The sequence below is a fragment of the Lottia gigantea genome (genome assembly GCF_000327385.1).
Source record: "Lottia gigantea unplaced genomic scaffold LOTGIsca_76, whole genome shotgun sequence".
Taxonomy (NCBI): Eukaryota; Metazoa; Mollusca; class Gastropoda; family Lottiidae; genus Lottia; species Lottia gigantea.
Genome location: NW_008710536.1, coordinates 948,935 through 1,019,247, shown reverse-complemented (window position 1 = coordinate 1,019,247; position 70,313 = coordinate 948,935). Strand labels below are relative to the sequence as shown.

Here is a 70,313-nt window from a genome sequence, read left to right as displayed (position 1 = left end):
AAGAGACCAAATAAGGGATACAACTTCCAATTAACGTAATTACCCCATCTGTTGTTCTCGACAACGTTGTTGTATTGAAGCGCTCGTTTTTCAAATCCGTGATTTACTCCGCGAGTCACTCTTTCCAGTGTGTTTCTAGCAACTACCCTTATCCTAGCAAGGTCTGCGTCATTTGCTACAGTTCTGACCGGTTCTTTTAAAACTTCTCCGTCACCGACATCGGGAATCCATCCCGAAACTGAATCGTAGTTTTTGGGATATAGAACCGTTTTCAACATTGTGTCAAACTCGCCGGGGTGTTTTATGGTCTCTATCGGATTTGAACCAGCTTCCAAAACCATTTCGCTGAATAAAGACGGAAAGAAGTTGTTTTCTAAAGTCGTGTTGGTTTGTGGAATTCGATTCTGAGTGGCGTCTTTGATTTTGAAATCGCATCGGAAATGGGCATCGGAAAGCAGCAACCAATTGGACAACGAATTAATTTCAAAGGTAACTCTTCCTCCGTCGTTTATTTGGGTCTTTGTCCCTACCGATGGTGAGATGATTACGTAATCCTCTTTCTTCTTGTTGAACGAATATTGAATCGGATCATACAATTGAAAGATTGGATCCAATCTGTAATTTTTGCTTGCCATTTTTATCCAATGATTTTAAACCCTTTTCCTTGTTTTTCTAGGGCTTGTCGGTTTAGTCTCTTGTTTCTTAGTTCTCTTATTAGCTGCAGTTCTTTAAGTTCGTCAGATTTTTTCACTGCATCGCTAATATTTACTCCTGCTTTTGCCACAGATCCAAGAGCTTGCGCTTCTGAGGAAATGAGCGATTTGTTGTTTGAGACAAAATTGGCCACTTTGGGGATGAGAGATGTTAGCGCAGAGAAGAAACCGTCTCCTTCGAATTTTTTTTGTTCGTGTTTTAAAATTAAAGACATTTTTAATGCGGTTATTTTATACTGTATTATTTTTAGTGATTCTTGTCTGTGGTTTGGGTAATTTATAATACAGTTTGGGGTGGGAGTGTGTTATAATACATTTTTAACAGTTTGGGGAGTCTGTTATAATACATTTTTAACAGTTTCGAGAGTCTGTTATAATACATTTTAACAGTTGTGTCTTTTTGGATATGACGCATTGAAAAAGCTGCGCATGCGCAGAAGTGAAATGCGTCATATCCGAAAAGACATATACTACTACTTTCATACCATTCTTCTTCAATCATTTCTTTATCGTATTGATATAAATAATACCAACCCTTTAAAGATAAAGAAGGAGCCGTTAGTTTATTGGAAATATTCTGAAATACAACTTCTTTCATTGCTTGATTGTATTTTATCAAACAAGCTCCGAGACATAACGTATCTCTTTTAGTGTAAGGTTCCCATTCGTGTCTTAAAGGTTCCCAATTATCTTTGGTGTATTTTGCAATGTCTACATCCTCGATCTTTCTCAAATTCATTGGTAGATTAGATGAATTTCCCCATGCTGCCAAACTAGATGATTCATGTTGATAGGAACATATGAAATTAATTTTTTGCAAATAATTAGAGTTACCCTTTATTTCTTTCTGTCTTTTCCATTTTTTCTGTAAATCTTCATCGGTGAATGAATTAGTTAAAGGTAGAGACAGAATTCCTCTAGCTGTTTTTAAAGGGCATTGTGTTAGTTTTTTTACGTTTTTGATCATGATCAAGTTATCAAAACCGCTAGCGTTATGAGCAATTAATGTTATTCTTGTTTGATCTATTTTCCTATACGTTGTAACAATTGATCTATGCAATCTGTACCTACATATATTTCTATTATATTAGTCATAAGTTTTTTCTAAAATTCTTCTGGAATGGGATCTGTCGGCTTTAAATCTGGAAAGAGATTATTTATTCTGTTTAACATTTTTCTTAGTTTTTCTAAATTAATTAACGTGCAAGAATAAGGTATGGCTTTATTTTCGTTATAGGTTTTGCAATCCCACGCGTATAAACAATCATCGGGAATGGTTGGAAAAACATTTAGTTTTAGAGGTGAAACTTGCGTTACCGCATTATCATCTTTACAAGTTCTTCATACGTTTTCATCGTAATTATCTTCTATTTCTTTAATACCTAAGGTTTTGTTATTTCTTCTAATGAGACAGAAATGTTCTTTGTGTAAATAAAAAACCCAATCTAATTCTTCGGATACTTTCTTTGGTTGAAAATGTCTATGTTTGGGCATATAAATTTGAAAATAAATATTAAATTTCTTATTGAATTCACTGATTCTAGCAGTTGTAATAACTCCTTTTCTGTTTGATTTTGAAAACTGTTGATGAAATCTTGAAAATCTCTCGTGTAGTCTTCGTTTAAAACACGATTAACGCACTTTACAAAGCAGTATCCATCGCTCGGTATATAACAATTTATACCGATATATTCATTTATCTTTTTGAGTAGGGTAACACCACTACCCTTTTTTGATCTTTTTATTTCTTTGAATTTGTTTTTACGGAAAATTATATTTCCTGTGAAATACCAATCAGAAGCATCCGATTTTATATCCACTGTTGCGAAGAAATTGCGAAACGTTTTGGCATTAAAACCTACAAATTGCATGCCTTGTTTATATCCTCCATCTTGAGTTATCTCTCCATTTATTTCAATTTGACCTTTAAATGTTATAAATTCATCAGAGATAAGGTTAATAACATCGGAAAAAAGTTTATTTGATATGAATTTTTCATCGTCTAAAATTTCAATTTTATTCATATTTTTAAAGCAACTATTTTTAACTAGGAATTTTTAACTTTTATTGATGATATTTCTACATCAAATTTATCTAAAATTTCATTGAATTTTTCTAATTCTTCAACTGTTATGTTCTTGTCTTCACTCGATCTTTCGAAAAAAATGAATAATTTAATAAGATATGTATTTAGAATTTCTGTTTTCCTTTTATAATGAGCTTTCTGTTTTGATGTAAAACCTAAAGTAATCAAACCACAAGATGGCTAATACAGTTGGGACAATTATTGGAAGCATTAATCCACCGGTTACGGCTGTTGCCACCGTTATCCCTACTGTTAAAACTGTACTTATTGTTTTGAAAACAGAATCGATTCTACTCCATGTTTTTCTGCATTTGTTGAATTGTTTTAGTTTTTCTTTTAGTTCGTTTTGTTTTTCTATCATATATTGTTGTCTACTTTCGAGTTCCATTTTTTAGGTAATTAAATTAAGTGAATTTCAGATAAACCAAAAGATGGAAAGTGTTTAAGATCTACAATAGGTTTCCCAATAAGTTGTGCATTCTTTATTTTTTCATTATCTGTTATAATTATTTCAGGTTTAATAATAAAAACTTTTACAGTTACTAAGGATATTTGTTCTTTCGAATCATTAATCTTATTTAGATGAACTGAAAATTTTGGTTTTTTGATATTGATTCTTATCCAACATCTACAGGTATATACCTCCAACTTCTGTTCCATCATTACGTTCAATTATTGATGAAAATATTATAAATTTTTTATCTTGTTGACTTTTAAATAAATCAGTTGAAGAGGTATATTCGTGTGAAAAACTTTTATTAACAAAATATAGTTTTACGTATTCAAAGTCTGTTGCTCGTAAAAACTGATAACTGCTTTTATCTTCTTTTTGTGGTTCTGGATTTCTAATAATATTCATTGATGGTGGAGTTTCCGTCTCCAATACCATATCGAATTCACTCAATGAAAAATAATCATCATCTTTATCTGGTATGATTAACATTCTAAACCTATCTATATATTTTCCACTCGTTTTAATTTCATATAAGTGATTAACCTTGTTGTTTTCGTCGTTAATTTCATATTCTTTAATTTCTACATTGTCTCTACCATTGATAAACTGAAGAACTTTTTGAGCGTTAAATTGATTAGAAGAATGTGATCCTTGTTTGAAGAATATTGAATCAACTTTTACCTGGATAGGAAAATTAATTTCAATTACAATTTTTCCTCGGAAAGGATAATATGATCCAAAGATTTGTAGGGGGGGACATAACCTTCAACAGAAAATACTCTTATATTTACTGAAAATCCATATTTTTTATATTTATGTATTACTGATCTATCAATATTATTAGTAATAGATTCATTTGTATCAGTAAAATTTGCAAATGGAAGATTGAAATAATATGATTCTTTCTTGAGAAACTTTTTTTCTAATGCGACTATTTTTTGTCCTGTTTCAAAACTAGGTTATTAATAGTGGTTATCTGTTGTTGAATAACACTATCATCAATGTTCTGTATTTGTTGATGAATATAGGTTTTTATTTCGCTATCATCTATGTTTTGTATTTGTTGTTGAATATAGGTTTTGATTTCGCTATCATCTATGTTTTGTATTTGTTGTTTAATATTTGTTAGTTCTTTTTGTAATTCACTGTTAAGTTTAGTTTCCAGAGCATTTAATTCCTGTTGAAACGTATATGGAATGTTATCTATTAATTGTTGAATGTCTAATTTTTGTTTTGCAATCTTATTCTCTAATTTAGATATTAATGAAATTAAATTTTGTAACTCAGTTTTATTCGCTACGTTGACCAATTCTTTTTGAATAAAACTTTTTAATCTTTTTACCTCTTGTTGTAGTTTAGTATCATTAACAAAATTTTTATTATTTAGTTGACGTTTGAAGAATCTTTTCACATGACTTATTTTATCTTCTAAATGGTTTTTATTTACTTCAATTGAATTTATTTGATCCCGTAAATATTTCTTGTGAACAGCGTCATTATCGTTTTCCGGAGACTTTAAATTAGTTATGCTAAAATTGTTCATATCTAAATCACCTTGAAGAGTGTCTCCGATTTGATCCACAAAGTAAGGTTTCGCTTTATTTATCCACGCTGTAGTGTTAAGTTTTTTAGTTTCTAAAGATAAAGAACCTAATCCAAACTTGTTTGCCATTTTTATTGAGTTAAATTTATTACAATTTCTTCGAATTGTTTTCCTAAACTCAACTGATATAAAACCCAAAGTGAAAGCTGACCCAAAACTTTTGTCCCGGTAATTGAATTTGAAATGTTGAACATTTGATTGGTTTATTAGTCAATTGGATTATCTCTTCAGTGGGTTCTAATCCATAAGAATCGAAGAAATAAAAGTCAGAGTCTTTGTACAAAGCAGAATGATGAACTCCTTTTTGATCGGAAGTGTGTATATTTGTTATAGCTTAAAATTTACCTTTCTTATATTTCAGATCATTTATTTCATCTCTCATACAATAATAAAACGGTGATATATTTAACTCATTCGCCCATCTCATAAGTTGAAAGTTTGTGGTTGTATCGGTTCCATATTTATCGAGAAATTCATTTATTTTTAAAAATCGGTTTTTTGAAGTTCATTTTGATAAAACCTTCCTATGATTTGTTCTTTGTCTTGATCGATCAATTCATACGTGGGAGGTGATGTGCTGTTTACTTTATCAACGATGAATATTTCGTTCGTCCAGTATCCAACATAACCTTTTTCGAATTTGCTTTTATATTTGAAAATACGAACTCAATCTCCGACTTTAAATTTGGGTTTGATATTTAAATTCTTTATTTCATTTTCGTAGTTATGTTGCGCGTTAATTGACTTTATAATATTTGGATTACTCGAGGCTTGTGTTGGTGTGACACCTATAGATGAATGAATTTTGTTATTGTATTCATCTGCAATCTCTGGTAATATTTTAAGCCATTTTTGAGATTTCAATTCCGTGAACTTTTTGAATAATTTATTTTTTAGAGTCCTGTTAAATCTTTCTATTACTACAGCTTTACCTTCGTTATGCGTGCTGTAAATTTCAAATCCTAGAGATTTCATATTTTTGTTATAAAATTCACTTCCTTTATCTACCCACAGTTTTTCTGGATGACGGTTAGATTGTTTCATAATCGTTTCAAATGCGTGTTTGACTGATAATCCCGTTTTGTTTTTCAAAGGAATAACCCAAGCATATCTCGTATACAAATCTATAACTGTTAAGCAATATCTAAACCCTCTTTCGACTGGCATATGAAGTAAATATTTCATCTTTTTCAAACACTTTTACTTTTAAAAAGTTTTTAGTTTTTCTAAATTCTTTGTGAATTTCATCCGCTAATCCCATGCCTAATTTCATCTTTGCTTTCAAGAGTTTTATGATTAATGCCCTTAGCATTCTCTCTTTGAAAGTTGGATTTGGAATATTTTCAAGTTCGATTATCATTTGTCTGTCTGCTTCGTGTCTGAAGTTTATGTCTTTATTTCTGTATAAAATATCGTGTTTAAGAGCAGCGGCGTCAACTCTATTGACTGGTTCTTCCCCTGGTTTGGGTTTATCGTTTTCGTCTAATCGCAGATCTAACCTAGTACCTAAACAATAAACAGCTGACATGTGTGTAAGTATCAGTGTGTTGGCGAATTTGAAATTTGACGAGGTGAGTAGGGGCCACAAAATTTTAGGGGAGGGGGGAATTACATCAATTGCCTGCAGGCCCGTAGACAGACTCGGTTGTTTGAAGGGGCAGAAATGGGATTGGTCGGTTGTTAGATTTTTTTTTAGGAAGGGGGGGGGAGATCCATTTTTTTTGTTAGGAATTGCTAATCTGTAACCCACATCCACCTGTAGTTTCGGGCCAGATTGCATATACTTGTCATTTTGTGAAGAGAATATATACGGTAGTGGTAGATTTAATATGTTTGACTAACTATATTATATTATATTTTAATCTACAGGTCAGGGATGTTCACCAAAATTAATAGAATGTACGGCCAACTGGAATACATCTATTCAGGCAGCCAAAACTTTAGATACACAATGCACGTAAGTAGTCTTCAAAGTTCAAACGTTTCAGAAACCTTTTTAATTTCTTAATGTCACCATCGGTTTTTCGGTTTTTTCGAGCCTCCACCCAAATTACAATAAACATCAAAAATATCAGAATTAAAATTTTTTTAAAAAGATTTTAATAAGATTTGGGCTCCTCCTTTTTTACCCAATTTTCTCAGTGGAAAAGCCACCATGGGACTTTGCCATGACGTTCAGTGGTCGATAATATTTACTGGTATTATTACAGAGCTGATAAAGGTTATGAAGATTGTTTACATGACTCTGAAGTATTTTGTACATCTCAAGAAAAGACAAATGTAGAGACTTTGTTGAAACTAATTGCACCAAAAATAACCGAACACTGTGGAGGAGGTAAGATTTTCATATCAGACATTGGTCAATAGTTAGTCAATAAAAATTTCTTAAGTTATGACCATTGATGTCCGATTAATTTCTGGGTGAGAATATAATTCCTTACATTAAATTGTAAGAGAACCGGATGTCGCATTTTGATTCTGAAAAGTAATAGGGATAGCTTAAATGAAGACTGCATCCTTTGTAATTATAATCTGAGGGTCAAAATTAGGCCAGGTTCTCCGCCGTAGTACAAGTACAGTGATTTCGGCTAATACTTACGCTTTATTTTTCAGTTGGTGATGTAAAACCATGGTCATTCATGACTTTACTGGTTGCCGGTTCACTTTTAGTCAAGAGATTTATTTAAAGATATTAACTACTATATATACTTACTGGACAATTTCCACACATTTCAGTATTTATCGACATATAAGCCATCAGCCTCCGTAATTAAAAAAATAATACTACGAATTTCTAATAATAATAAGTCTATTTTAGAGCGCCTTTCCATTCTGTAGAAGAATGCTCGAAGCGCTTGTGTGCTCTTTGAAAGATTGTCTATTTGTAGCGATTAAACAACCATGTCTTTACTCGAGATTTGAAAGTGGCAAGAGATGGAGATAGTTTAATTGTCTCTGGTAATCTGTTCCATAAAGAAGCTGCTGTAAAGCTGAAGGACCTTGCTCCAACAGTTCGAAGATTAAACACTGGTATATTTAGAAGATGTTTAGTTGAAGAGCGTAGGGAACGAGTTGGTGCATAATTTGACAGTAGATCCTGTAGGTATGCTGGAGATGATTTATGAATGGTTTGATAGGTTATAGACAAAATTTTGAAATCAATTCTTTCTTTTATTCGCAACCAATGTAGAGAGTTAAGAACTGGAGATATGTGGCAATGTTGAGGTACTTGAAGAACAGTCCGCGCAGCACGATTCTGTATTTTTTGAAGTTTATGTAATTGTTCAGATGGAATTCCTGTCAGTAAGCTATTGTAGTAATCCATTCTTGACAACACAAGGGATCTCATGAGGACAGCTGTAGCATCTTTTGTCAAGTACGGTCTGATATAGCCTATATTTCGAAGATGGAGATGATTAGATTTGATTAGATGGTTGATATGCTTTGACATGTTGAGGTTTGAGTCAATAAACACACCCAGATTCTTTACAACAGATGTAAAACATATATCTGATTGACCTACTGCGTAGATGCATTTCTGTCGTAGATGCATTTCTAGATCTATACCTTGGCACCCATGAATTTTGATCATGACATTTTGTCGGAAATGGAACCCGGAATTTAAGGCTCTTAAAAGAAAGGATTATATAATGTCATTTTGTCATGAATTTTTTTTTTTTTTTTTTTATTATTCATATTTTACTTCATACATACAATATATTTACATTTATACACTATTATGTTTCCTGAAGTATACGTATTGTCATGAATTTCGTTGGACTGAACCGTTCGGGAGAAAATATATTTGGACCAAATTTCAAATTAGATTCGATTAAATGGTTTAAATTCAACGATTTTTAAAATTAGATTAACAACTTTGTCAGTTTTCTTTTATTTTGAATGAAATTTGAAAGACGGAGAAGAAATGAAAGATTTCAGAGTTACAGTTTCATCAATCAAACAATCAAGTTTCTCGTCCACTTTCGACCTTTCGACTTCAGTAGACATATTGACGTTTAATAACAATTGAATGAAATATGTGGAAATTGTATATATATTGTATAAACTTTGTAACATAACAATACCCTATACATAATAAAGAAGCTTTTGGTTGATGAATAAACACATTTTTTTGAAAATATTAAGTCGACGTTTAAAAATGACCTTCATTATTATCATGGACCCCAATGTGTCACCATGTCGACTCACGTTTAATTCATAGGATTCCTTCAATGTTGATGTCGAATAACTTTTGATTTCATCAACGTTGGTTTTGAGTAACATGTGAGTCCATCAAAAAGAATATGTCGAATAACATATGATTCCTTCAATGTTTATGTCGAATAACATTTGATTCCTTCAACGTCGATGTCGAATAACATTTGATTCCTTCGACGTTAATGTCGGATAACATTTGATTCCTTCAACGATAATGACGAATAGTATTTGAAATCTTAAAACTTGTTGTAGAATAAGGTCTAATTCCTTCAACGCTGAGATGTCGAATTACATTTGAATCATTCAACGTTGATGTCGACTAAAGATCCATTATTATGATTCTGTGGTGTCGAATGCAATAAATTTTTAACGATATTTTTGTATTTATATTTATTTAAATTATGAAAGACAATAAATTATTAATAAGGCAATAATTGTTAAAAAGAGACGATTGAAGTTTGGAAAACATTTTGTCACATGACATGCCATCGATGTTACTGAGCTGATCTCGAATGACGTTCAACAGAGCCGATCGGGATTTTATTTGAGATTTAAAACATGTGTGTTTGCTTTCCATTTGAATCACTTCATTGTACCATGTTAACTGTGGTGAAAGAGTAACCGGAAGTGGAATTTATATTACCTGTTTTCATCTAAAGCGGTTTCAGTTTCAGTGGTGATATGATGTTATCTGAGAATTTCCTGAGAATTAGAGATCGATAACCAAAGCTGTACTAGTATAATAAGTCAACAATGCATAGTAGTCAGATTTTGCTGTTGTGAAATTGGGTTTGTTCTATCAACACCCTTTCCTGATGGTTCATACCTAGTAATACGTACTCGTTTTTACGACCATCTTAGAGCATTTGAGTCTTTGTACAACAACAGAATTCGTGATAAAATAAGATATTACAAGTAAAACACAGTTTAAATAACAAAAAGGCCAGGCCAGGTCAGGCACAATACAATGTTAAGGCTAAACTAGGATCACCGTGCTAACTATTACTAACACTAAGCTTAATAATGTAACAGTGTTGGTTCTTGAACCATTATCTTCAAGGTGCTCTGAAATCAAACTATATTGTCACTAACTTGGGCTAAAAAAGGGGAAAAATAAGTCAGCCCAATCACAAAATCAATGGCATGGGCATGGCATGAATAGAGGACATTCTCATATCGGGGGACACCTGCTACCATTCTGCGACTTGTGATGTCCACCGAGCATCTATTTCAAAGTCTTTTAACAAATTCATAAGGAATTTGAAAAAACTTTGACACCAAAAGGTATCTGTAGGTAGCCGTTTAAGATATATTCATTGTTGTTTTGTTCAGTGACGCTTTTAGAAAACGGGGCCGGGCAGTTGTTTTGATGTGACATCACTACAAACTTACAATGTACGAGAATTCTCACTGTTTAAATAGTTCTCAATTTAGAAAGATATTTATTTGTATGATACATGATACTTACTTGTTGACGAAAATTGTGTTGTTCGGACTGAAAATTAATAATTAATACAGAGTAAATCGGTCTATAAGTCAAGATTTTAGGTACGCACGACATTCAATAAAAATTTCCCTATAGTGAGATATTAAACATTAGGAATTAAACATTTTTGTCAAATTATCTCAGTCAGTAAAGTGAAGTTGATAACCTACCATTGATAGTTGGTAAAAGTGACGTTTCTGATTTGGCTGAAAAGAATGAAAACTTGTTGAAACCTGGCTTAATTTTTCTATATCAGCCAGAATTTCAACACATGCAAATGTAAATGTAAAACCTCCGTTATCTCATTCAAACGTCGAGACAAAAGGTAACAGAAAAGGGAGTATCTGCAACTCATGACACGTGATATGGTTAACAAGTCAGATCCTTACAATATATGGTTATATAATGGTCATATGCCATGGCACCAAATGTTGAGGTTTACTGCCAAGCCGCCCTGTACCACCTTCACAGCGGTCAATGTATTACGAACTTCGTCTTATACCTTGACTACAATAGCCACTGTTCTTCTATCACGGAGTGCAGTGATTTGATCGGATTGTACGCTATGTACGCTAGCCAATAAACGTCTTGAACGTCTGTAAGTAATAAGCTATTCTGTTTAACGATCATTTCTCAACTGCTTTTTTAAACATGAATGGTCAGCTCAAAGCATTTCGTACGCCAACAAGAAACTGCATAATCACAGATTCTGATCGCTCAAGTGGTCGAAAAGATCCAAGCATGAGCCTATGGTGGCAACTGAGATTTAGTTGTAGTTTGTTCGCTCAACTCAACTTAATACGGCAATAGATCAGACGCTACACTATTACTTACAATGACAGTATTTGTTCTGTTGTTCTGTTTGTTGTTGTAATATTTGGAGAATGAAGTTTCTATCTGTACATCCTGTCATTGGTATACTTGATATACAATTTACTAAATTTGTATAAACGCTGTAATGAAATGAAACAAATGTAAAAATCATTATGAAATAAGAATTAAAAGTCGACATTATCTTCAGCGTCAATCATCATTACAGAAATGTCAACAGCAAAATAAACATTATCACAATCATCATCATATTTTTAAAATCAACGTGTAATTCTTGAGATTCATTATCATCATCATAATCATGATACATGATGTATGAATTCAATGAAGTCGAATCTCTTACGTGCATAAATCAAGTCCTTTCTTCCTTTTTTTATCAGCTTCTGTTGCACAAATTTCTGCTCTGGTATGACAGTCAATGGCTGAAATTATAAATGATATACCAAATTAATTGTGTTCAATATTAGAAACCCGAATTACCTTTCAAAACGTAAACAAAACATGAATTGCATTTTTCTGGATTTTCTAATCTAATTGGAAAAATAGTAGGCCTCAATCAATCTGAAAATTTGAGAATGATTTTAAGAGAAAACTCGTTTCAACTTACCTTTTGTAGTGGTCGGCAGGGAATCTGAAATTGAATGTAATAGATTGGATAACAGGTGTTTGCGATATTGATTTCGTAATTATATAAAAATGTCTACCTTTTTTTTATCTTCAGAGAACCCTCTAAGACGCTCTATGAGAGGCTTGCGACTATGATATCACCACAGATTAGCCAAAATTTGAATTCAGCCTCAGTAGTTGTCCCTTCCCTACATTGAGTCAGTCTGCCCCCTTCCAGTCTCGGAAGGCTCACGCCGCCACTGAATTAGAGAAATAAATGTGTCCATACGCTAACAGAGAAGAAGAATTCTATCAACGTCTATTAATCATTAGCGTACAATTCATTTCCCTTATCATCTTTATCAATACGGTTTTTGGAAGAGGTTGTAAAGTTTCGAGCATAGTCTTCAAAAATAAATTCCCATACTTATAAAATACTTACAATGACAGTATTTGTTCTGTTGTTCTGTTTGTTGTTGTAATATTTGGAGAATGAAGTTTCTATCTGTACATCCTGTCATTGGTATACTTGTTAGACAATTTACAAAATTTGTATAAACACTGTAAAAAATCCCTAAATATATTCTTATTTAGTCATCATCATCATCAATAAAAACAGATTTTTATGAAGTCGACATCATCATGATAACACAAATAATGAACATATTTTCTAAATAAGTAAGAATAGTCACAAACATTATCACAATCATTATTAAAATAAACATGTAATTTTTGAGATTCATTATCATCATCATAATCATAATGAAATCATCATAAATGATGCATAAATTCAAAGAAGTCGACTCTCTTACGTGCATAAATCAAGACCTTTCTTGCTGTCTTTATCGGCTTCTGTTGCACAAATTTCTGCTCTGGTATGACAGTCAAGGGCTGAAATAATAAATGATAAACCTTTCAGAACGTAAACAAAACATGAATTGTATTTATCTGGATTTTCTGAAGTCATTGGTGAAACAAGAAGACGTACAATCAATCTGTAAATTTGGGATCAATCCTGCCTATCGCTTAAGTATGATTTTGTAGAGAAAATTCGTTCCAACTTACCTTTTGTAGTGGTCGGCAAGGAATCTGAAATTGAATAAAAAAAAGATTGTATAATGGTATTTGCAATATTGACGTCGAAATTATTTGGTATTGAGGGGACCTTAGCCGTAGAGTGAGATATCTTGAATAGTACAGAATTAAAGAAATAAATGTGTCAGAGAAGAAAAATTCTATCAAAGCCCATTAATCATTAGCGTACAATTCGCTTCCCTCATCATCTTTATCATTATGGGAGACGCTCCTAGGTTGTTAAAACGTCTTGAACGTCTGTAAATAATAAGCTATTCTGTTTAACGATCATTTCTCAACTGCTATTTTAAACATGAATGGTCAGCTCAAAGCATTTCGTACGCCAACAAGAAACTGCATAATCACAGATTCTGATCGCGAGCCTAAGGTGGCAACTGAGATTTTTCGTAGTTTGTTCGCTCAACTCAACTTAATACGGCAATAGATCAGATTCTATCAGACGCTACACTATTACTTACAATGACAATATTTGTTCTGTTGTTCTGTTTGTTGTTGTAATATTTGAAGAATGAAGTTTCTATCTGTACATCCTGTCATTGGTATACTTGATATACAATTTACTAGTTTTGTATAAACACTGAAAAATTAATACTCGAATTAAGTCATCATTATAGCCATCATCATTCGATTTCGTGACTTCGACATAAACCTCCGTCTCATCACCATCATCATATTCATTGTCATCATCATATTCATTGTCATCATCATATTCATTGTCATCATCATCTTCATAAGACCAATTTGTCATCATGTCAATCAAATGAGCATGAGTTTCGTGAAGTACCCAGAATCATCATTATCAAAATTTTATACCATCACTACCATCATCATCATTATAGTCATCGCCATCATCCATATGATCACAATTACTATAATATCAAATAATAAAGAACTTCCTTTGGCGATAAATCAGCTGTTTACATGGACATAATTTGTAAAAGGCGATGCAAAATCTTACGTGCATAAATCAAGTCCTTTCTTCCTGTTTTTATCAGCTTCTGTTGAACAAATTTCTGCTCTAGTATGACAGCCAATAGCTGAAATTATTTTTATAAAAAAACAAAACGTTTGTGTATCCGAAGTAACACTTCAAAAATTGAATTTTATCCAAGTGCAAATATTTATTAATGACTATATTTAAATACTTTTTGAAGGTTTCGATTTCAAGTTCATATATGTGTGATCTTAGATGCAGCATGATGAAGATCTAAGGCGCGGACACCTGATATACTTTGCAAAGGTATAACTACACATTAAATTGTCACAAAGAGAATACCTTAGTAATAAAGTGCAATTACTAACCATCTGTAGTTGTCGATAAGGAATCTGAAATTAAGAATTATAAAAACATTGATTCTTTCGTATAATTATTCACAATATAATTCACTTTTATGTCTCTCTGAACTTGAACTTTGAAATGAGAATAACTCTTTTGAGTGACGATAGTCTAACTACAGAATCTCTAATGAAGACCATAGCAGAAACTTGAGTTCTTCTAGCATTTATCTATGTTATTATTATGTAGCTAATATAGGATTAACATATTAATCATAATAAGATCCTTACAAAATTTCTAAAACCTTTATGCAAACACATTTTATGTGCGAATGTAATCCGACCTAATTTTAGCAATCCTCTTTCTCCCTCACTTTTTGAGTGTTTTGAATGTCTATTTTTGTCTAATTTTTAGTCTAGATTTGGAATTGATGTCTGAAATGGCAATTTCTGTCAGACACTATGAGATGATGAGAGATTTTCATACGGAAGGATAATTCTAAAAATAGTCGTTTTGTGTGCAGTGACAGTCAAGTGGATGGTGATAAAATGTAGTGGTCTACTTCAGTTGGGCTATGCTCGAGATTTTCATGGTCATGATATATTGAATTTTTTTGCAGAAACTAAGTATTGGTCAGGCTTTCATGTGACATATTGGAAAGCTTTCAATGAAATCTCTCGAAATAAACATTAAATTTTGGGGTACAAGATTCTGTCAGCAATTAGGCATTACATCGTATAGAGTTGGTTCTTTAATTTTGATAATGTGGTATTAGGAGTGTCATATTTAGTAATCTACTAGTAGTCTCAATGATTGGGAGCATAGAATTTATCATTTGACCTAGTATTTGCGAACTTATGATAATATTTATTCTCCTTTTATTAATTTATGAGAATATTAAATATAACATAATATTTATGCTGTTTTAACTATACCATACTAACAATATCTATTTAGGCTTTTGTAACAATATTTATTTTGGTTTTGTGAAAACAAAAATAAAATACTTCAATTTCATTTCAACATAATGTAGTAAAGTTATTGCTTAGTTTACTTACCGGTAGTAGTTGTATAATCTGAAAAAAGAAAAGCCACAATAAATAAACACCTGTTTGCATGTGCTCATATACTAATGAACTAACAACAGTACACCAACTGCACAGCGAAACTAATTATGATCAATTACTGAATCATACCAACAAGGGTACCTAAAGATTGATTGTTCAATGCCCAAAGTGCAATACAAGTTCTTTGCAAACTAAAACCCACATAAAGTATAGAAACGCCAAGGAAGAGGTTTCCGCTATTTAACCCAAAGGATATCAGTGCACAGAGCACGCAAGTGTCATTATGCGATTACCAACAATACGGTTATCGAGTACTCGAAGTACACGAGTACAGTTATGTACCCACAGTACCCAAACCGTACATCCCTTATATCAAGATTGTACGTGAGCAATTTCATTAGAGAAACCCAATGTCATAACTATCACAATACCAGAAAAATAGATGTAGCCTACAAATCTAAACTTATATCTTACTGTTACAGTATATTTCTCTATCCCTATTTTCCTGGTCGAAGAGTGAACCGAGTAAACTTAAATCATTGGGAGTACATTTTGATGCTGGTATTAACGATATACAGTCTATGAAATCATCAATTACTCTGAAATAAATACGAACACTATAAGACAGCTCACAGCTCCTCATCAATGGTGGGAATTCAGTGGCTCAACAACCATAGGTACTGGTTGAACGAAGTTCACGATCCCCATCCCTAAAGGAACCCACGCCCGCGTTGGAGGGGCACCAACACACTCATCTGGTTGAGTCATTGTAGAAAATCCTCATTTCCAAACATTTCAATCATCATATGGTGCCACTTACGTGCAATTGCTCAATCCTTTATCATTTTCTTCTCTTGCTTTGGTTCCGCATGCTTCGATTTGTGGTTGACATGTTTCAGCTGAAAATAATGCCTCATGTACATGACAAATAACGTGAACGAATGGTCGTCTAATAGTCCTAGCTATGATTCAAAAGATATGTGCTTTTCAGGTAGATGATTCAAACGCTGTAGTTTAATTGTAAAACTTGAATGATTTGAATGTTTGTGAACTGTACAACTTGCATCTGTTGTCTATGGCAATATCTAAAACGTTTATTGAAACATTGTCTGATAAACATAATTACACATAATGACACAGATAACTCTATTAAGATTCAGCTTTACTGTGGGAGTTGCCCACTATCCCGATATACAAAATATCAGTATCAGATGATGATTACTTATTGCTCTTCTTGCAAGTTGATGTTTCTACAAGAAATAAGGTCTCATAAATCGATAATAAAGTGTAAAATTATTAAGGTCCTTACTAACCTGTGGCGGCAATTAAACAGGTGGCTGAAAAACAATGAACTGTGTTTAACTTTAAGGTTGCCAATTGTTAGCTAGTAATTTCTTTAAAATACTTTTAAATGTCACCACAAAAACGACAAACCCAACAAAACTGCTATGTATATGTGCTACCGCTATATATGACATCTGTTGTATCATTTTGCCGATGGAATTGGACTTTAATTTGTGACTACTGCTTAGGACTCGTGGTTTTGGTTATTTTTTTCACGAGACAATGGGACATGCATTTACAATTGCTATGGTGTATTAGCTCACCGAAATAGAGTAAATAAAAAAAACGCTGACCTAAAACGATGATTAACCTATCGACATCCATCATGAGACAATAGACAATGATGATAATGCATGACAACATTGTTATCTACATCACATGATATCACATCAAATTTAGTAAAACCATTTATCAGGACTTAATTACTTAGAAATTTGTGCTATTGGGTATATCGATAAGATGATAACTTGATTGTTAAACATTATTACCAGAAACTGTGGGTAAAAATAGGGGGAAGTAGATTATTACAGGTATATAACTTCTGCACAATCACGATAAAAAATTAAAGTGGGTTTCTCGGCAGTGGCTTTTCTATGAATCATTAGGCATGGGGCCGAGCAGGGATCACATAATTATCACAGTAATGCCCAGTCTGACTACAAGAAATCTGATCCTTGTTTACTGAAGACATTCACTTAAGTCAACTGAAGTAAGCAGATTGATCGAACTAGGATACAACAATATTTCAATGATATCTAAGTACATGTATTTATTGAATTCATACACATACCTTCAAAAACTTAATTTGCTTTTTTATGCAAATATTCTTGTGAAAATATATTATAGTGCAATTTGGTACATTGCTGTGTTTAAAAGTGGAGACCACGTTCATTTCAGAGTCGAATAAAGATTCAAAACATCTCATCCGATTGGGCACAGTCGAAATGAGAAATGAGCATACTACTAGCAATTGCGATCAACTGGATGGTCGTAAGTTCTGATTGAGAAAAAGTTAACGCCCGCTTCCAGTAAGTAATGGTACAAATAGAAGGCATACAGACTCAACGTTTTTTTTTTTTAGAATGCGGCATCTTTGTGGAGGTTTCATAGTCGCAAGCCTCTCATTGAGCGTCTGAGAAAGTTCTTCCAAGAAAATTTCCAAAAAAATGAATTGAATTGGTGCATTCTCACACATATTTAGAGGAGAAAACGTATAAAAATCATATTATAAAATTTGCTAGAAATAAGGTGGGGATACAATTGGGGGTACAAATGCCACTATACACCGCCACTGACGCCAGCCTTTTCTTCTTTAGTCTGACCATTTCATCCATACCGTAAATCAAAGCAATGTATTTCAGTTTTTTTACTAGCAGCTTGACGAATGATGGGGATTTGAGATAACTTTACTGGTGGTGATTTCTCAATCATTTTCCTTTTAACACAGAATTGTTAGCTTTAAAGATTCTAATGTTTCTATTCTAAGGTAACTGGTCCCAGACGTCCCCCATTCCCTTTACACACATATATAGACGAATCATGTATTTACACATTATTTCACTATAATAATTCTTAAAATTCATTAACAGCATCCAAGATGCTCCACTGTTTTACTCGTTGTTGAATTTAATGGCATTTCAGAATATTTCATCATCATTGTTTTTAGAAACGAACTATCCCAGTTCACGGCCATGTTACTTCTATATCTCACTATCTCACTATATTGTTAGACTCGTGAATATTAAATCTTTCGATCTATAATGGTAGATGTCATTAATCGGTTTTTATTGTCGATATTAAGTAAAATACACTTCAATCTGTGTCATAACACTACAGTTCCCAGTATCACGAGGAGATAAATATTTAATACTGTCGTATAAAAAGCACTTGTTGCACTATTACATAAATCTTTATTATTACAGCATGATTTTAAAGCACATCCATCAATACCGTAGATTCTTCGTTGTGATAGACAGTAGTTATATTGCTTGTCACTTGTATCTTCACACTTCCCTAGAGAACAGCCTCGTGTCACACTTTCTATTAGAGAAGAAGAATTATCATGCATCTTATAATACACTTTCTGAAAGCATAAAAACATAATCTACTCAAAGTCTTTTTAAAAACGTCATTATTGATTAATTATGTTATTTCTGTAAAATGTTGAAAGTACATCATTCTTTTCTGCTATGTTTAAAGTATAGCAACTATTCTGTTCATTGTGTTCATTGTACAACTGACATTTTTACAGTACACCACCTGCCCCGAGTACAGGAGTTGCTTTGTTGTGCATCAACAGTTGTTGGTTTGACGGGTATGTTAATCTACAATCCAAATAAGAGATAAAGTGATGGAGTTATGTTCAGGACAGTCGTAGCATTTTATATACATCCGATCAAATTCATTTGTATCTCACATAACATTGAAAGGGATTGTTGAGAGGTTTTACAAAGATTTTATGTGTATCGGGGACACTGATAGGTTCAATTTGCACCATTCCAACCATTGCAATTTTCAATCAGTCGTCTGTGGCGCCTGCTATTCCACTAAAACTAAGTGTTTGATGACGTCACTTATCTGATTAAGCATATTTTGCGTTTAGACACGGCATTAAACACTTAGCTTTAGTGAAATTACAGGAATCACAGACGTCTGATCGAAATTGAAATGGAACAAATTAATGCCAGAGGTGTACGCGATACCAATAAAAAAAATCCTTTACAACCCCTTTGAGAGTAAAAAACTATTGCTCGTCAACTACTCTCTCAATACTTCGCGGAATAAGAATAACTTTTTTTGTATAAATAGCTTAAAGGTGGTGTGTGTGTCATCAAAAGCTGTTTGATGAAATACTGCCACCTAGTGTTCAAAAATATTATATGAGTATTCTGGTAGATTTTTTAATTTACCATTAGCCTAATATACAAATCTTCATTTTGATTTTCAATTTGAAAGATAGCTTACCAGGCAAGGTAATATACAGCCACTGGCAGCTTTGATTTTAAATAAAAATATTTGGTAGTACAGTAACAATTACCAGTATGAAATATTCAATCTTCAGTCATACACGCCTTTTGAACATTTGGAACTGAATGATATTATCAAGTTTCATCAAAATCTGTCAAGAATTTGGCCTCCTAGAGTGTTTACAAGCTAAAACTTAAAGTCATACTAAGTATTTTTCGATTCTTCTGATTTTCGATAGGCTTCATCTTTGGTTGATAACAAACACTCATACCAAGTTTGGTCAAATTCCCTCAAGAACAAGGGCAATATCTCATACTAAATATTTTTCAATTTTTCTGATTTTCAATAGGGTTCATCCTTGGGTGATTACTAACACTCGTACTAAGTTTCATCTAAATCAAGAATTGTGCCTTCTAGAGTGTTTTCGAGCGAAAAATTGAACGCGTTTTTAAGAACAAGGGTAATAACTCATACTTAATACTTTCCGATTTTTCTGATTTTCGATAAGGATCATCCTTGGGTAATATCCAACATTTACATCAAGTTTCGTCAAAATCTGTCAATACTTGAACCTTGTAGATTACTAACTAAAATTGAACGCGTTTTCAAGAACAAGGGCAATAACTGATACTAATTATTTTACGATTTTTCTGATTTTTTATAGGGTTCATCCTTGGGTAGCCTAATAACAAACACTACGACCAAGTTTCATCAAAATCCGTCAAGAATTGCGCCTTCTACGATTTTTCTGATTTTCAATAGGGTTCATCTTTGCGTGGTTACAAACAATCACGCCAAGTTTCGTCGAAATCAGTCAAGAATTCTAAATATTTACGAGCAGTAGTGGACGGACTGACGGAAATGGGTGACGGCAATGTTCAGGATAGCTACTTTATGAACCAGTAACACTTACCATACAAGAGGAATTTTGTGGACAAGATATTTTACTAATTCTATAATCATTGATATCCAGTTCAGAACACCATTCGCCTATACATTTCCAGCAAGTTAAACATCTACTTGGTAAAACCATTACTGCAATGGAGTAAAAAAGAATATACACAAGTATCAATTGAAACGAAAGTGAAAATGTCATTTCATCACGAACCACTCAAACATCAATTTTCAAAAAAACTTTCTAAACTGTCAATCCAAACTGCTCTACTGTTTACTTTCTGGAATTGAGCTAGATGTCTTATATGATACTAGGTTGAAAAAAACCCATAGATATCGCTTATTCAAGTGCATTTCTATATGGAATGCTTTAACGATACTTGACATAACGATACAATGTACACTAGAAGAATTTATTTCCTCAGATTGCTTGGCATCATTCAAAATACATTAGAAATTGATAGGAAAAGATCTAGTTGTGAAAATAAACGTGACAGCAGAACGCTGTCGATAATTTATAAATTTTAAAATATAAAACCATAAAAATTCATTAACATTTAAAGATAAAGTGTTGCTTTTTGTCCTTGATCCCTGTTATGCGATACGTATCGCATATAATATGACGAACTTCGTACTTATACCCTCACTGCAATATATTGTATCATGGGAGTTTTTGATTGACTGGATTGTACGCTAGCGAATACAGTCCAGAGGCCTCGACAGAAAGTCTATGATTACAAAATTTAATGTCTTCAGCCTTTCTATCGAGAGCTCTGGTTGGCTGTACAATCCAATCAAATCACAAGAATAGTGAAATATTGCGCTCAGGGTTTTCGTAATAGCGTGGCATTGTGAAGACAGGCAATACCCAGCACTTGTCTCTATTGACATTTTGGTTCTTATGTCAGTGGTTTTGTCCGACATTTTACCTTTTCTATGCCAACCCTTTCAAGTCCGTATCTATGTTTTTAATAATTTACATAATCTTAAATTTATTTATATAATGGTTGTAATAGTATGATTAATAAGGAGTCTAGTCCACAAGGTCAATTTAACACGAAACACATTGAAAACTAATGAAGTAAAATTTTGTTCATGCTGTTTTGAACGACAAGCAGAGGTTTTCAAAGTTCAGTCGGTCGATGCTTAAGTTCTATATTAAATGTATTGATATAGCCATGGCACTTCAGGAAATGGTAGAGAGCTCACTGTAATTAAAGACTACGGATTCCCTCATTACGGTATATTGACAAAATCGGAAGAAATCTCTTATAAAAACCACATTGAAACCATACAATTCTCAGCACCAGCTAGGATCATTCGGTTTCATTTATTTCTTTTACATCGTTAAAGGGGTCGTAAAAGGGATTTTCTTAACCTTATTTATGTGTATCGGAGACACTGCCATTATCAATTTTCTAATTATTAGTCAGACTTCTTTGGTTCATGTTATTTTACTAAAACTATGCGCCAATGTGTCAGTGTGCCCTTTTTATATATTGATCGTCTGTGAGGATATTCTAGCTTCTAGCTATTTTCAAAACAACAACTTTGAGACTTTAAATTTAAGTCTCTTGTCGCCCACATCTATCATTATATCATTAAAATACTTTAAACTTTTAACTTGTTTGTCACCATCTGACAAGAATAATCAGAGATGAGGAATAAACATAGTGTTTATTACTCTTGCGTCCGACACCAGTCCTGTCAACAATCACAATAGGGTCTTATAGCGATAGCTTTTGTGTCTCTAACTATGGTATCTGCCCAAACATTACTATAAGGCATCATAGCTACAGTTTTTACCTCTCAAAAATTACTATCACGCTGTATAACGAGCCGGAATAGTTCAACAATGGTTTTCTCTTATTGGCGATACAGTCATGTCAAAAATAGCTATGAGGCATTCTACTATGGTTTTTGCGTCTCTATCAAATATAACTTTCAAGCCATATAACGAGCTGGATTAGTTTAGTGACAATATGTGACAATAATGTGAAACCAGGTTTTTACTCTGTAGTAAGTCTTAATATCTCTCTATTTGAACCTAATAAGATTATGGAAAATCAGATAATACGATGCTCTCGTGGATAACTTTGCCTGAAGGGCAGTCATTTTTTCATAGTTTAACCTTTGGTGTAAAGGATTACGATGCCCTTCAATGTTATTACAAATAATACAACATTGGTTAGATTCTTGTTTATAGACCAAATCTATTCTGTTTACATTGATAAATGAAGATTTATAGCATATAATCTGCTTTGTTTACATTCAGTTCATTAGCCATTGAATTCGTTTTAAAGAAAAGATTATTGATTTGTCCATGAATTCGGGTTTACAGAATAGACCTGATTTGTTGATATTCATTTGCTAGATTTACAGAAGAAATCAGTTTTGTCTACGTTGCTATAATTCAGATATATAGAAAAGAACTGTTTTGTTTACATGGTCGAGCTACTTTGCTTAAATTCGTTTTGGATAAATTCAGAATCAGATAAACAGAATACCCATCTGTTTTGTTTACACGAATTCATGATTTCAGATTTATTCATATTTATTGAATTGATCTGCTTTGTTTACATTAAGATAAATTCAGGTATATAGAAAATCTATCTGTCTTGTTCAGATTAAGTAGAAGATGAAGTCATACTTAATCTGTTCGGTTTCAAGAGACAATAAACTCAAATTTATATAATTCAGATCTCATTTAGCTGACCTTAACCCTTTCCCTGCATTTCCTTGTATAAAAACCCTTACTTACCTAAAAGAATAAAAAATCCAAGATATTCCATGATCGACTAATAGCCTCTAGCAACTTCATTGTTTGTAAGTTAAAACTAATGTAGTAAAAATGAAGAAGACACTCTTGGTAATAATCCTCACACAAGGTGGTTTTACTATCTAGAAATCTCAGGAAACGGTGATATTGACATCACAGCATGTTTCTTTTGCCATCTAAAATATAACAATAATATAATTATAAAGATCCATACTCAATAAACGTTGGTCTGGCTTGTTTCTGATACATTACTCTACAGGATGTTATTTTTCTTTAGTTTCAATTAAAGAAGTTAATGTCATAGATGCCTACGAACTTATAAAGTCTTGTAGGCGTTAGGGCTTCAAGAGAAGTTTGGCCGAGGACGACTGATTCAGAGCATCTCATCCCATCCGTCGCATTCGAAGTAAGCACGACACGCATATCGAGCTATTGACCGAGAAATAGCAGGTTCCGACCGCTCAAACTTTAAAAAGGGATTGGAAAATTTTCATTATTAAAAACGTCGTAAATATTCCTGAGAATATTTCTAGAATATGCTATTTATTATATATCTACATTTATCTTGTTCTAAAATAGTTAATTAAAAGTACTAATTGTTAATTAAACAGTTAAAACTAGTTTTTTAGATGTGCCTCATAAACTCTCGATATTGTTAGTTGTAATGTTCAGAATATTTAGGATACATTTTCCTGTATTTCTCTACAATTTGAAGTTAGTTATGTTTAAATCCGTGCATTAGTGACTTTTTTAGTTAGAACACATCACTCTTTTTTTTTTGGTCTATAATTTTCATTAATTTGAGCACTCATACTTTTCAACCTGTTAAAATAATTATTAGACTGCCCCTTTAATAGAAATTAGACCACGAGAAACTGGCGGCAACTGTAGTGCGTTGGGGTCGATAAAATCCAGCAATTGATCGGAAAGAAATCCATAACCTTAAGATGTTGAATTTGTATAGACGTAATCACAATTTCTACAAGCTGTATTTTTCAAAAGCTGTCATGTAATATATCTCTTTAGAAATGTTTAATGGTCATTTTACTCTCAAATTTCCCGTGAAAGAAGTAATTTTTGTTCGTATCAATTCTAATGAATGTCATATTTGAAGCGGGACACTTCGACATGCTGTTATCATAATAAGCAGTTTTTCCCTTTTATCATTAATTTCTACTTCCAGCTCTCTGTAATTATGTGCTATGATCTGTCTTGTTTTCCAATATGTTTCTTTTAATAGCAAGAATTAAAAAGAAGATCATTTTTATGCCAATTTATCTTAAAATTGAAACAGCAGGCACTAATCATACAAAATCTATCAAATCCATTAAATATTTTTAAGAAGATTTTGGTTTTTACACAAGTTTCTTAAAAAAACAGCCGTTTAAGAGTTTGAGTGGGTTAAGTGTGGGTTAATATGTCTATCGTTTTAAAAACATGGCCCTTCGGATTCCATTTGCGAATCACTCATTGGTTTATACTCTTTAAATAACCAAACGGGGCAATTATATCAGTTTTAAGAAATGTCTTTCAGTTTCTATAAATGGGAAAAAATCATTTAAAACTAAGTGATTTGCTCGTCAATCGATGTAGTTAAGACCGATTTATTTGTATCTTCAATTGCCACAAATTTAAGATTTAAAGAGAATTGCTCAACGCCTCCTACAACAGTACTGTTTATTAAACGAATCGAAATTGTTGTAAAGCATTCCCTTAGATGCCTATTATACGGCTTGTCTATTATCAAGACAAGACAAGTTTTCTTTAAGGTAACACATTTTAATCACACTGGACCAGTTTTGGACCATTTGACCACAAAGATCTGTCATGGTACAAAGCACAATTTGTTAGTTTGTTGGACACAATTATTTCACAAGAATTTGACCGAAATCGAAAAATAGTACTAAGCATTTCCTTAATTAACACTTTTTATAGATTCTGTCTTAGTTTAAACTACATGTAATAGGCCATTTAGATATAGTTCTATGTGATAGACATTCTAATGGTTCTTAGATTCATAATGGGAATTGATTTCGTTTTAAATCCAACCTATTGTTCTTCGATTACACTATGTACGTTTATCAGTAAATACTTATACTTTTGTTTCTAAGTTATTAAACCCAGTTAAAAATATTGTGATAGTCTGATATGGTTGTAAGCAAATAATGTGTTATTGAAATTACGAAAGCTCGGGCTGAGGGGAAAAATTCAGTTACATCAATAACTGTTATGAGCAAAAAAAATATTATTATGTACATGCATATCAGTTACTTATAAAAAAAAAACAATTATAACGATGTTGCTGAAACCAATAAATATGTTTAAATTAATATAAAAACAAAGAACTGTGTATCTTTAATCAATATCTGCTCGGAAGAAAGGATGATGGGGATATTGAACGAATTTCGTTGAATTGGGTGTCACTTCTTAAATATCTGGACAAAATAAGATAACAAAATATAAAAGATAGGAATTCCGGATTATAGCCCTCTATTAGAATAATTATTAACCCTGTTAAACTAGAAGCAATTTGATATTTTGTGAATGTTGGTATATTAGATACGTAGTCAATTACTTGGATTAGAATCTACGGCTGATGGTACTGTTTTATTAAGCCTACACACATTGACAAAAGACAGAGACCTCGTTTTGTACTGTAAAATATCATTTTCATAGAGGCTTTAACTGTTGAACCATAAAAAAAAACGATTAACAATCTCTTTTAGAAACCATCAATGACACAACCACGTGTATACACGCTGTTCCGACAAGTTACCTTGGTTGTCATACACATTTCTTTTTTCATTTTAAAGGCCATGGTTCATCATTTTGTGGGAGTTGATTTGGGTGATGTATATTTTATTTAAACAGTCTTCAGAACTACTAGAACTGCACAATATGCAATTAATCCCATCAAATATACTTCAAACTAGAAATGTCACTTTCTTTGTCTATATCAAGAAAACGAGTCGTCATTTTAATTTCAAACGCGGATAATTACGTTCACACATGGATTTGAAGGCTGAAATTTCGACGGTAAGCTGTGAATACTATTACTGATTACCTCACCTAAAATGTTCCCGCTTGTGAGACTAACGTAATTTTGGTCGAACGGATGATGAACCCATGTAACTTATTAAATTAAATTAAAGGAACGTCATCCGGAGATCCTTATTTTACCATCTTGCTGTTAACTTCAGACCAATTCCAGGATGTCAAAAGGCTTCCATTATAGACCTGGTGTTCAATATCAGTAACCTGTAACCTGAACACATTTCAGAACAACCAGCCGACGCTGGGTAAGACAGGAGAGACGGAACGATCTGATTTAATCTTGATTAAACTGTCTTACTTAGTTAATAGAACTAAATATGAAGTTGTTGTAGAAAACGTGTAAGCAAACTCTTGAAATCTAAATACATTGAGACGACCTTTTTTCTCTAGAAAACCACTAAAAACGCAGTTTAATTGCATATACGGTCGACTTGCCAATTTCCTTAAATTTCATCACAATTCAACAACGACAGTCAAAATGTTATTGTAAAATGAATAAGTAATTTGAACTCAATTTTTTACCCTAAAACTAAACCATCAGATCGTAACAAGATTTTTATATGTTAACAAAAGACCATGATTTTGTTGTGATATAGTTGTTATCGAATTTCTATCAAACCAAAACATCATGAAGTGTTATGAGGTTACAATTACTAATTACCTTATATACTTTATGTAATACTTCTAACTAAGTTTCGACAAGATATTCTGAACCTTTATTATTACTTTATGTAATATTTCAAACGTTTCGACTATATATTCTGAACCTTTATTATTACTTTATGTAATACTTCAAACTACGTTTCGACAAGATATTCTGAACCTTTATTATTACTTTATGTAATATTTCAAACGTTTCGACTATATATTCTGAACCTTTATTATTACTTTATGTAATACTTCAAACTACGTTTCGACAAGATATTCTGAACCTTTATTATTACTTTATGTAATATTTCAAACGTTTCGACAAGATATTCTGAACCTTTATTATTACTGTATGTAATACTTCAAACTACTTTTCGACAAGATATTCTGAACCTTTATTATTATTTTATGTAATACTTCAAACTACGTTTCGACAAAATATTCTGAACTACCGGATCTTATAGATTGTCACTGGAACGAAACTGAAGCGTTTGCTGATCGTAATCGGATCTATCGCCCCATCCTTAACAGCGCGTAGATCGGCCGCCTAGTGGAATGGGCGTATATGAGTATACAAGTATTAGCTTTTCTTTATGAAAAAAACCACAATGATTTGAAATGAATTGACTTGTTGGAAAGATCCTATTACCAATATTCTTTCAATAAACCGATTGTGACAGTAAGTTGATGATGTTGTAATAACATTAAATGTGCACCAAGCCAATAGATTTGATTAGAAACACACCATGGGAATGCAACGATTATGGTCGCACATGTCGCAGGTTGATAGCGACTGTTGTAGAATTTTGTCATTTTAAGGAACTTCTTTTAGCGTTTTCCTCGCGTTTGCTGGCGTCGTAAGATCGCAAATGGTTGCATTCCGGTGTGATGTGTCTATTTGCATAATCGAATTGAAAGTCAAATTTGAACGAAGATACGAAAAGAAATCGTTTTGAAGGGTACAAATGTCTATCCCTGAAGCTACGCCCTATTATAGTTAATACGTGGTCTCCTGTGCGTGGTTTGTATCCCATACTTTCGATACCATGGTGGTAAACTGCGAAATGTTAAAAATAAGAAGGATTATAAAAGTAGACCTAACTAAAAAAAATGGCTACTGTGCGATGGTTCTTCCTACCTACATGCTGGCTAATTTATTGGTTAAAGAGGCCACTACTGTAGCGTGAGTTAAATAGCTATCTATATGACAAGTTAAAATAACAAGGTTATACATACCAGTGGAGTGTAAAGTTAGTATTGAGGGTAGAAGGTTGGCTACAACAATATTATAGTGTTCAGTTAGGTTCATCATATGTTAATAATTATAGACTAGGAACTTATTTACGTTTTGTTTAGCTCATCACGTGACAAACTCCATTTATTTTATGCGATCAAATGAAGGACTTGCTTAATCTATTTGTTTAATTTTGTTTATCGGTCGGGTTTGTTTAAATTTTATTGTGTAAAATAATGAAATCAAATAGAGGTTTTGCGCCATTTTTCCTCTGCTCAAGATTAGTATATGAGTATAGCAGTGTCATATATAAGTTGCTAATTACATTTGTCCCACAAGATAAGATGCTTGTACATTGCAAATACGATTTTTATACGTCATTGCTCCAAAATATGCGTCAGAACATCAATTTAATTTCATAATTTGAGGGAGATCCCAGGAGACCTTTTTTGGTGGCTTACGTCCTTGGCGAGGCCCCATCGAGAATCTCGAAAGTTTTATCAGCCTGTCCCCTATTTGTACCGCCTATTCCAGGGCGACAGCGATATTACCTACTCCACCCGTCGAGGAATCCTGAGCATACAATCTGTAGTACACGGGACTGACTAGAATAATATTATCATACAATTCATATTTATAGACCTAAACTCAACTAATTTTAATATGTTATACGCGTCATTTCCTTTGATAATTATCCTATAATATTGACAAAATTGGGCTGAATAGAGTCATTATAATTTGAAAAAATATCAAATTTAAAATAGCAAGTATGATATCCGTTTTGTTATTCGATATACCTATATACCACAGTCACGGGTGATATCATATGAAGAATCATTTTAAAATAATTATGCCTATAAGGTGTGTCCCATTATTACACTGAAAATAAGAAGATACGAAAAAGTTTAGACTTCGATGACACAAACATAATGAATATTAAGGGTAATATGTATCTTCCACGGGATGAAAAATAAGTCGCTTCAAGCTACTGAAAACTTAGACCGAAACAGCCATCAGAGGCTGGAATAGAGGCAGACGTTTCGGACTACTGACAGCTTAGACGTCTATTCAAAAACCAAAATATGATGAAATACTGTGTTCTTGTAATGCCTAAGCGAAAGTTTTATCGAGAATGAAGACGCTGTGATTAGAAATGAACAACGACACGACACTGTATCATTTGTAGATAAAGTGTAATTTTAAATTGTGTTGCACGGTAGATAACTCTAAAAATGAAGTCTTTTTAAGGACTCACTTGGACTCACTCCACTAATTCATTTGCCATCTCTTCCCATGTTAAACCACGAAATTCAACCTTCTATAACTTTTTCCAGAAATCTCGTTGAAAGTTTTCCAATATGTCGAATGAAAGCCTGACCAATTCTCACCATGCCTCCTAAAAAATTCATTATATGATGACCATGAAAATTTTGAGCTACTAAAATTGAAAGTAGACTACTACCGGTTATACTCATCCGTTAGAGTTCGGAGGTAGAGAGAAAGAAAAATTCTAAAGATAGCCTGGACTACATTGCATAAAATGTTTTAGTCAAGTGGACTCGCTCCACTAAAACATTTTATGCAAATGAATGTAGTCCAGGATATTTTTAGAAATCTTCTTTCTCTCTCCCTTTTGGGGTTTTTGCATGCCTATTTTTGGGTAAAATTTGGTCTAGATTTGGAATTTGATGTCTGAAATTGCATTATCTTTCAGATTTGGTGAGATGATGAGAGACCTAAAGGCGGAAAGCTAATTCTAAAAAAATAGTCGTTTTGTGAACTGCCAAAATCTAACGGATGAGTATAACCGGTAGTAGTCTACTTTCAAATTTAGTAGCTCAAAATTTTAATGGTCATCATATATTGATTATTTATGAGACATTAAGGATTGGTCAGGCTTTCATTCGACATATTGAAAAGCATTCAACGAGTTTTCTGGAAAAAGTTGTAGAAGGTTGAATTTCGTGTTTTAACATGGGAAGGGGGGTGAGTCCTGATAAATTGGGAGTGGACTGGACTAGTACAGGCCATTCTACTGATAGTTTTCGTTGTCATAGCCTTACCTGGCATAAATTTCGCCAAATCGTCAAGTTCAAGCATTAGCAAAAATGCTGATTGGATATAAATGTGGATAGGTTTTATGTAAAAAAAGTACATAATGGCGTCTTTTTAGGTGTTGCTAAAAGGCTTTCATAGAATCAGAATCATGGTTTTTTTTGTTAAACACATGGTTAAAAACAGTTGTAATATTTATATAAATGATATGGTATGGAAAACATACTCGATTCTATATCACATGATTGGGGACATCATCCTTTACTGGGTCGTCCTTAGAATGTATGACTGTGTGTTTGAAGTGCACTTACATTTCATATCTTTGAACAAGGAAAACCCTTTCCTGACGCAAGTTTGCAATTTTAGAAATAGTTAATCCTAGGTTTAACCCCAACCTTAACCCCAGCACTAACCCCAGGTCTAGGTTGTTTTCGAACCTGCTCGATAGACCTTTCGTCTGAACTGAGCTGGATATGCGTATACCTAGGTCCTGATCAGCATAAAATGTTAACTTCTAAAGGGATTGTAAAGAGGTTTTCTAGCCTTTATATGTGTATCGGTGATACTTTTGACTTCAAAAATTGCAACATAACAACTTCCAATAGGCGTCTACCTTCAGTGCAAATGTCAACTTTCCAGCTGTGATCCATTGAAAATGCCCCTAAACTAAAATGTCCATAACTCGGCCAATTTTGACCCGAGGGGTACAATTTTTGTTTGTAATGAAAGCTTATAATTTCCTCCATCTATTTCAGTAGAAAACAGAAATTCGACATTTTTTCAAACTTTGGAGAAAATCGACTTTGAAGTTGTACCCTTGATTTCAAGAGGAAAATCGCTTATATTTTGGTTTGGGAAAAAAGTCTGAGACTAAAAGTGCTGTAACTGGCAGAGTTTTCATGATAGGAAGCTGAAATTTGGAACACAACAACTTCAGATGGGTGTGTACCTTCAGTGCAAATTTCAACGTTACATTTCTGATAGTTATCGAACGGCAACCTTTTAAAGTTTTGGTCTTCACCCCAACCAGCGCAACTAGACTCTATAGCGGACTGCCGCCCCCCCCCCCCCCCCTCACTAAAATGGCTTTATATTTGTTTCCTATTGAAGAGAAGGACAATGATTTTTTGAAAGTGTCCACACTAGATTCTATGGTTGAATCGTGTCTTATTCAAAAACATAGACCTAAGGCAGCTTTTAGTGGCAAGAAAGCTTTGTATCAACAAAACTGTTGAAAAGATAGCCTTCAAGGGACAACAATCTGCTCTTATGGGCATTAAGATACTCTTGTATATACAGCAAGCTTTAGCTAAAATGAAGGAAGGGATTTTAGACCCACATGAAGATACTTCTAGATCAGATTCAGAACATTTTTGCTATGTCCACCAAAGCACTGGATCAAATGGGGAGAGCGGGTACTTTTCACCACTTAATTAGACGGTCTGTGTCTTTGACTGATACCTCGCTAATTGAAATTGATGAGTCTAAAAGTCTTTATAATTTACCCTTGTCTGGAGAGGGAGTGTTTGGTCCTCGGAAAAAAAATTGAAGGAGAAAAAGGAACAGAGGAAGGCGGTTCAGGATCGCCTTCCAGACAAACTAAGAAAGAGGAAAACTCCTTATAATGCTACAACACCGGCAAAGAAGCCATACTACGGTCAGAAAGATAATTTCTGTGATTCAAGAGACAGAGATTATAACAGGTTTTCCAATACCTCCAGTTACACCAGAAATTATGATGGTGCCAGGGCCAGAAAACCTAACTTTACATCAACTTCCTCGAACTCTGGAAGTTCTAAGAAACAATGACAAAGTAAGTTTATTAAGAAGTCAACCGACTGTTCCAGTCTCTTTTTCTGGCACAATGGCACAGATCCTTGGGTACTGAAATCTATTCAGGAGGGTTACAAGCTGGATTTTGCCCCGATTCCCCAGTTTTCCGGAATAAAACAAACTGTTCAAAAATGTCAAAAATTTAAAAAGTTAATTTTAGAAGAAATTGCTTCCTTAATTCAAAAAACGCTATATAAATAGTACCAGAAAAAGAGATACACGCCGATTTTACAGTACACTCTTTCTTGTTCCAAAGAAGTCAGGCAGCCTGAGACCTGTGATAAACCTAAAACCTTTGAACAATTATGTAAGGAAAGTTCATTTCAAAATGGATACTTTGAAAAAGGTTCTTGCAATGGTTCAGACTCAAGACTGGCGTTTTTCGATCGATTTAAAAGATACATATCTTCATGTTATGATTCATCTTCTGCATCAAAAGTACCTCCGGTTTTGTGTTCAGGGAATTTGTTACCAATTTCGTGCCCTGTGCTTCGGCCCAACATCTGTTCCACAATTCTATCAGTTGTGGCAGAGCACTGGCGATTTCGCAATATAAGGATGTCAGTCTGTCTGGACGACATATTAACAGTGAATCGTCTGCTGTTGGACCAAGAAAGAGTTCTAAATACTTTCACCAGTTTGGGGTTTATAATAAATTTAGAAAAATTAAATTTGCAGCCATCCCAAGACATAATTTGCCTAGGTGCTCATCTTTGTCTAAGTCAGGGTTTGGCATTCCCCACGCAGGAGAGGCTGGCTGGGATCGAAGCTTCAGTGCGGGAAATACTAAGGGCTCAAGCAATACACAAGAATATCTATCTCTGTTGGGCAAGATAGCATCATATTTGGATCTCATTCCAAATGCCAGGCTGCGTATGAGACCTATACAGGGGCATCTATTACATCAGTGGAAACCATCCACCATAGATTTGAATCATACAATTGTGTTTTCGCCCGATCTAAAATCGAATCTGACATGGTGGTTGTCCAGAGCGAACACTTTAATGGGTCGATCCTTACAAGTTTTCCAATCACACCTGACTCTAACCACAGATGCAAGTTTGTGGGGTTGGGGAGTTCATCTTCAGGGGCAATATATACAGGGAACTTGGTGCAAGAGTATGACCACGAATCAATTTGGAGTTGAGAGCAGTTTACAACGATACCCCGATAGCATTGATTCCTAGAATACTACAGCATATGCGCCAGTTTCGTTGTCAACTTCTTCTGATAACTCCGTTTTGGCCGAACCAAGTATGGTTCCCAGAACTTCTGCAAATGTTGATAGAAGCTCCAGTAATGCTTCCATCGTGGAGAACCATGTTATTCCAGGGTCATCCAAAAATTTATCACCCATATCCGAGTCAATTCAAATTGATGGCATGGAAGTTTTCAACAGACGTCCCTGAATAGGACTTGCCCTTAGTACTTGACTGTTTGAAAAAGTCTCCTTTCGAACCCATAAAGACTTCATCTTTGAAATGGGTCACTTTTAAAACAGTTTTTACATTCCGGCCTTTCCAGATTGCTAATATCTGGACCCCAAGAGAGCTCTGTATTATTATTTAAAGAAAACAGCAAAATTTCGTAAAAACAATGCAAATCATACTAAGTTATTCCTAAGTTTTAAAAAACCCAATTCTCCTGTGAGTTCTCAAACTATATCCAGACGGATTGTTTGTCTGATTAAAATGGCCCATAGCAATAAAAATCTAAACGTCAGAGGGCATTCAACTAGAGCTGTAGGAGCCTCTTGGGCCTTTTTTAAAGGTGCCTGTATGAAAAGTGTGATGGAAGCAGCAGATTGGTCTCAACCAAATTCTTTTGTTAAATTCTATTTACAGGATATTGATACAGATGCTTGTCCTTTAAAAACACTCTATATATATATTTCCCCAAACCAAAATATAAACCATTTTCCACTTGAAATTGAGGGTGCAACTTCAAAGTCGATTTTCTCGAAAGTTTTCAAAAAATCTGAATTTCTGTTTTCAACTGAAATAGATAGCAGACATGTTCAACTATCGTTTGCAACAAAAATTATTCCTCTCGGGTCAAAACTGACCGAGTTACGGCCATTTTAGTGCGGGGGTTGGGGTCGGCAGGCAGCCTATGCAGTCTCTATACAATCTTGTTGCACAGGTTGGCGTGAAGACCAAAACTTTGTCAAAGTTCTGGTCTTAACCCCGAGCAGTGCAACTGCGGCGGACTGCAGGGGATAAAAATGGACATTACTCCGCCAATTGTGACCCAAGAGGTATAATTTTTGTTGCAATTGAAAGTTTAACATGTCCCCTATCCATTTCAGTCTAAACCAGAAATTCGGACTTTTTTCAATCTTTAGAGAAAATCGACATTGAAGTTTCCAAGAGGAAACTCGCATATATTTTGTTTTGGGGAAAAAGTCTGAAACTAAACGTGCTGTAACAGGCAGAGTTTTGAAGGTGAGAATTTTAAATTTGGAACATAGAAATTTCCGATGGGTGTATACCTTCAGTCCAAATTTCAGCTTTCAAGCTCTAATAGTCTTTGAACGGCAGTCTTAACCCCAAGCAGTGCAACTAGACTCTACAGACATACTGCCGACCCTCATCCCTGAACTAAAATGGCCATTACTTCGCCAATTTTGACCCGAGAGATATAATTTTTGTTGCAATTGACAGTTTAAACTGTTCCCTATCCATTTCAGTCAAAAACCGAAATTCGGATTTATTTCAATCTTTCAAGAAAATCGAATATGAAGTTTCACCCGAATTTTGAAGAGGAATTTCGGATATATTTTGCTTTGGGGAAAAACTCTGAAACTAAAAGTGCTGTAACAGACAGACTTTTGGAGGGGAGAATTTTAAACTTAGAGCATAGCAACTACCGATGAATGTGTCCAAATTTCAGCTCTGATAGTCTTCGAACGGCAGCCTAAGTTTTGGTCTTAACCCCAAGCAGTGCAACTAGACTCTATAGGCGGACCGCCGACCTCACCCCTGAACCATAACTCCACCAATTGTGACCCGAGAGGTATAATATTTGTTGCAATTGAAAGTTTAACATGTTCCCTGTCCATTTCACTCAAAAACAGTAATTCGGAATTTTTTCAATCTTTCCAGAAAATCGACTTTGAAGCTCCACCCGAATTTTCAAGAGGAATCTCGCATATTTTTGCTTTGGGGAAAATGTCTGAAACTAAAAGTTTTGTAACAGGCAGTAACAGTATTGAAGGTGAGAATTTGATGGTCGTGTACCTACCGTGCAAATTTCAGCTTTCTAGCTCTGATAGTCTTCGAACGGCAGCCTGTCAAAGTTTTGGTCTTAAGCCCGAGCAGTACAACTAGATTCTATAGGCTGACTGCCACTAGACCAAGGTTAAATGTTGGGGATAATCCTAGTGTTGACTCCTATTTGAAAAATTCAAACTTGAATCAGCCCAGGAAAGGTTTTACATATGAAATGAAAGGAGACTTCGTGGCGCATCTTCTTAACACAAATTTGTTGGGGGAAAAGGCAACACAGTAACATAAGAATATTTCTGTTTCCAATTTAAATGATATCGCTTACTCTTACAGCCTCGTATTTACACTTCCAAACTTCTACTGAAAAAACTTATAATTTGACTTGAAAAAAAAATACCCATTTCTACAGACTTTTTTACAGTTTGAGATCTTTGACGAGACATTTTTTGAGTGATAGTCATGCATCTAATAGCTATTTTCATTAAATTCAGTAAATCAATAAGCAACTTGTCATGGATGTCATCTTCAGAGATAGATGTGACCAAAAAAAAAAAAAAAAAAAAAAACAAATTCTAAAATCAACATGGATTTATTGTTTTCATTAAAACATATAGGCAACAATAGGCAATAACATGGCTGCCTCAAGTCAAATTAAATTATATCATACATTACCACAGGTTTTACAAATATTACTGACCAATTATATATACAAAGCTTTTTACTTACTATAGTTTCAATTACACTAGGTCCAGAAAAATCAAGAGGCTTTCAAAGCCATTTAAAAAGAATTCAAAAATTTGAAAATAATTTCAAAACTTTTGCAAAGGTTTTAATGGTGGTTTTGTTCTGCCCTATTTCTCATAAATAATCATAAAAGTAACATATATAAACAATTTCACTTAAAAGAACTTTTAACAATGCAATAGAAGAAAGTCAGAAGACATTTCCTAGCCTATTTGTATGTATTAGTTACTTTCTTAGCTTCCTGTTGCCCCATTTTGATTTTCATGACCAACATATTCTGTTTTGTATTCCACAAAAATTATCAAAGTATCACAATAACAAATGTAGGTCTTAAGATTATTTTTATAGGTCTACCCAAATGGAACCATCTGATTATTACATGTATTTTTATAGGTCTACCCAAATGGAACCATCTGATTATTACATGTATTTTTATAGGTCTACCCAAAAGGCACCATCTGATTATTACATGTATTTTTATAGGTCTACCCAAATGGCACCATCTGATTATTACATGAATTTTTTTCTAGAATTAATGAACCACAGTTATCAGACTGGAAATTAAAATGTAAGAAAAGGAAGCTGCAAGTTTCCCTGATAGATATAAAGGCCAACAAACATCTTTTGAGCCACAAGTTTTACCATAAATAATCTATATCAGCATTACTATATATACATTAGTCAGAAACTTGTAGACACTTTACCTAGGCTCTTAATACAGTTAACTTTATCACAAAAGAATGTTTTAAACTTCACATGCTATAAAAATACTTTATTGAACTATTCCAAACGACATCGTATTTTATTCTAAATGATTGTATTCTCCTATTCCAAACTACATTGTATTTTATTCTAAATGATTGTATTCTCCTATTCCAAACGACATTGTATTTTATTCTAAATGATTGTATTCTCCTATTCCAAACGACATTGTATTTTATTCCAAATGATTGTATTTTCCTATTCTAATGTATTGTATTCTCCTATTCCAAATGATTGTATTCTCCTATTCCAAATGATTGTAATCTCCTATTCAAAATAATTGTATTCTCCTATTCCAAATGATTGTATTCTCCTATTCCAAATGACTTTGTATTCTATTCCAAATGATTGTATTTTCCTATTCTAATGTATTGTATTCTCCTATTCCAAATGATAGTATTCCCTTATTCTGAATCATTGTATTCTCCTATTCCAAATGATTGTAATCTCCTATTCAAAATGTATTCTCCTATATGTATTCTCCTATTCTAATTGTATTCTCCTATTCTAAATGTATTCTCCTATTCTTAATGTATTCTCCTATTCTAAATGTATTCTCCTGGTCTAATTGTATTCTCCTATTCTGAATGTATGCTCCTATATGTATTCTCCTATTCTAATTGTATTCTCCTATTCTAAATGTATTCTCCTATATGTATTCTCCTATTCTAATTGTATTCTCCTATTCTAAATGTATTCTCCTATTCTAATTGTATTCTCTTATTCTAATTGTATCCTCCTAATCCTCAACTCATCAGTTCAAATTTGAGTTCGAATTAATTCTGAAGAGTATAGCTACAGTGTCTGCAAATTTAGGACTAATTTTCAAAGCAAATAACAATATTCAAATACTAACAACAAAATATAATCAATATAAGCCAGTGGAATCACGTTGTCTATATACACAATGGAATGAACAAAAAAGGTGTATCAATTAGAACAATATCAATCTGACTTATACACAGCTGTATATATTTTGTTTCATTTCTTCTCTGTGGGCAACTTTATAGTCTTAAATCTAAATCAATTCCAGCGCAATTACATTTTGACAAGTTGTAAACCTTCAATAAAGAAAGCAGGTATCAGTAATAGCTAAGCTTTCATTGAACTTGAAATTTTTCCGAATATTGAACATAATGTAAACAGATTATAGAATGAGTGAAGTATCCCAAAGAAGAAAAAGTAAATCACAGCTTAATATGAAAAAATCTTTGTAGCCCCAATGCCTGGATTAGCACAAATATTTTGGCTTGACAATTCATATCACTTTACATCTAGAACACACATATACATCTGACTAAGCAACAGGATAGAGTTTTAAAAAAGATGGGGTAGATTGACGGTCATAAACAGTTTAACAAATGCCTAAATCAAACTAAATTGTAACACATAGTTTGGTTTTGATTGACACATCCTACTCACTGTGACTTATATATCTTGGCTTTAATAAAAAAAAATATGTTGTATCTCCATATTACCAATTATCAGTAATGAAGTGAAGTCAGCCATTTTGAAATAATGAAACAGAACTTGAGATGACGTCTATTAAGGCGCCGGCAAACAAGTAGTCTTGGTTTTTGTCGCAGATTGGTAAATTCTTGTGTGTAAGTTTGATAATTATCTCTGATATCTTTTATCTCCTCTATTTTTGTCTCCTTGTGTGTCCGTGACAGTCAGTGAAACTTGACACAAGACTCGTTTGTGTGCCTGCACCTTTATTCTTTTTTTTCTTTTTTTGACCAAACCTTATATTTCATTATCTTATTTGGAAATATGACCAATCACAGCTGACTGTAAATTTCAAACAATAATTCCTAGATCCAATCTAATCTGAAAGCAATGATTTAACAGAAAAAAAAATATTAGAAAAGAGCACCAATAATATATAATTAAAAAAAATATTTACGGTAGCAAAATCTGATGACATGGTGAAAGTTTGATTAAAAATGCTATAAGAAATTAATATCAAAAGGCATGGGTTGTGACAAAATATCCTGAATATATATAGAGTATATATTTTATAGGTACCTGCATATAATTATAGTGGTCTAAATATCTACCTCAAGTTTTGCTACCTGTATCACTTTTCAGAATTAAAATCCAACTTTCATTTTTTCTACTATCTATGCTTAACGATAGAACAATGGCTTAACTTTTCCATATGTATATATTACTGATATGAAACCATGGAAACAAAAATGTATTTAACAATATATTGGATTTGAATTATAAAAAGTGATACAGATAGCAAAAATTCAGCAATGGTCCTGTACATAAATAATATACATATCTAAGGTAGATCTGAGCACAGAAATTGAAACATATCTACAATCAGAGGGCAAGTTATATAAAAACTATGAGAATATATATTTTCTATATAAATTATATAACAAAACTAAACATTATGTAATATCAAATATAACTCTAATTAATAAGGCAAGATATATATCTGAAATAAACAGGAATACTACAGACTACAATGCTCTCTTTTGTTTACATAATATCCAATGCTCTTAATTGGAGGCACTTGAGAGCATTCCTATTTTTTATTCTTTAAGTTGGCATAAAACTCACTTACAACCATGCAAAATGCTGCAATTGGTTATCAGATATTTAAAGAAAAGGCAAGAAAATGCTGATGACCTTCCCAGTAATGCCATTTTGATTAGAAACAAAATTCTTATAAAAAGACCAATTCTACACTCTAAAATTAACTTCATTTTTGACTGAAAATTTACAAGTTTATTTCAAGTGAGCCCAAATAAAATCTTAGACTATCACTTCTATAGAGTTAATATTTCAATTCAAATACTATAACATAAAAACTACAGTGGTCACATAGTAAAATGAGTTGCCAAATTCCTTGATCCATAACTGGAGAACCTTGAGAACAACTTGTACGTGAATACAATCTGAATACAATCTGAATACAATCTGAATACAATCTGAATGTTCTGTTTTGTGTTTTTTTATGAGTGTGACTCCACTCACCTTTCATAATGTGATAAATTGTGGTGCTTGATGCACGGTGCATCTCCTGTTCTATATCTTTTAACATTCCATATTTAATAGTGATTATGATTGATTATAAAAATTACAACTTTGATACTATTGGGTGGAACAATGGAACATGGAACACTATTTAAAGAAGAATCTTGTCAGATCATGGATAGCAAGAGTATGTAACGTAACATCCAGATCACAGCATTTTTATCAGATTGATTTCCATAAGAACGACATCAGAATATACAAGCATCTGTATTATTTTGATATTGCCATTAATACCATATTGTCATGAAGTCTTATTAACAGTGGTTTTTAGAACATCTAATGTGACCATAACATTTTAACTTAAATATTTGTGTTACTATGTATACAGAAAGAAATATCTTTTTAACACTAGTGGCTACTCTATTGGCCACACCATGAGGTCATATATAAACCTGAGAAGTGAGAAACCTATTGAGCCTGATTTAAATTCATAACAAATATTTAATGCGATAACTAAACACATAGTAAGCTTAATCACAGATAGGGTGTGTATACATACAGAACACATTAACAAACACATTTTAAACAAACACACTTTACCTTAAGAATGATATATATTAACTAAGAATGCTGCACCAATGCTAAAGATACCCAAAGAACTATATAACAAAATGCAGTTAAAAATGAATTATCATGTATTCTTAATCATATCATGATATTCTTATATAGCATATAAATTAAGATTTTTGACCAATCATGAATGTCCATGTATATACAGTCTGGATAAACAAAAAAAAAACCTTTTTGACCTTTCTTGATCAGTTAGTTACTCATTGGAATTCTGCTGATAATAATCTTCTAATTTAGCTTAATTATGAATTAATTATGGTAATGTGAGTATTAGCATTTTCATTAATGAAAATAAGGGAACCCATCTTTAATATACCCATTTATGATCTTAAGAAATTGTAATGTAACTAAAGGTCATTTGAGTTTTCAACCAATTAAATGCATCATTCAACAAAAGCTTTGTATAAGGAGTAGGGAATTCTAGAATAGCTATTTTTAAACTTTGAGGTGTGAACCCACTTTTAATATCAGTTTTAATTTGGTGAAATTTCAAGTGAACACAATATCAACAAGATTTTCTTCAGATCATTGATGGGCAAAAACATGCATAAACATTTAGATCTGCATATTAAGTAGATTAGAAAGAGGAAATGCTTAATCAAATTAGTGAGTATAATAGGAAATTATAGACACGAGTCTGGCAAAAGCTCAACTCTACTAACAGAATATCTGGTTTCAGGACTATCAGAAATTTAATTTCTAACTTAGATTTGTATTATATATATAAGATCTCAACAATACATATTTTTCATAATTTCAACTGTATTGTCCTCTTAATTTTATCTTTTTATCAAATTTTCAAATGATTTTTATGTGAATTTGTATATATGATTCAAAACATTCAGTAACGGCACATTCAATATAAGATTATCAAATTTGTTTTGAATTTTATATTCCAATTAACTTTGACTTACCGACAAAATTACATAAGACAGTTACAGTATTTAATGTTTATAAATAGGATGGGTGTACACTTCATCTCCGCCAGTGGTTTATATGGGTATACATTAATCAAAATGAATCAATTCTCCCTTACGGGCTATCACAACCATTCTGTTCTGAATGTTACTTGTTCTTGAGACGAACTCTCTTAAATCCTGTCTTCTGCAGGTCACTCAGTCTTACAATGTGTTCTATCCTTTTTAGAAATAAAATCACTACGGAAAAGTCGGTATAACAGAACAATATTCATGACAGTTATAATAGCTAGTCCTATACTGCCAACAGAGTAAAATACAAGAGGTATTAAATGGCGGTTGATAACAATCCATCTTGTCATCCACGCTAAAACACTGATTCTAAACACAACAAATGTACCTGAAAATAGAACATATGATCATTACTTCTGGCCCTGTATCAGTCATCAATATAACATGGCCCTGCATCAGATGTGAATATAATCTGCCTTGCATCAGATGTGAATATAATCTGCCTTGTATCAGATGTGAATATAATCTGCCTTGCATCAGATGTGAATATAATCTGCCTTGCATCAGATGTGAATATAATCTGCCTTGCATCAGATGTGAATATAATCTGCCTTGCATCAGATGTGAATATAATCTGCCTTGCATCAGATGTGAATATAATCTGCCTTACATCAGATGTGAATATAATCTGCCTTGCATCAGATGTGAATATAATCTGACTTGCATCAGATGTGAATATAATCTGCCCCTGCATCAAATTGAACTTAATCTGCCCCTGCATCAGATTGAACATAATCTGCCCCTACATCAAATTGAACTTAATCTGCCCCTGCATCAAATGTGAACAGAATCTGACCCTGCATCAGTGAAATGATATGAAATATTTTCTTTCATGCTAGATAGGCCTTAAGAAAACCATGTGAGGTGTGGTATACACTGAGTGAAATATTCTCAAGACATCACCATTAGACAAAGCCTTTTCTATTTCCAAATATCAAGGGATCTCTGATATTCATAGCCTCCATAACAAAGAACTGTTTTCCAAGCTACTGATAAAACTTTCCAAATTCCGACCCACATTTCCACAAATAGGCAAAACAAGTTAATATATATGACTAAAAACAAACTAGCTCTGTAAATGAATTCAAAAAATAGTCTTAATTACTCTTATTAGCACATTGTCATTTAATAAGTACTTATTATCATTTAGAATAATTAACAGTCATTATAAGTGATTTAAGATCAATATTACATAGTCAAATCATTGTAAAACCAAAGATAGTGGACCTCAGCCATATACACCCTTCACGGCATGCGGATTGAAAAACGAAACATCCATTTTAAGTTTCATCAAAATCGGTTGAAAACTAAGAGAGTAATAGCATATTCAAGATTATGTGGCAAGGGCAATAACTCTGCTTCTAATGGTCAAAAATAGCTCATATTCGAACTTGATCTTTGTTTTATGAATATGTATACACATACCGAATTTCATTTGATTCCATCAAAAAAATCTAGTTTTTAGAGCGTTTACAAGCAAATGTTGACGGACGGACGGACGAACAGGGGTGCCGACAATTTACGTCCACATAGAGAGATGTGGGCGTATAAAAATGTTATCCTGGATGAATTCATAGATTGGCCACCCTAAATTAATGCCAGAAAAGTGTTTCCCTGTGATTTGAAATAAAATATAGTATAAACTTACCTAAATTAGTAACACTATTTAAACGATAAAAACAATTATTTTTAGCAAACCCATATATTTGCATTAACTGCCTGGAGTGTAAAAAGATACTGTTTAATTCAACCAATAGACTAACTAGAGCATAACCAACATATAACCTGGTAAATACGCTGATTGAAAAGGCTACCAATATCTGAAATATACAACAAAATTAGTCAAGTACCAGTACTTAGTACATATATAAGCTTACTATTATAATCTTAAAGGGACAGATGTGCGATTTTTTTGACAATTCATACTTTAGTCTCAGAAACAGGAATTTTTTTTAGCTTAGCCCATCTGGTAATAGTGTCCCTTTAAAGGATTGTAAATGGGTTTTAAGTCAATTCATATAGTATAGGATTGTGTGTGCAGCATATAAGTATAAATGCAGAAACTTAATCAAAGTTCCATTACTATTACTGTACTCTTTTAGAACACCTGTACCTCTCTGAGACTGGGTTTTCCAACTTAAAATTCCCTCAGTCCTCATGACCAGTTCAGGTTAATCACAGGGAATCTCTCACTTGGAATTAAGCAAGTTATCTTCCGCGAAACTAAATGTAACTTTTGTGCTACAAGCTCTGTCTAAGACGTTACCAGCTTGTAAAGCAGAATTCAGACAACAGTAAAATAATATGATTATCTCAAGGTCTAAGTCTACCTTCAGTTACATAAATTATACAAATTATCTATCCATGATAAGCATTCTTATCCAAAACCAATGATAAAATTTCACTCATTTCATTCTAGTTTATCTTTTATAATAAATCATTACACAAGATACATCGACCTTTCACCTCAAGGGTCAGAGGTCACTGTCAACTTTGATAACACAACATGGTCAATATTTGCTTATCTTATAACCCCATATCCTTCAAAATGTCTTACGAGATATCAAGAATGAGCTTTTAACCATATCTAGCTAATCATAAAGCCATAGTTTGTTTAAGGTGGGAGTCCAAAATTTTCCTTCCTTTAAAATTAATTGAAATTTGTCTCAATACCTCTTAGCTACCCCATTTCTAATATTTGAGGGTAGGATTTGAGTGTTCTGAGGGTTTAGAATTTCGGTTTGGGACCAAGCTTTTAACACAGTGAAAAAAAAAAACAACTATGTCCGACCTGTAATTTTCTTCTTACATTTTCTTACATATAAGAGAGACAGGTCAAGACACAATTGGCTTCTTCAATATGAGTTAGAAGCTTATCAACCCTAACATCCAGAGTTCAAACCAGTATTCCCTGTCAGGTCAAAGGAGCTGACATGAGATAAAGCATCTAGTCTCTATTGGACAATGGACATAGATCATTCAACAAATGACAATTGAAAAAAAGTACACTACTGCTGCTGTCTGTCGTAAATTTTCTGTGATTGCAAACTGCATGAGATTGTCTGTCTTCAATAGCCCAATCTGAAGCAGGTGTAGAAAAGTAGGACGTTAAATCCAAATTAATTTCATTTCACAGAACACTGCATCTTGTCTGTATTAGCACTTGATATATACATGATAATCACCATTATATAAAATATAGAGTAACTAATAGCATTATCTAGTAACGAAACTAGAAATTTGAAATAGACATCTTTAATGTTATGAGTAATGGTATGAAAGGATCCTCAACTGTAAACCGAAGTTGTTATCCTTGTAAAATATAGTTGTTTCTTTCCTTTTTTTTTCTTTTAAATATACTTTTTAGGCAGCCTTTGATTAAAATTTTTTTTTGAGAATTGAGCTCTGCTACTTTGTCGCTTGCACACCTATTGCCACTAAGTATGTCAACTCTGCAATCCAAATGCATTACTATGGAAGAACTAATGTTGTTAATTCAAAGTGCAAGATTTATTGTGTCTCAGTGTATACATTACTAGTTAGATAAATTTTTAAGAGCTGTTAAGATCATCATATTAATTCACTTTTGTCCTTGAAGCCTATAGTCCATTGAAAGTCATATTATAAACATAAGGCTTATTGATAAGAATTCTTGTATTGTCAGTGGTAATGTCCAAGCTTTATGTTACCATGACAACCAGGTGAGTCTTTAAATGAAATCCTTTAATACAAATTATTGGAAACTAGCACAAGTATTTAAATCAGTGGAGTGAATAAAATTAGATCAATTATGGCAAAATAAAATGAAATCTCTCATCTTCCTTTTCTATTCACACATGATTGGGCTAATGAACACAGTTACTGTTGTGAAATGTGTAATGTGAGAAGTGAAGCCAAGAAACTCATCAAATTTTAATTTTGAAAATTGATCTAATGGGTGAAATTTGGCTTTATCACCTCTGGGAACATTTGATGATTAAGATGATTTATATATATAATACTACTTACCACAGCATGATGGCCTAAAAGTTCTAATGATTGTCTTGTTCTTTGATATACTAACATATCACATACATCATAAATAAAATAACCTGAAACATATAACACTATATATAAATAACCTGAAACATATCATAACATAGAGCATCATTAAGAAAATAACCTGAAAATATAACATCATAAAAAAAGCAATAAAAGAAAATTTAACATACATTATTGATAAAATAACCTGAAAATATAACAACATCATAAATAAAATAACCTGAAAATATAACATATATTATTAATAAAATAAGTTAAAAAGTAGCATACCACATACATCATAAATAAAATAACCTGGAATTATAACAAACAATTTAAATACAATAACCTGAAAATATAACATATATTATTAGTAAATTAACTTAAAAAATAACATATCACTTCCATCATAAATAAAATAACCTGGAATTATAACATATAACATCATTACTAAAATAACCTGAAACATATTATAAGATACATTATCAATAAAATAACCTGAAAATATAACATACATTATTAATGAAATAACTCAAAAAAAACATATCACATAAGCTTACATCATAAATAAAATAACCTGGAATTTTAACAGATAACATCATTAATAAAATAACTTAAAAAATAACATATCACATAAGCTTACATCATAAATAAAATAACCTGGAATTTTAACAGATAACATCATTAATAAAATAACTCAAAAAAAACATATCACATAAGCTTACATCATAAATAAAATAACCTGGAATTTTAACAGATAACATCATTAATAAAATAACTCAAAAAAAACATATCACATAAGCTTACATCATAAATAAAATAACCTGGAATTTTAACAGATAACATCATTAATAAAATAACTCAAAAAAAACATATCACATAAGCTTACATCATAAATAAAATAACCTGGAATTTTAACAGATAACATCATTAATAAAATAACTCAAAAAAAACATATCACATAAGCTTACATCATAAATAAAATAACCTGGAATTTTAACAGATAACATCATTAATAAAATAACTTAAAAAATAACATATCACATAAGCTTACATCATAAATAAAATGACTAGGAATTATAACATACATAATTAATAAAATAACTTAAAAATAACATATATTAAAACCTGGAAATATAACTTAACATAAATAAAATAACCTGAAAAAAAAATATAAGCTATCAAAATAACCTAATAGTTTAACATATCACAATGTTGTGAGAGTTATGATGTGCATTCTATTTTTAGCATATATCAGCTAAGATTGGTGAGTTTCAGCTAAGACAAGCAGAACTGATATTTCAGTGTATTTAATCTATGACTACACTGAATTGAAATTTGGCAATTATTTTCATATAAATTGAATTATCAATTATGAAATACTACAAGAGTCTTTGATTGTTTTTGGGTTGATGAAAATATTAACTAAAAGTTATTATTTGTAAACATGATTTTACAGAAGGGAATTTTCAGTCTCAAAAGTAGGTCATTTTCTCATGAATTTTCTGGGAGGATAGTGTGTCTATTTTAAATGTAAAATCACCAAACAAAATATTCAAAGACAAAAGGGATAAAGTTGAAAATTTCATTTTGAATGGACCCTATTTAAGAAATGGGAGAGAAAATTCAATTCAAAGCTCAATGTAGTCAGAGTGTAGGCCAATGAAAAACAATTTGGTCTTAAAGAAGACACTTCTGACATGACAGCACCTGCATCACTGACAGGTAGGCCTAGAGAAAGAGACATTTATCTGTTTGTAATAGGGTTGGGCTGCAATCAAATATATATAAAAATGACTTGCAAACTGACATTATGTTATGCAGACAGACAAATCTTGAAATAAAAACGTTTAAGATAAATTAAAACAAGCATGTGACACTGACAGTTAGATCCAGGCTAAAGAGAAATCAACTATCAAAAAATTAAAGAGGGTACAAGGAATGATGTCACATGATGTAAACAAATCTCACGTGACCACACATGTGCTTATATAACAGTGTGAAAAATTAGGTCACAAACAATTAGATAACACAACTTACCCATAGATACAGCTACTAATGAATGAGATAACACCGTGTAGGTACTAATTAAGTCTTCTGCCAATTTAGGTGACTTATAAAAACTACAATAAATATAATCATAACATCATTAGGCGATGAAATTCTCAAATATACAAATGACCCAGATTATGCAATTTTCCCACAAAATACAAAATAAAATGAGGCTTTCCCATTTCTTCCATAAAATTTCCCAAAATATTTGTCAGTATTGTCAGTGGACCTAATAAATAATCCTGGACAAGAAAATGAAAATTTGAATGAAATTTCAACTCACCAATACACTGCCCAACAACTACTTATCAGGGCGTGCACCAACGACACGGTTATGTTTTTCCATCTCCAAATTAAATGGGGCGATGACACTGTCGAAAGCGATAACACCTTGTTTGGTGTCAAAAATAAAGACACTTTACTAAAGACGAAAAACAAAATTGTTGACACTAATATAATAACTGGTGCATAATTTGATTCCTGAGAATCACTAGGCCATATCTCCGGATCCGTTTGTTGTAAATCCATGTCAAACTTTATAAAAATCGATGCGAAGTGGGTTCATTGAAAACTTCATAGATACTATTAAACAGATAGTAGCCGCTAGGTGTCGCGTGTATCGTTAGACTGAAATCACTAGGTTAACCAGGGCGACCACCAACAAATAATCCGATACATTTTATTAAATGTTTAAAATTCTAATTCTATTTCTGATACAAATGGCCATAAAAGATCTAGTTAGACATAATGTTTTCCAGTTGGTTAGTTGGTAAATAAACTTCCTTTCACCGAAACTTCGTATGGCCGTACACTTCAAAATAGTATCTGGAGTATTTGTGTCTGAAATGCCTCTTACTGACTCTAAAACTAAAGTCTTTGAATGACTCTTAAACTGGTAAGTTACTTTCGTAACCAAAATATCTAAAACCCAGCGCAGATGAAGAACACATCTTGTTCTGATTTCGGATTATTTCGTATGTATGTCGTTGACAGTAAACTGTATAAAACGAAGGGGCCGTGAAAGCAGTTTCCGGTTTATTATAAACATCAACAACGTGAGTTTTTATTGACAGATTTAACAGCCCGATTTTTATAATTAAGATCTATTTAATTGATTCTGCGTGTTATCTATTTAGAGTACATGTAAGAATCTAAAACTGAACGTATATGACACCTTACATTCATGTAGACCGAAACATTTGTCTCTATTCTAGCCTCTGGCTCTGATAGTTATTTGGATTTGGCTAGTCGGCTACTGTATATAGACAGAAAAAAATAGCTTTTTTAAATGGAAACATTCCGTAGGTGCCTCAGATCTGCAAAACCAAGATATATTTGGAAAGATGAATATTTTTGTTGTTTTTGATTTTGTCTTATCATCATTTTTCCCCTACACCATCTCTTTCATATCTATGGTTCCATATTATCTCCCTACACCATGTCTTTCATATCTATGGTTTCATAGTATTTTTTTGAAGAAACTGATCTCACCTAGCATTTTAGAACTGTGTGTGCAGCCAAAGGTCAAAAGTCACATACGTGATACTACGAAAGTTTTGGTACCGTACCAGTAATGCCTAACACTTATTTAGGTTAGAGTCATTTTAAAGGTATTCTAATATTATGTTAGAAAAAATGCATCTCTGTAGGTGTTGAAAATCCCCTTTTAACAGGACCTTTTTCTTCTGACTCCAGTCGACAACTGCCAAAATATCCATCAGAGGCTGGAATAGGGACAGATATTTCGGACTAGCATTCATGGAGACATGCCAAAACATCATGTTACTTTCTTTGGATAGATAGGCTATATGATACATGATCATGATGATGTTGTAAACCTATGACACTACAAAAAGTAAAAGTTCTAAAGGCTGAATTGTTCAAATCAAATTTTTTTTTGTTCAGATAGAGTAAGGCACGAAACCATCATGGCAAGTGCTGATGTAGAGAAACCATTTTTAGAATACAGTGGTCCAAAGGATGGAGTAACATATCCTATACAAGTTTTATATTGTGGAGGTTTGTATTAAATTTAAATCAACACAACTGGCAACCAGAATTGAGGAATCATAAGGGATACTCTTAATATTTGATAAGGCTAAATTTTACCTGTCCATATCTCTTTGCAATCAACAGGTAGGACCAACAGACAACAATAAATGTTAACTTATACTTGCGAAAGAATTAATTCAGATCCCATATATAACATTTAAAACATATTCAGAAGCCTCTTATTATGGCTAATTTGAGTCAATTGAACTTTTGATGCAAATTATGACAAATCAAGAGTTTGAGATAAATGCTTAGACTTCTGCATTCATACATTCCTTGTCAGTAGATCGAATATTTAGTTACCGTACTTTTATTTGTGTGATGTTATGATATTTTTTTTATTTCAGAATGTACCATGCCTATAGAGGTGAGCTTTTACAATTATAAAGATGGGTTACCCCATTTCAAGTATTCATTTAATGGCTTTTAAATTCAGTTTTTAGAAGGCTGAGTATAAAAAAAAACAGATGTTCTAATGATTGCAAAAAAAAAAAACAGTCCATAATCTTTATAAGCTAATTAGCTAAGACGGGATTCCCATGAATAATTCCTACATTTCTTAAAAAAGGGAGGTAATAGGTGTCTTTTCACAGCTGAATATAATCTAGACCGCCAAATATCAACTGACAAAAATTCAAGATTTAAATGGTTATGTTTCCAAATTTGAAAAAAAAATATGATTCATTATATGAAGTTCATTATTGTATATTTGATAATTGTATTTATCTCTGCAGTATTGTGAATATTATCCTAACTATGAAAAATGTAAAGAATGGCTAGAAAGACATCTACCACAAGAATTTCAAAAGTTGACCACAGGTAATTAACATAAGATTTCATTAGGCTTAACTGATATAATCCTGTAAAATTTGCTGACTTCATATTTTTGTTCTGATTTTAATCAAGCACTGAAATTGGCCTGAGAATTATGATTATAGTATGAAATAAAGTTGATGACATGAAATTTTTCTACGAAACAGTGATGACATACAGTTATTGTTCTAGGTGATTGGGGATGCTAACTGAAGGTGATATTGCTATTTTTCTAGAAGATGGTGATGGTGAAAAAGATGATAATTTTTGTGATACATGTATATGATTATTTTCTAGGTGATGGTGATGTTGAGAAAGATAATTTTATATAAATATATTTCTAGGTGATGGTGATAATGATAAAGATAAATGTAAATGAATATATTTCTAGAAGATGTTGATGGTGATTGTGAGAGAGATAATTATACATGAATATATTTCTAGAAGACGTTGATGGTGATTGTGAGAAAGATAATTATATATGAATGTATTTCTAGGTGACGTTGATGGTGATTGTGAGAGAGATAATTGTATATGAATATTTTTCTAGGTGATGGGGATTGTGAGAAAAGATAATTGTATATGAATATTTTTCTAGAAGACGTTGATGGTGAGAATGTTAATCGTATATGATTATTTTTCTAGGTGATGGTGATTGTGATAAAGATAATTGTATATGAATATTTTTCTAGGTGATAGTGATTGTGAGAGAGATAATTGTATATGAATATTTTTCTAGGTGATGGGGATTGTGAGAAAAGATAATTGTATATGAATATTTTTCTAGAAGACGTTGATGGTGAGAATGTTAATCGTATATGATTATTTTTCTAGGTGATGGTGATTGTGATAAAGATAATTGTATATGAATATTTTTCTAGGAGATGTTGATGATGAGAAAGATAATTGTATATAAATATTTTTCTAGGTGATGGTGATTGTGAGAATGATAATTGTGATGAATATATTTCTAGGTGATGGTGATGTTGAGAAAGATAATTGTATATGAATATTTTTCTAGGTGATGGGGATTGTGAGAAAAGATAATTGTATATGAATATTTTTCTAGAAGACGTTAATGGTGAGAATGTTAATCGTATATGATTATTTTTCTAGGTGATGGTGATTGTGATAAAGATAATTGTATATGAATATTTTTCTAGGAGATGTTGATGATGAGAAAGATAATTGTATATAAATATTTTTCTAGGTGATGGTGATTGTGATAAAGATAATTGTATATGAATATTTTTCTAGGAGATGTTGATGATGAGAAAGATAATTGTATATAAATATTTTTCTAGGAGATGGTGATTGTGAGAATGATAATTGTATATGAATATATTTCTAGGTGATGGAGATGGTGAGAATGATAATTGTATATGAATATATTTCTAGGTGATGGAGATGGTGAGAATGATAATTGTATATGAATATATTTCTAGGTGATGGTGATTGTGAGAATGATAATTGTATATGAATATATTTCTAGGTGATGGTGATTGTGAGAATGATAATTGTATATGAATATATTTCTAGGTGATGGAGATGGTGAGAAAGACGATGCAGATGATAAAAAGAAAAGACAGACTAGAGGTGGGAAGGGAATGTTAAAAGCTAAGAAAAAAGCTGAACCTAAAGGTATTAAAATGTGGACACAATCTCGAGGGAAGAAGAAAAAGATTACAACTCTTGTGGGTTTAGCAGATTATGGTAAGACTTTACAGATTCATTGAATTCATTCAGACAGGCTGTTTCCAAAAGTGTATGATATAAGTTAAATGCAAATTTTGTCAATCAGATTTTTACTTGTCTATCAGACTTAACTTATCTGTTAGATTTTACTTGTCTATCAGACCTAACTTAACTGTTAGATTTTACTTGTCTATCAGACCTAACTTAACTGTTAGATTTTACTTGTCTATCAAACTTGACTTATCTGTTAGATTTTACTTGTCTTTCAGACCTAACTTATCTATTAGATTTTACTTGTCTATCAGAATTAACTTATCTGTTAGATTTTACTTGTCTGTCAGAATTAACCTATCTTTTTAGATTTTACATGTCTATCAGAATTAACATAGCTGTTAAAGTTTACTTGTCTATCAGAATTAACTTATCTGTTAGATTTACTTGTCTATCAGAATTAACCTGTCTGTTAGATTTTACTTGTCTATCAGATTTAATTTTATGTTAGATTTTACTTGTCTATCAGATCTAACTTATCTGTTAGATTTGACTTGTCTATCAGAATTAACATATCTATAAGTAGATTTTACTTGTCTATCAGACCTAACTTATCTGTTAGATTTTACATGTCTATCGGAATTAAAAATTAACTAAAACCCACAGAATTTATTTTATCACCATTCATACATTTCTCAAATTTGATTTGTTCCCTAGATTTTACTTTTCCATGAGGACATGATGGTGTCTGGTGGAATGTAAACGTAAACGTTTCATTAATTTCAGATATAGATTTAAAAGTTGCCAGTAAATTTTTTGCCAATAAGTTTTCCTGTGGTGCAAGTGCCAATGACAGTGGTGAAATTGTCATACAGGGTGATGTGAAAGATGATCTATTTGATATTCTTCCTGAAAAATGGCCTCAGGTTAGTTGAAAATTAATTTCATAAGGCCTAGTACCAATTTGATTTCCACTTCCTAATCAAGCGCTTTATAATAATGAACAAAAAGACACTTCTATGGACATTATGATTCCAGTGCAAGAACAAGAGAAGGTACCAACTCACAAAATAAAAAAATAGGACAGGAAATGGTCAAAGAGTTGCGAATCAAATCATAACTAGTGTTTTTTTTTCTGGAATCTTAGAATGAGAAAGTGTAATTTTGTGAACGATAGTGTCCAAAATACACATACAGGGTATAGAAAAGCCCCCTTTGAATTTCCTGGAATAAGCGAAACGTTAGATCTGTCAAATGGTTAAAGTGGTACTTCGTCTTACAATGAACATAAAATTTAATTCTCAAGAATAGTCAATATGAGTATATATTCATCAATAAAATTACACAAGTTACAACAAAATCCCTGTAAAATCCGGAAAATTGGAAAATTCATAAACTAAGTAATTATTGGAAAAACGCTTAATGTTAATATTGTTAATTACATGTTTATGGATAATTACTAAGTTTTTTGGATGTATCGTATTATATAAGGATCTTATAATGTTATTTATGACACCAGGTACTACTGAAGAATGTGATATTGGCCAAGTTTATATTTTTAAAATTTTATGTTCATTCTAAGACGTAGTATTCCTTCAAAGTATTAATATATAATTTCCTTCATGACGAGAAGTTAAACTCTATGTAATTTTTTATTTGTTACATTACAGATTGATGAAGATTCTATCAATGATTTAGGTGATAAGAAATAACTATATTTATATTATATTGTAAATAAACTTTAAATCAATCAGAAGACTTGAATTGAAAACCTTAAATGGGGCTTAGGTCGACCTTGCTACTGGCAGAATCTGTCAACAACTGGTATTCCACCAACACCTAGCAACAGGCGGTATGCGAGAGAATCTGATCAATCATTGGATTTAGTCGTGCACCTGGGCGCATCAAGGACTTAAAAACGACAGTTGCCATACTTACTAAAACATGAACCGACCAGAAATGTACCGAAACGACCTAAGAAAACATGGAACGACCAGGAAACGACCTAGGTTCCTGATCGTTCACGTTTTCTTTGGAAGTTTATTGGTCACTTCTGGTCTATTCATGTACGTTCATGTATGTTGCCTACGCACTTCAACGTCGTTATTAACATTGTCTTAATGCAGTTCAATATGACGTAATCGGCAATACTAGTGATAATGGACTTTGCATGCTGTAGTCGTTAGCTGTCCATAATTAATTGCATTCAGGGTAAAAATTCCAATGAGAGTGACAGAAAGTAACATATTTTATTAATAAAGATCTTTACATAAATCTGGAGAGTTGGTTCGAGAAGTTTTTAAATCACAGAGAGTACTGGCCACACACCCACCTTTACATGGTCCATGTGTCGCTAGCTTGTAACGGAACCTGAAAATAAACGTTAAAGATCAGCAAAATATGAAATGAAATGATGGATGAAAGAAAAAATCTTTTAAGAAAACTGATTGACTGCCTTAGTAAATTTCATGAGTTCAGCCAATCAGATATGTCATTTAGATAATCATACAATAGAATGGTATGATTAAGGGTTTATCAGCGATGTTCTGGGAATATTCACTCTTATTTAATTCTCTCCACAAAAATCCATATTTGGTATTAGTAAATTAATCTTACGTGAGAAAGGATTGGAAGAGAGTATCGTTTTTATTCATTCTATTGATGAGATCATCCCATTCACTAGGATTTAAACTTTTCAGTCCATAAGCTGACTAAAAGACAAGAATATAATTTCAAAATATCGTAAAAAAAAACCTGAAAGGGTTGTCTTTAAGGGAACATGTTGAAAACTTTAAAGGCATGTTCAGCTTTTCATAGTTCTTTCCAGAATGCCAACAACAATTCATAATGGAGGGAGCTGACGAATATACCAATTTTTTGTCGGCATTGATACCATGTTATAGGTACTTGCAGAATGGTTAGTGACGTTTGCACAGTAACTTGTGTTAAGTCGTACACAACCAGGCGTCGTATTTCGAGTTTGTTTAACTAAGAGTGATTAGAGAAAGAAGAAATTATCCAGAAAGGAGAAATTTAGATATAGTTACCCTTGGTGAATATTCTTTGACCCAAGCTGGTGGCGTTTCAGCACTGGACTTAGATATTTCTGCTACATAATTATCCCAATCTAACGGCGCCTGATACGAAAAAATAATCATTTCAAAACAATTTGAATCCATAGATTTTTATCGGTTCTGCTATCATATTATATTGGGAGACTTCGCACCATTATAAATCTACCCTGGCCAAGCCAATATGCTTCTCGTTTAATACTAAATCATATTTAATCACATGCCTGTTAACATTTGCGACTGTATCAAAACCAATTTGTGCATTTGCGGATGATCAGAATTGGTTAAGGACATAGCGTCTTGTATGATAAAGGTAAAATTTTTACTTTGATAAATCAAGATTAATTCTGATCATCAATTACACCAGTTTGACCCATCATCAAATATATCCGCTTCACAAACGGATTTTCACATCCTGGTCCAAAGCCATGTTTATGTTTCGTCAACGAAGATCTATTGCAAATCACAAGGGCCATCTGTAAAATGATTGTGCTGTTTCAATAAAAGTAAAAAAGTTTCCAAGATTCGTACTAGACTGTTTAAAATATAAACCTACCCAAGTACTACCAGTATAGTTGCCATCCACGGTATAAATCCTGAAGCCAGGATTTAGGTTATTGTAGGTTGTACCACTACCTGGTACATAGCCTACACCAATAGGTCTACTAGCATTTTCACTATCATATATAACATTGAAAAAATCATCATGGCTATGACCATTGAAATGAGCTTTGATTATATTTTCATATCTGAAAAAAAATTGTGTTACATAATGCTTAGCAAGTGAAATAACATTTTTTTTTTATAGAAACTAGTACATTGTAACAACAAATTCTTCATTGATAATTCCTTTGCGCAAAGAAGATCGAATAATTTGGCTAAGTTTAGTAAGTCCCTTACGGATCGAGTAAGTTTTCATGTTAACTGCTTTACTTGTAAACAGTTGTTAATCCATTAACTCTTGAGGATTCTTAAACGTGCACTGATACAGAACTCATTTTGGGGTTTAAAATCAACCACCCAGCGCCAATGCCTCAATCTGTGTCGGAATCAAATCTTGAAGCATCATGCTAGCGAAATGCGCCGTTACGGTTTGTGCATTAAAGAATCACCAACAGAGTGTTCCTGATTTATTACATCGCATCCGAATTTCTATGAAAAACCCACAAGTGTTGACATACCTATTAATGAGAGTATAAAAATTCCACGACCATTGTTTAACCTGTTCATGTTTGGCAGGATGATGCATCAAGATGTGAACCATTTCATTATTATCTTCTGCTTGTTGTAAAACATCTGATAGCCATTGTAACTGACCTGCTGGATCTGTATTGTTTACCAATAACCACCTAATATAAACATTATCTATATAAAACTTGAAATAGATTCTGTCAACTTTGTATTTATCAGGGGGCCCAAAAACAAGGGCATTTTTCATTTCAAATCTCATTTAAACATCGATATCCAAAGCTGCATTTTTGATCAAATTATAACAAATCACTTCCATGTAGCCTACAATGCCCCTGACATATTCCGGTAACAACGGATGTTCAGAGATATTTTTGCTTTTGTTACTGTTCAGGTTGTATCAAGGTTACTAGAGCAGTCATACCAAATGACGTACTATTGATATCCTTTAAAAAGGGTCCGCTCACTACTCTTACAAAAGATAAGATTACAAAGAAAAGCAAGACACCAAAAGATCCTACTTACCAGTTGTCAGTTGTTCCATAATTTGAATTGATAGAAACGATTCGTAATCCCGGGAATGGTGATACAGTATAGTAGCCTCCCCTGAAAGAAAAGAGTACTATGTTCGTCAACTGTAACTGGACATTGGACAGTTCCTAACAGATGGAATAACACACCAAATAAATGCACTGTGCCAGTTATGTCTACGGTTCTAGTCTAGATCTACTATAATAGTATAATCCGGTAAAGAGGTTTGACCAAGAACAAGCCGGTAGACAAGATCCTAGAGAAAGACGACCTCGCGTAGTTGTTATTCTGTTTCTTCATATTGGCATTTTCAAAAGTACTCTTCAGTATTTTGTTTTTAAGAAAGTTTCAGAAATATTGTCACAGACTTACTTTAGAATAGTATCTATAGTATCAAGTGGCATCCATTTTGTCCAAACCTCAGCAAAAGCCCCGTATAACCAATCTTGTGACATATTGCCTTTTACAAATGGTGGTGCATATCTGAAATAAGATGTTTAGGCTATCATCATTGTAATATAGAATTTAGCAGAATTAAGAAAAACCTTATTTACATTAGTCTTTATTATTTTCTAGAAAAGTATCTTTGCATGCCCCTTCTTTAATGTCGAAAAATTCAGGACACTCATGAACTTGAGGCTCAAATTTCGACGGTGAGCAGTGAACACTATTACTGATTAGCTTAGCCGTAACAATTGGTCAAGCGAATGGCGAATCTGTCCCTTTAACTTGTCGTTCATCGAACGACTACTGTGAATAATGGCGACCATTCATACAAGTTTGCTATGTCAAATGCTTATAAGGGAAGATGCGGCATTTTAACATCCAAACGCGGATAATTCGTGGCACACATGGATTTGAAGGATCAAATTTCGACTGTTAGATGTGAACACTATTACTAATTGACTTAGTTACCGTTTCTGACACTAATGTATGATTGGTTAAAAAAAATGGCGCATCTTGCCCTTCAATGGTTGATGTTTCAGAATCCATTTCCCTATATAGTATAAGACAATTCTATGCTGGCTGCATCCAAATTGGGGTATATTCAAAACATTTTTAGTACTTAAGACTCAAGAGCCTAAAATTAACCATTGTAAAATGACTTCGGGGAAAGCAATATCTCCTGGTGGACTGAATGTCATATTAATTATTGAACTTACATGTTACATGGAGAACTTTCATGATTCCCAGCAGCAAAATAAATAGGTTTATCTGGTAAATATTTCTCTATAGCACTAATAAAGGTTCTCATTCGGACTAATTGGTCTACTCGGGTTTGGTTCCATATATTATGGGCTGGTATATCTCCAGTAAAATATATCATATCAAACTAAAATGAAAAGTTATTGTTGTTGGTGCACTTAAGACCATGAAAAAAGACACATTATCCATTTAATGCTAAAAGTGCAAGTAACCTTTCTATCAGCTGACCTCATACGAGCCAGCATCCTATTCTCCAAAAAATCAAATGGCGCAATTGTTATCGTCACTTCGGGGACATTATTAAATTTTAACTGTCCCACAGAAAGGTTTGAATTGCAGGAGATCTGGACGTTGGATTCTAATTTAAAAAGAACACTTTCTTCTGCTGGTAGCCTAACACTATTAAATATTTCTATTAAATCAAAATGCTAAAATCAATAACTGATTACTATGCCTTTCCTTATGAAAACAAGCACAATATGCTCTGGGGACATGTTTTTACTGGAATTTCAACAAGAAAGCATTGTAAACCTGACTTGAAAGACTCTATATATTGGAAATTAAGTGACCAATCTTTAAGCGTACCTGATCTTGAATAGATTTCAGATATTCCATCATATTATAGAACATATGAGGTGATAGATCACAATGTCTATAATCTCCCCAAAAACCAGCGCCTTTCTTATCGGGTGCTGAAATTACAAGTTTAAATGGTTAAAAAGACAAGTTCACCATCTGTTTGACCAATCATACTTTATACTCAGAAACGGGATTTTTTAAGTTAACCGTCGAAATTTTAGCCTTCAAATCACTGTGTATCAAGAATTATCCGCGTTTGCATATTAAAATGACGATTCATCTTTTCTTGCCATATATAGAAAAGACATAGAAATAGAAAGTGAAAATCCTAGTTTGTGATATATTTTGAAGGAATTACTGACAAATTATCATTTAAATTGATCTTTAAAACTTTTCACTTTTTTCATATTAAAAATCATTACATCTGATGGTTAAGAGAGTGTTTTTCAATAGTCTTATTTTACCCTTTTACACTGAATAAAATATTCTCCAAAATTACAGACGCCAATTTTATCACTTGTCTGATTGGAATTCATAGTTTTTAAAGATGTTTCGATATTTAAAATTTAGATACAAATATTGAAATGGCTTTAAAATTCTAAAAAGGAAATAAGGATACAAGACGGTCGTACAAAATCATGTACGGAACTTTAAATTGGTCTTTCATCGGTTTGGTAACAAAGATTTCTTTCTGTTACCACAGACAGAGGCTATGATAATCATAGCTAGAATTAAACCGGCTACTTTGTTGGAATATTTCTCTATAATTAAGTCCAACTGCCACATCAAACCAACATTCATAAGACATACCTGGTGTACCATCATTGACTCGACAACATAATGGTTCCTGGCAATCAGCGTTGCTTCCAACTTGATAGTCCAGATCTAGATGCATATCTGTTAGGAGTAGAATTTTCATCGTTGGAGAACCAGGCTGAAAATATGACAATTATCATCCTATTGAATTTTGGAAATCAACAACATCACAGTTTCTTGGTCAAATATCATAATACCCAACAGGGACGAATCAAAGTTTTCTTGCAACAGAAACCAGCGGGAAACGTATTTTGCGCTCTACTGCTCTCAGTGCATTTCAGACAGTCACTACATCATTACAGATTTCAGTTCCGTATATAGAATTATAACCACGGATCCATCGGCACTTACCTTTGGATATGGTGTAGGTTTTACTGGTGGTTTAGGTGTTTTAGATAGGGTAACATTCCACCGAGCTTTAGGATTATATGGTACACCACAATCATCATCAGGTATAAGCTGAGCACAGATTTCATCAGGACTTAATAAAGATTGTTCTATTACTCCAAATACAACATCCTGGTAGAAATAGACATAAAATTTGAACGTCCCCTCATAGGCAAAAGAAGCTGTAATCTGGCCAATTTGACAACATTGCTCTCACATCTTCTGATATCCACTTATTCCCACGTGATTCCAGAGTGCTGTGGCTATGCGTTCGAATACTCTCTGCAGTGTAAGGCTGGGGTTTTGCGTTTGAATTCAATCCCAAGACATAAAAGCTAGGAATTATAACTGCTTAGTGAGTTTGTTGCTCATACGCGAAGATCAAATGGAAGGTTAGGGGATAGTATTTTGTCAATTTGGTCCTGTTCGAAAGCGGGGATTGTTTTTCTGATGTCATCGATGATCATGTCCCTACAACTATAAGTACGGCGTCAGTTTTCAGTCATTTAATTAAATTTTCAAACAACCAAAGTCAAAAATAAAACAGCAGCAAGGGCTCGATGTGGAAGATTTACAAATCATTATTTACCTTATATTGCTCAATAACAAGTTTACAAACTCGAACATCTTCTATTTTAAAATGGACACAGAAGAAGTTGCTGATATTAAGAAGAGTTTCTCTTGGTGCCTTGGCTTCTATAGCAGATCTTAATTCTTGAACGATACCTTTACATACATCACATGTTACTGCGGAATTCCAGTTGTAGGGTTGATTTGTATGGTGTTCCCAATTCTGAACATAATCAGATAAAATCTTTTGATGATAAAGATCATGGTCATACATCATGCAATGATGAAATGCGTCTTCATCAGCGATTCATTATGTCAATGAACACGGGCATCCTTAGACAAACTTAGAAGCTCCAAATCGTCTTTCTTTCTCTGTTTTCATGAATGATACTTTTAATTGCCGCAACACAATTAAGTTTTCAGCTTTTCAGAATCATAATTTGATGTATCTTCAATAATAAAATTTGGAATTTAGACGATGGTCACTTCCTGAAAGTTATTAATATGTCATGACATCTGAAATAACTGCCCGCTAAAATGTTATTGAATGGCCTAAAACCATCAGTCCAACATGTTTATTGAAGCGCAAGAGAACTGGACTCAATTTTGGATATCTGAAATTCAGCTCCATCAGCACTGTTTAACCAAACATGAGGTCTACTGAAAATAATAGTGAAGAGTCACACAATGTTTTTTTAATATACTTACCGTGTCATCTATTGAAAAACTTTCAACAAAATGTCCATAAACACACGACAAGGATACCAATGTGACCAAAGCAATGCTTCTTAGTCGCATCTTACGATCGTAATTCCGAAAATTACTTGGACCAAGAACTTATCTGTCCTGCTTTCAGGTCGATAATGTCATCAACAAATAAAAACATAATATTGAATGTACTAATAAAAGGTATTACGAATTTTCTCGCCTGATTGAGGCTGGCCGAAAAGATCAAAGATCAATATCATTTTATCTGATAAACTAATTATTTATATTTGAATCGCATATTCACCATTTCACTTTTATGTTATTATCTTTTTATATATTTTTATATAGATTGACTGCATCACTCCGTTACATAATATACAAGATTAATAAACATGCATTCGAGGCAATATTTTGGTTGTTTCCTTACGTGGCATTTAGTTAAGGTGCATTTATACAGAGCGCGAACGCGAACGCGAACGCGGTTTTTCGTCATGGAATGGTTTCATCATTTTATAGAGGGACCGTTCAAATAGAATGCGAACGCGAACGCGAACAAATATTTGTTCGCGCGGTCGACCGCCGAGATTGCCCCAAGAGCGAATTTTTCAGAAAGTCGCGGGGGATTTCTTGCTATCAACCAATCAGCTTGTACCACCTCCCTTGCATCATTTCCTAAAATAGAAACTTGTGCACATGGCTTTTCCAATTTGCTTGTAGGGTACAAACAATGGATAAAACGGAAGTTTTGATTTTAGAAGTTGAAAAGAATCCAGTTTTGTTTGACAAAGCTGAAAAAACTTACAAAGAGACAGTAAAAAAGAAAGATATGTGGAAGGGAATCGGAGAGATGATTCCAAAATGACCATATGACCAAATTTTAACAACAAAAGAGGCGATCCGCATTGAAAGCCGTCGACGGTTTTCCGCGTTCGTGTTCGCGCTCTATTTGAATGACTGAACTGATGAAAAGTCGCGTTCGCGGTCGCGGTCGCGCCGGTCGCGGTCGCGCCGGTCGCGTTCGCGTTCGCGCTCTGTATAAACCCACCTTAATTGGGTAATAAAGAACTAGACAAAATTTTATGGAGAACAATTACTTTAATAAATAACTTGCGTCGTTTTGACGAAGGTACTTGCGACCTTATCTAGCGTGTATTGACTTAATTGTTATGCATGAAATTTTGTCCAATATTTTGGTTGCTCTTGTTCATTTCAAAAGACGACAGGCCTGAAAAAAAGAGATACTATTTAACAGATACATGTATTGTATTTTTGGAGATATTTAGTACAATTAATGGGAAATTAAAGCCAAACGGGGCAACGGTTGGGTTGACTAATTTGACCAAGTTAATATTTTGGTCTTATAATTTGAATTCAGTTTATAGTAGAACTTCATCCCGTTCTCCGAATTTTAAAATGGGCTAATTGTGAAGACACGTAATGCAGTTTGAATTGTAGTAAATTTGGCCGTGTTTTGGGTCATTGCAAAAATCCAACTATCTGTTGAATTTGTTTATCAAGCAAGGCCTCGGGTGTGTGTTTCCTTCTAACGGTTGAGTACATTTATTAGTTTCTCAGTCACGAGTTGTCATGACCAATATTATTATCAACTGCAACATTTTTATTGACCTTACTGTTATTATAACTAGTAATATAATATAATATAGATTTCTTATCTTGTTATTTCAGATGATAACAAAAATATAGAGCGATACCTATCTTTTTTATTTCCCTTAGTACTTTCAGATCATCTTAAACTTTGGCCACATTCGTCCGTTAATTTATGAGGGATAGATCCCACTACCAACGGAGTAGAGCGATGGGAACAAGGCGGTTAGTAGCGTGTCTAGTTAATTCTCAATGTACAGACACTCAATAGAGCGGCGCAGATTAGAGCGGAACAGAGCGCACTCCGGAAATTCAGCTGTAACTCATATCAGTTAACAGTTGTCCACTGTTCAATTAGCATGGCAAAGAAGTCATAGAAAAACACTCAAGAAATCCTGCATAATGAACGATCGATTTCAGGACGCCCTGCTCTGCTAGTGAACGCCTGGCCGCACTGCTCCGTAACACCCTTCTCTGCACTTTCCTGCACTTCTCTGTGCCATTCTTATCTGCTTGTAATGTGAACAAACGTTTATACACAGAATCAATGTGGTTAGAAGAAGCTAGGGAAGAGTTGTATTAAAATACTCCCATGGAATTTACTGGTATATTACTTCATTACCATTTTCAACTCAACCACTGTATATTCTGATCTCCAAGATAAAACCTGATCAGATAATGACGTCAGTATCGCTAGTATAGTTCAAGTCAAATATCAAGGTAAATTCTGACCGAGATTTTTGCTCAGAAGTTTCTTGTGTACTTGCTTCGCTTCTCCGCATGTTCGTATGCTATTGTTGTATATTATCTTGTGCTGCCGCCGACAAGTGTTTCTTGTATACACAGGTCGACTACTTTGAATGGGTAAATTATCTAATTAGTAAGAATAAAATCTAGATCAATGATACCAAATTCCATGTTAACTCAATAATTTTCATAGCAAACCTACGGCTCACAAAAGAATTTGATGCTATTGGGTCAAGATTTGAAGATTTTCACAGATCATAGATGGCAAGTGTAATTATAAAAAAAAACTGAAAAATATCTTGCAAATACATCAATTTTGTGACTGGGATATGATATAAATACACGTCCTTATCAAACGTACAGTGAACCGTTTTGTATTAGTGGAGAAAAACAAACGTGATGTCAATGCGTCTTAGACTTACGACCAATGGCAATGGTTCTTATTGAAGAATGATCGAGAATGATTTTGTCAAATCATAACTGACAAATGTAACACCCCACAGAAACAAGAAATAAAAAAACACATTTTAATCAGATCATTAGAGAATAAAGTACACTGTTGTAATATAATCTGTATCTTAATAATGATTTTAAAATGAATTGGTTTTGCCTTTAAGATAAGTCGCTCAATGTGAAAGTACTTGACAGCCAATGTCACTAAAGCCCGGCGTAGATTGATCCTCTGTATATCGCGACTGGGGCGCTCGAAGTTACCAGAGCTTTCGAACTCAACAATATGACGTCCAGATGGATAATGTATGTCCCATTCATAAAGAAAGCAAACAGTCGTCCTTGCTTACAATACACGAACATTCTTCTGGAATAGGAGATGAAGACAGTGAGTTCGTGGAAGCCGCCATGTTGAAGTAAGCACGTGATACGTACCTGGAATTTTATAATGAACATTTGCACTTTAGCTGGTCCCGCCTTAATGCATATGATTATCAAATCCACAAGTCACTTTTCTTTAATTGAACTATTTTGTGTTTTAAACTGGTTCAGGACAGGTCTTATCATCGTCAACGATTCCTAATTTTTTAGCCACCCTGTTACTGATTTCTCTAACTTCTGTTTGGATCAGATCGAAGCACATAGCCACAACCACCAGTCCAAATAACAGGTATAAAGTACAAGCAACGCGTTTATACTGGTTACCCCACGACTCGTGAGTGTAGCCCGGCACTAAATCACCAAAACCAATAGTACTCAATGTCACAAAACAGAAGTAAGATGCGTCCATATAAGACCACGAACGTTCCCAGAGTCTGAAGAGCAGAGCTCCTAGACCAATGTACAGAGCTAATAAACAGAGGCAAATTGGAATAGGTACGCGAATTATATCGGAATGTCGTCTGTTTTCTAAAATGTTATTATAATGAGCACTGTCACTGATGACGTCACGTGAACCTTGACCTCGAACTAAAGGTTTATTTATAGGATTCTCTATAACACTTCCCGGTTCATTATTTTCTTTCTTGCAGCATCGTTTACACTGCGTATGTTTCCATAGAATCCGAAATAACTTGGCCAGCAGGCACCCAATGTTAGATAAACATAGTAAAGTAAGTGGAATCCCAATTATAGCATAGAATATGGTAACGATACGTCCCCAATTTGTTCTTGGTGTTAAGTGACCATAACCTACAATATAAAGAAAATATTGTTTGTATTAATGCTATAGCTGCTATTGAGTTTGGTGATGATGCTGCAGTCAGCGACAATGGTGATGTTACTGCTGATGCAGGAGATACGTATGAAAAGATTACTCAAGGAACAATGATGGTGATTTTTCTTGTCACGAATGAAGAATGAATTATAATAGTGATGCTTCCTCTGATAAAGAAATAATGAATAATGATGATGGTTATGCCTCTGATAATGAATGAAGAATGAATGATAACAGTAATAAATAAAGAGTAATAATGATTTTGCTAGTCACGAATGATAGTGATGCTTCTTCTGATAAAACTATAATGAATGGTGATGAAGGAGATGCTTCTAATAACGACTGAAGAATGAATTATAATAGTAATAAAGGAAGAGTGATGATGATTTTGCTAGTCACGAATGAATTATGATGCTTCTTCTGATAAAGAAGTAATGAATGATTATGATGGAGATGTCTCTTATGATGAAGGACAAATGAATGGTGATAGTGATTAAGGAAGGAATATGATTATTTTGCTGCTGCTGCTGAATTCATAAAGGAATGAATTATGTTATAGATCTGTTGCTGAAAAATTATGACTGATGATTCTGATGCATACAAAGGAAGAATAATGATTATGACTTGTAAATATTGTGTTTGATGATGATGGTAATGATGGCGATGGCTGTGACCGTTGCTGCGACATCAGCTGCTGTAGGTGATAATGATTATGGTGTTGGTAGTAGCGATGATGATAAATGGATTAGATTGATGAAAGGAGTCCAATTTGAAATGAAAATTTGAAAGTGTACATGAACACTTACACATGGCTATAATAAGGTTAGCTTAAACTAATTGTAAATAGGTTATCATTCGAAATATCATAGGTCATCCGGTATATTAAATGGCAAAAGGAAAATGAAATAAGTTTGTAATTGTGTTATTAAGATATCATTAGTTCAGCCATTACAATGAAAGGGCAGTGTATGACAAATGATCTGATTATTGAACCTCTTCACCTGCTGCAAGCTTTATAAATAGATATTGTAACGATTTAATAAAGAGCTGCCATATGTCCATACATAGTATCGATGAGAACCATGCTTCAATTTCCATAGGACATAAAGGGGGCAACATTCTCTTCATATCAATGTGTTTTAGTGTAAAGTTGACAAATGTGTGGATATACAGAGCAATTTTGAGGCTTTCTTTATTCCAAACTAACACTGGACACTACGTCTATTGATGCTTGGACCATTCCAGGCAGCGCTTGAAGAGTATACCACTGGTCATGTAAGGAAATATCTACTAGCATCTACACAATGTCAAGCTATTACGAACTTCGTTTATTGACTCCAATAGACAATTTACATGGACCACGAAAGTTTGTCAATGCAGAGATTTGGCTAGAAATTGTGACCTACAAGAGGAGATACATAACCCGGACTACAAACCCAATATAAAATACATCCTATTTATATTTAATCTTGAAGGCCGTTCGTTTTATAGGTTGGACTTCACTATATTATTGACCATAATGATATACATTGAACTATGCTAATTATAAGTAATTTATAATCATATATTATAATAATTATAGGTCTCAGATATTCATATCAGATCTTAAAGTTCAAATGAGATCTGGTATGAGATATCACAATTTTAGCCTTTTATCTAGAAATCTAAGTACATTGTATCATGCGTAATTTTAGAAGTATATGAACTTTATAACAATTTAAGTTAATGTCCGTCGGTTCACATTTGCATGTGATTGCGATTGACAATATAATTTATGTACTTAGTCGCATAGTGATGCCAAAACTTGAGATGGATGTGAAATTTATAACAGTCCAATGTCCAATTGTCTAATGGTTCACATTTACCTCTGATGGCGGTAGAGTCTATCAGACTATTTGTCAGACTTGCTATCCATTATTTAACCTCTAATAGATGATTATGACAGTTCTCGACTTGTTTTTGAATTATACTAAAATTAAATGCAGTTTTACGTTCGAATTTTCACCTGAGTCGGCAAATGAGATGATCGATTGGTGTCCGATTCCGATGTATGACAGTTTTCAAATCATTTCAATTATTTTTCCCTTTTAAATTATAGAGTTGAGACAATAGGTCTCTCTTGTAATGACTGATGATAATAATTCTTTCAGGAAATAATAGAGTTGGCAAATTGAAAAAAAAGTAGATGGATATTAAATATTCAAAATGTAATGAAACATTCATTGATCTCAATGATTATTATGAAACCCATTAAGTTTGAAAGATTATTCATTTTAGACTTATTGATGATGGAGATAATCGCGTCACAAGGTAGGTATTATACAGTCTATGATGCATAGAAACTCCACTAAGTTGTGGGTGAGGTCTATAGAATTGTCAAGGGATTGTCATCCAATCCTCATGTATAGTGGTTAGAAATTTGTCCCGCCCTCTACCTTTAAAGTCATCATCAGTGTAGTTACATACTACAAGGCATACTCTCCCTATAATTTACTTAAGTAATTAAGTAAGTGTTTTCTCTTTCTCACGTTAAAGAGTATATGGTTTGGAGCGGTATTTTATAACAAAAAGGGGCAGGACTGGTTCCAAAACCTTGGAGGATTCACTGTCTTCCATGAAAATGATACATTTCTTTTCGACCCCCTACAAGCTTCACATCTTCTATCTGATATCTTTTTCTGATATTTTTCGTCTCCATTGTAATCTAACAAGTTTTCCAACGCAGTCCCATTTTAATGACGTAATGTCTTTGGTCCTTCATGACACGCTTTGATCTTTGTTTCTTGATAGCAATGGCAGTGAGATAGCTAAAATAAAAGACGCTGTCATATTGTTTGGGTGCTTTGATTGGTTAAAATTATCGTCATTTGAACTGTGGTAAAAACAAATTTACCCAAGAGACTTAAAATATTACAAAATAAACGAAATTGTTATCTAATTTTATCTTGTTATCATGCAGCTCTAAACATACTAACCAATTGTAGTTATAACAGTTACTGAATACAACAGTGAACCAGCAAAACTCCATTCTTCCTCGATTTCCTTTGTTGCAAAGATATCTTGTCCGTCCCAGCCATTCTGTACAGCAACATATACTGACTGTTGAAATTCTTCAAAGATTTCATCGGCTAATCTTGTCCAGTTGGCCTCGTGTAAGATATTCAGTTTACTGGTTATATCCCATACTTTCTTTACCTACAAATGAAATATCTTTTGATATTGAGTGGGGAAAATTTCATTAGGAAAGCAGAAATTTGAAAGTGTTATTCTTCTTCATGTGTAGCTCGATTATTATGGACTGAAACACGTCATAGATCGTAGATTTTGTGTCCCATCGCCCTCTCATAGCCAGTCCTTGACCTAGAAAAACAGGTTAATAAATTGGAAGGTATTATTTCTAGCTATGCATAAGCACCTTTAAATGTATCTAATATGGCTCTAATACACCCCTTGGCATTTTCTATTGTAGACCAGTGGAATTTTATTTATAACTTTTATTAACAACTATAGTCAATGAAGCCAGTCTGGTTATACGTAATTTAAAATCAATGACCAATTTTAATCTTGTTATTATGCATTGAATTTGTGACCAATATATAACATAAACATAAAATACTGATCAATATATAACTTAATTTCATGGACGAAGGATTTTTATATTATTTATGGTATATTTTCTATTAAATGAAGTACTCTATTATCATACTAAATTGCATATTTTCGTTTAGGTACCTTTCTTAAAAAAGATCATAATAGGACTATGAAGATGCTATTGTACACCTAATGGACAGGAGAAAAGCAACTAGATGTTTACAGTGGCGTTTCTACGGTGCTGACCCGGCTTCAGTTTCAAATTTCAAATAATTGAGTTCTAAAATACCTGGTGCTATTGACCAACACTATCCAATCCCATTAAGCTAGCGGTTGCTAGCTTTATCAAACTTAATAAGCAAATGAAAGAAGAATAAAATAAATTGATATATTTTATATGCCTATCCACGTTCCCCTAATTTTGGGTTCCTGCTCTTTTGTAGCCATATTTTCTACAGATTGTAGTTAATGTTTAAAAGACTACTTACGTGTGCCAATCTATTAAATCCTACAAAGCTTCTTATTTCTTTAGCATGTCCTGCCTCTAGATATAGAAATATAAAACCACCGGCTATAGCATAGCCCACCATTAAACACGTCAATCCAACTTGAGATATCATAAACACTATAAACTTCTTGAATCCTCGAATCAGACAGTTTTTAATCCTTTGACCAGTAGTCACTGGAGGTGCTTCTGGATTGGGCACTTGGTTAGGACGTTTCTTGGCCATATTCAAAAGTAAGCGTTACTGAAAATTTGTGGAAGCTGGAATCAGTCGCTTGAACGTGCGTGCGTTATAGAAAGAACTGGCGTTTGATAATGTACGACTTTTCGTTTGGGGCACTTTGAATTTGGTGTTCCGCGTATGTTCTCACTTTAAACTTTTTAGGCGTCTTTCTGAACAAAACTGTAAGGTTCAGAGTTAGACACTTTGGAGGTCAAACATTCAATAAGGTTCACTTTTTAGTAACATCCCACTCTTTACGATAAAAAACACATTCTCCAATAGTAAATGCCACAATAGAGTCTACATGTCAACTTTGAAACTAATCTCTAAAGGATAGAGTAATATTCCTGTCAGTCATTCTGGTGGAATTATCCTGACAATTATTCCAAACTGGCTTCATTATTCCATACAGGCTTCATACAAAACACATTTGTTTTTTAGTATAAAGAACTATATAAATAACATATAAAAGTATTAAAACAATAGTTTGACAGAGTTGCGAGAATAATACTAAATTATTGATAGAAATACACCACACTTGTATAGCTTTTTATGACACCTACGTATTTGGTCACACTTCTTTTCTCGGTCTTCGTGTTTGTGTTACTCTCTGCACTATCCAACCATCCTGTTGAAACAAAACAGATATAGTGATTAATAATAATATCATACACTGTTACAACTTTGAAGATGAATTTTGACAGATTAAGG

At 33.1% G+C, this 70,313-nt stretch overlaps 8 protein-coding genes across 8 annotated transcripts; 2 read left to right on the top strand and 6 right to left on the bottom strand.

The window, feature by feature from the left end:
• Positions 1-3,427: 3,427 nt before the first annotated feature.
• LOTGIDRAFT_168556 (hypothetical protein) lies at positions 3,428-4,925 on the bottom strand (the record flags this gene model as incomplete). The annotated part of the gene is made up of 2 exons (XM_009066430.1): positions 3,428-3,934; positions 4,209-4,925. 2 exons carry the CDS (start codon positions 4,923-4,925, stop codon positions 3,428-3,430), a joined length of 1,224 nt encoding a protein of 407 aa, XP_009064678.1.
• Positions 4,926-6,382: 1,457 nt separating this feature from the next.
• LOTGIDRAFT_168555 (hypothetical protein) lies at positions 6,383-7,939 on the top strand (the record flags this gene model as incomplete). Its single annotated transcript, XM_009066429.1, has 4 exons — positions 6,383-6,427; positions 6,731-6,813; positions 7,067-7,191; positions 7,773-7,939. 4 exons carry the CDS (start codon positions 6,383-6,385, stop codon positions 7,937-7,939), a joined length of 420 nt encoding a protein of 139 aa, XP_009064677.1.
• A 1,276-nt stretch (positions 7,940-9,215) lies between these two features.
• Positions 9,216-18,210, bottom strand: LOTGIDRAFT_168554 (hypothetical protein; the record flags this gene model as incomplete). The annotated part of the gene is made up of 17 exons (XM_009066428.1): positions 9,216-9,277; positions 10,543-10,569; positions 10,731-10,766; positions 11,395-11,513; positions 11,735-11,813; positions 11,999-12,022; positions 12,440-12,558; positions 12,810-12,888; positions 13,063-13,086; positions 13,551-13,669; positions 14,051-14,129; positions 14,395-14,418; positions 15,427-15,444; positions 15,910-16,034; positions 16,256-16,397; positions 16,749-16,772; positions 18,150-18,210. 17 exons carry the CDS (start codon positions 18,208-18,210, stop codon positions 9,216-9,218), a joined length of 1,161 nt encoding a protein of 386 aa, XP_009064676.1.
• Positions 18,211-18,412: 202 nt separating this feature from the next.
• Positions 18,413-26,868, bottom strand: LOTGIDRAFT_236187 (hypothetical protein). The gene is made up of 4 exons (XM_009066427.1): positions 26,489-26,868; positions 23,402-23,595; positions 20,660-20,781; positions 18,413-18,862 (listed from the first exon to the last, which is right to left on the bottom strand). Exons 2-4 carry the CDS (start codon positions 23,430-23,432, stop codon positions 18,602-18,604), a joined length of 414 nt encoding a protein of 137 aa, XP_009064675.1. The 5' UTR covers positions 23,433-23,595; positions 26,489-26,868; the 3' UTR covers positions 18,413-18,601.
• A 14,876-nt stretch (positions 26,869-41,744) lies between these two features.
• LOTGIDRAFT_74365 (hypothetical protein) lies at positions 41,745-48,009 on the bottom strand (the record flags this gene model as incomplete). Its single annotated transcript, XM_009066358.1, has 5 exons — positions 41,745-41,914; positions 43,235-43,406; positions 45,595-45,677; positions 47,647-47,729; positions 47,942-48,009. Coding segments are annotated over 5 exons (576 nt in total), but the record flags the coding sequence as incomplete, so codon positions are not given.
• A 663-nt stretch (positions 48,010-48,672) lies between these two features.
• LOTGIDRAFT_222001 (hypothetical protein) lies at positions 48,673-53,964 on the top strand. The gene is made up of 7 exons (XM_009066426.1): positions 48,673-48,713; positions 49,564-49,677; positions 50,058-50,077; positions 50,445-50,529; positions 52,063-52,236; positions 52,996-53,135; positions 53,880-53,964. Exons 2-7 carry the CDS (start codon positions 49,587-49,589, stop codon positions 53,919-53,921), a joined length of 552 nt encoding a protein of 183 aa, XP_009064674.1. The 5' UTR covers positions 48,673-48,713; positions 49,564-49,586; the 3' UTR covers positions 53,922-53,964.
• A 497-nt stretch (positions 53,965-54,461) lies between these two features.
• Positions 54,462-60,831, bottom strand: LOTGIDRAFT_131784 (hypothetical protein; the record flags this gene model as incomplete). The annotated part of the gene is made up of 12 exons (XM_009066425.1): positions 54,462-54,579; positions 54,826-54,920; positions 55,257-55,346; positions 55,837-56,029; positions 56,462-56,629; positions 56,994-57,074; positions 57,372-57,482; positions 58,163-58,332; positions 58,791-58,897; positions 59,595-59,718; positions 59,952-60,119; positions 60,577-60,831. 12 exons carry the CDS (start codon positions 60,829-60,831, stop codon positions 54,462-54,464), a joined length of 1,680 nt encoding a protein of 559 aa, XP_009064673.1.
• Positions 60,832-64,680: 3,849 nt separating this feature from the next.
• On the bottom strand, positions 64,681-69,503 carry LOTGIDRAFT_94184 (hypothetical protein; the record flags this gene model as incomplete). The annotated part of the gene is made up of 3 exons (XM_009066424.1): positions 64,681-65,258; positions 68,259-68,478; positions 69,363-69,503. Coding segments are annotated over 3 exons (939 nt in total), but the record flags the coding sequence as incomplete, so codon positions are not given.
• Between the last annotated feature and the right edge of the window lie 810 nt (positions 69,504-70,313).

Coding starts and splice junctions, on each gene's coding strand:
- LOTGIDRAFT_236187 (XM_009066427.1), bottom strand. CDS start 23,432: ATGGAATATCTTGGATTTTTTATTCTTTTAG. Junction 20,782..23,401: donor TGGATTTTTTATTCTTTTAG/GTAAGTAAGGGT, acceptor ACTCCATTGCAG/TAATGGTTTTACCAAGTAGA. Junction 18,863..20,659: donor CACAAAATTCCTCTTGTATG/GTAAGTGTTACT, acceptor TTATGCTTTCAG/AAAGTGTATTATAAGATGCA.
- LOTGIDRAFT_222001 (XM_009066426.1), top strand. CDS start 49,587: ATGGCAAGTGCTGATGTAGAGAAACCATTTTTAGAATACAGTGGTCCA. Junction 50,078..50,444: donor AATGTACCATGCCTATAGAG/GTGAGCTTTTAC, acceptor TTATCTCTGCAG/TATTGTGAATATTATCCTAA. Junction 53,136..53,879: donor TTCCTGAAAAATGGCCTCAG/GTTAGTTGAAAA, acceptor GTTACATTACAG/ATTGATGAAGATTCTATCAA.